Raw genomic sequence first — 60,948 nt, forward strand, 5'->3', positions numbered from 1 at the left:
AATTGAATACTTTTTCTTCTGTTAGCTGATGAACACCTAAGATTCTTCCACGGATACCCTCTTCAATTATTTTACAGTTCCATATCTAAAAGCAAAATCCCTACAAACAGATTTACGTTGGTAACACAAGACAGTAAAGCACAGAGACTATGAGGACCAGATACAATATCATCTTTAAAATGCTTCAGTTGACTTTTATGGATTTTAGATTTTAGCATTTCATTTTATTGCACAGCAACAAGGACTAAGATACAGAATGTAATGCATGCAAAGGAAGAATCCTTTCAGAAAAGGCCGAGTATATCCTTTGGCACCATTTCTGTATTGTCTTTAGAAAAGATTAGGAAAAAGAAAAGGCAGCACTATCTCATGGCATGGAAACTAATGATTCAATACCCATAAAGACACGCGTGTTCAAATGCCCCTCCACACTTCTTAAGCTCCATTTAAAGGGTTTGTAGAACCTACCTTAGGGAATGCAAGCACCCCTTAAAAGGGTCTCGTAGCCTGTAACTTAGGTTGGTCACACACTGTAGGACTGCAGGACAGGGCACACTTTCTCATACATCAGCCTTATCTTTCTAAGACTGGTATTCAACCTTTATATATATGGATATATAAACCACTTCACCTCCCAAATAAGAGTACAACTAGGGCCTTCATTTGGCAACCTGGATTTGGACCAATTTAATGTTTACAGAACCAAGCATTTGAGAAGTTTCATTACTAAGTACATTCCCAGAAAGAGTGGATATTTTAAACCATGCCTTATGCTAAAGCAGAAGCGAAGCTAAAACTCCTAACTGCCACACTGCCTTCTGACATTTATGAGGCTGACTGTATACAATTAGGCCAAAGAACAGATAAACGCTTGGAGCCATTCTTTCAATGTTTGTTAGCAACAGCTTTTCACAATGTTTTTTTTCCAAATGGTCTATCAACCAACAAAATGTCTTAGCAGCAGCATTTTCCCGATGTATGCATAAGTAGGAGAAAAACACTTAAAGGATCACAAAGCAAAGAACAAGAAGTTCACAGAGACAAGAAGTCAGAAATTGCAGTTCTACACAGAAATCCCTGCCACTTGCTCTGCTGACCGATGGCTGCAATAACCATGGTCTCATCGCTCACAAAGCATCAGATCGCATGCTCCTTGCATTCGGTCCCAATGCTCAAATGCAAGGTGTCAGACATTAGCAACTAGGAAAGAGAAAAGTTTTTTTTTCTTTTTTTTCCTCTCTTTCACAAAATAGCATGTGCAGAGTGACAAAAGCTATTTTTTCTGGCAGAAAGCTCACATGCACCAAAGCATAGGGACTCTAATATTAAAGTTCATTAAAATACACTTTAAAAAAATTTATGAAGAAAAATTCTCTGAAAAATCACTACATAGTTCTGACTGAGAGCTTGCAAGAATACTCAGACAGGCAATCATTATGGGAAATAGCAGCCAAGCACACCAAAACATGACATCGCAACCACCCATCCAAAAAGAATAACAGGAAACAAACACTCCAGCTCTTGGTCTGTACTGGGAAACACTCAACAACAGCCTGTAGCTTCAGCTCAGTAGTAGTTCATTCAGTACTTGTGGTTGAATGGACAATATTCTTGAGCCCACTAAAATCACATAGATTTCTAGCCCCAGTTTAACTTGGAGATTCTTTAAAAAAGGTCTGAATGTTTCAAATATATTTATTATCAATCAATGGGACACAGGATATACCTCTTAAATGCAACTTTTGGAATCAATCACATAAAATAAGAACAATTTACCCTATATACCCTTTCAGGGACTATACTTTTTGCCCTGGAAACAGCAGCTGTATTCTGTTGCAGGGTAAAGAAGAAAGCCTTAAAATATTAGCTTCTGAATTGAATTTAGTGTCAGAAGAAAAAAAAAAAAATCCCTTACTGAATTTAGCAATCAATCCAGACACTTTTCTTGAAAGCTATTTTTTCTCCTTCCCCAGACAGAGATAACAAGAGTCTTGAATCACCCATTCATTTTTCCATTTTTCACACATTTAAACTTAAATCTTATAACAGTTTAGCTCTGACGCCAAGGGGAAATGACCACACAAGTCTGACTGATTGTCAAAGAAGAAACATCACTTACAGTGCCTTCTGGAACCGGAGTCTTTCCTTCAAAGGCTTTAATAAAAGTCATTGGATGCATTTAAAAATAGAAAAAATGTTTTTGTTTTAACACTGTCATTGTTTAAATTAATTAAACAATGTTTCCACTAATAAAGCAAGAAAAAATCCTATCAGGTTGTCTTCCAGCTATGAATTTATCTCTCTTTATAAGGATAAAAGTTAGCTATTATTTTAGGACTCCAGGAGCAACAAAGAGAAAAAGATTAAAAAAATACAATCTTAGAAAAATATCTTGTTATACAAGCACAACAATAAATAAGTTTCTTACCCTAACCAAAGTGGTCCATTATACTGTAGCTCAAATAAATAATATATTTGGAAAGAAGCACAGAATTTGGAGAGGTTTAACTGTTTTGTCTATTAATGCATTACATTCACAAGGTGTTCCTTCTGACAGTAACCATGAAAATACAAAGTCTGTATTCATGCAAACACACCAGCTGCAGGGCATCGCCAGCTACAGCGTGGATTTCATCCCGCTATTATCTGGGAAGGACTGAAGTATCCCACTTGGTATGCACCATTCACAAGGTCTGTAAATTGACTAAACTACAAATTTCAAAGAAGATTGATTGCATGATTAATGATTTTCTTCCACCCTTAACATCATATGTCTGATACACCACCGTTCTGCTGCTTACACAGCACAAACACAGAATTTTACTGACTAGTTTCCATACATGGGTGAAAGCTGTACCATGCTTAGGGTATTGTAGATACAACAAGAAATTCAAAGAATCTTACATTTTGCCCTGTTCCTAACAATAAATATTTTTTGCGGTCTCTTTTCAAAGCAATCTCAGCAGACAGCTTACATTACTCTCAACGCTACTGGCCCCACGGCTCTAAATCTCTATCAGCATCACTACTCTCAAACATATTACTGACATTTAATACTTATGGGAGAGGAAAAAGCCACGACCTCTTCCATCAGGAAGTTGTTCATCATTGGATTTTATCCAAAGGGAATGTTAATGATGATACAGAAACGTGGTTAACCATTTTTCATAAATATAAATGGCATCTCCCATTTAGGATATGTTTCCTGTTTACTGTGGAAAGTGCAGTCAGAGGTGACATATTAACCTTGGTTTGTTTGCATGAACTCTTAATCTTCAAACATGGACAAGCTGACTCCAAAGTTATTCTACCTGACAGATGAGAAACTGCTCCATCTTGTCCACTCATGACAGAAGATTTAAGCAGATTACATGGGGGATCAGATCAGGCCCCCGTGCATACACTGTACTGCGCAACCATAATCTATATGGTGAGACTTCTTTTTGCAAGGCCCTGATGAGCAATTAAGTTACAGGATTTATCAAAAGAAGAACCTAAGAATTGCCCTTGTGTCTCACAACTAAGGTCTATGCGGCCCTACACGTTGTTTCAGCAGAGGCTGTAAGAGAAACTATTGCGAATAGCACAAGAGCACTGTGGTACCTCTGACTTCCCCAGAGTCTAAAGCTCACAGCTAATAGGAATGCCAGAGGACACAACTCTGCCTAGTCCCTTTAGCATCCTTATAGGCAACAGCCTCTGCCTCCTTCGCAGTAATCTTCCTGAGGATGCCCAAGGTTTTGTTGGCTTTTTTTGGCTGCTGCACTCCACAACGCTGATTTCAGGAAACTGTAAATGATAGCTCAATGAACTCTTTCCTGAGTTTCATCTGCCAGTTCCGAGTTCAGCACCATGCAGGCATGTTCCCTCCACAATATATTACCTGCACTACTTACACTGGAACTTATTTGCTGTCTTTTCCTCCACTCACAGTTTTGCAGAGATCCTTGCTATTTGCTCTAAGAGACAATGAACTCAAAGCACTGTCATCATAACACAGACATGTTAACAAATATCCAGTAACTGAACAGTAAAAATGGGTAAAGAAAAATCCAAGGGGTTATTCAGTTTAAGAATGAGAATCTTGTTCAGAGTGATGATAGGCATTTATTATTATTTTCGTCAGAGTGGTAAGAAATCCACTTGAAGAAAAAGTCATTGCTTTTCTGTACTAAGTGACTAGGGCTTGCAGTTGAAGGAATAAATTAGATTTGTTATGTCTAGAAAACTTTGAAAGCACAAAAAAGTTATTTTTCTCCTATGAAATTTCAGGAGTGACAGGATAGCATTAGCCTAGAGAGGGTAAGACAAGTCATCTATTACTATTATCAAACCTTTGATTTGACTAGAGCTGGGAAAACTACAATTGCCTTTTGAAAACTCATGGCATTCTGTTAAAATACAATATTAGCACCCACCTCACAGCTGCGTATGCAGCGAGTACCTAGAGGCAGCTTTACTGCTGAATATATAAGGCTAAGTCCTGACTTCAGCTGCTCTTCTGTTGCCCCAGTAAAGTTAGCGTGGGCAGCAGTTCACATGCAGCGCAAGACCTAACAGGGTCAAATGCAGAACCTGCCACATAGCTCCCCAGAAGCAAAGCATGAAGAACGTGACCCACGGTCATCAGAGTTGCCAGCATTATACAGTCCCGTCTCTGTGGCTTTTGTGCCTTTAGGAAAGTAGAGCCATGCTGCTGGAGAAGAGCCAGCAGAGCTGCATATGACTTCTTCCTCCCTAGGGGAGGATTCCTCACCTGCTCCTCTCTTGAGAAGGCAATAAGCCTGCTCTCAAATCCACCCTGCTCAGGGCAGAGCCACAGGAGACCTCAACACTGAATTTTTTCAAAAAGTTATAAAACTTTGTTCCATTTTTGGAGATCTCTTGCTCTCTCTCTGGCACTTTCCTTTGGCTATTCAGCTCTGATTAACAGGAAGCTGCTCCAAGACATTCGTAATAAAAAAAATGGACCAGAATACCAACTCCTCCTTTTCCATCCTGGTAATGAATTAATTCTGCTCAACTTCAAAGCAATCAGCAATTTTATGGGTGTTAAATGATGTTAAGTCCTTATTTACCAGTGGAGCTGTTCACACAAATGAAGACAGATTACACAATAAAAACGTCCTGAGTTACATCCCTAAATAATGTCCAATTACCATTAGGTTTTGCTGTTTGGGACCTATCTTGAGAACGTTGAATGCTGTTGTATTGCAGTATATTTAAAATCTCTGACTTTATGAAATGATATTGGTACAGAGTCTCCTGTATTTCAGAATTGAATTATTTTACAATTTATTAAATAAATCAGATTCTAGCACAGCATGCAGAATGGATTCCAGTCACTGGTATTTATGATGCTTTGCAAATGAAAACAAGCCATTGCCAATTATATTTATGACCTTTTTTATTTGTAATTTTGTTTATATAAATAACAGCTGTTTATACAAACAGTAGCAGGCAGGTTGCATTGCAAGTGAACGTGTGTATACATATGTGGAAGATGTATGGTACATGTATCAACCTCTTGTAATATTCAACTAAACTTTTACATTATCAGCTTTTTTCCCCACCTATGGTCATGAGACTCTTCATTAAATTATGATTTGGTCTGTTAGTATAGCATAAAGGCAGTTCATCAGCCTTCTCAAATATACCAGGTTATTACTCATGTAAATCGTTCACTCCGAGTTACTCAGTTTCCCTGAGAACGAAAATATGATTAGACAGAAGCACCACACAGTGCTTTGGAGGTGAGAACAAATGCATTAAGTGTGAAATAAATGTAGCAGAACATGGCTCTCACTTCCCAACAGCTTTTTGGCAGCATGATGTGTGGATGTGACAGTAATGACAGCATACTGTCCTCAGAGGCAATAAGGCTCGTATCTAGACAAGCACAGAAAATGCATCAGAGTTTCAGGGAGCCCCAGGACAGACACGTTGCTGCACAAGATGCATCATTTTGGGTTGTAGGAAAGCAGGGAGCAGGCATTCCTACAAGCAGCAGTGATCTCCCTACCCAGGTGGGAAAGCTTTAGCGTTGTGCCACTACCAGAGCAGTGCAGTTAGTAGATAGAGCAGATTTAATAATATATTCTTATTCTTTCTTGATGTTGGTAAATACTAAAATATAGAACTAAGGTTCTATTCTGGCCTCCTTAAAGCAACAGCATATTTACTTTCACATAATTTAGTCAATTTGAGAGAGAGAGAGAGAGAGAGAGAGAGAGAGAGAGAGAGAGAGAGAGAGTCTGCCTTCCCCCGCTCTGTCCCCCTCCAGCTGGAGGCTGCTGCTGTTGCTGACAAGGGAATAGGGCAATGCACCAGAATCAGGATAACCATATGAGAGAAGTGCAAGACCACTGACAGCTGCTAGTGGAGCATGAGAGAGCAAGGCATGCGTATAAATCTACAGCCAAAAAGCCCAACAGACATGTCCAACACAGAAGGGGAAGAACAAGTATTCAGTGAGCTCTTTACATGGTTTCTATTATACTTTCCTCTGGCAAGTGCTTCCTAAAAATAACCCAAGTCAGAAAAAATTACAAACATAGCAAAAACCCATTCATCTGCAGATGTAACCACCCTCACTTGGGAGGAACTGTGCTCTCCCCCAGGCAGACTTTGCACGTAGTCTGTGTGCGTGGGTGTCGACACTCCAGGCCCGGCTGATCGCACCAGGACGCATCTTGCTACACAGTGGGGGCTTTGCTGCCTGGATAACTCAGGGATGAGCCTTCAAAGGGGCCTCCCCCCCCAGCGCACATCAGTGGGGGTGCTCAGTGAAGGAGCCATGTCTCTTCCTCAAAGACTCCCTACCTCAGGTACCACCAAGGACCTTCTCTTTCAAAGAGAGAAACCATGCACAAGGTGCCAGACAAGGACTGTAAGAAATAAGGGCCACCAAAATGCATTCGATTCATCTTCTCTACCAAAATTAATGATGAGCTACATGACCCCTCAGGTACAGTGCAGTTGATTATAGCTCTATACCATCACCTACCCTTTTAACTTGGGAAAAGAAAAAAAAAAAAAGCAGCATTTATCAGTGATAAATGCTCCTGGATTGGGGGGGGGGGGAACTGTTTGCCCTGGGTAACTAAACTGAGGGTCTTTGTCAGCTCGCAAGGTGTTACTTTCCGTTGCAAGCACAAGAAACAGAAGAGAAATGCAGACTGATGCATATTTATTGCAGATTCCACCTGGAAGTTCTGAAGGGCTACCACTGCCAAAAGATTGTTATTAACCATACATACGCATTGAATTTCCTACAAAGTCCATATTTAATTACAAACAGACAAGTTCCATATCCTCCTGCATACCAAGAATTTTTTTTAAAGTATTAATGTAAAAACAGAGATGTAATGCATTCTTAAATACTAACAGAGCCTTTGTAAACCATGCAGATGCACCAGCAACAGTTTAATTAACTTGGCAATGCCAACTGGTAGGAAGAAGTCATTTTTCTTAGAACCATTCTCCCTTCTCTACTTTCCAAGAACAGTTTTCAGGATACAGCATGATAGCTGTTGACACCTTGTTGGCATTTTGGTTTGATAAAGGTAGATTTGGGATACTGTAAGTCCAAATAATATTTAATTATTTCTGCTTTCTCATTCAAATCGAAACAGTTGGTAAGAATCATGCTTGGAAAATTTGGGCATCTTGTTCTTCAGCTAGCAGTATTCTGCTTTATTCTTCATAAAAAAATTCTTCAAAAACAGGTAAGGTAATTAATATTCTGCCAGTCAGTCATTGTATTTCAGGGAGATTAAATGGATTCTTAAGAAAAAAAACAGTATTAGTGACAACAGAATAAGTGAGTTCTCCCTGGTACATGCTCTTCAGGGCATGCATGGGAAGGAGGATGGATTCAGAGAAAGCTGAAAGGCTAACTTGTTTATGAGGGTTTTTTAAAAAAACTTTTTAAAGCAAATATAATCTTATAAACAATTTGCCCAGAATAGAAGCTGATTCACTTTGCCATACTTTAACCATTTATAAAGCTAATATCTAGTAAAATCAGTATTCATCAGCACTACTTATGTATGCATTAAGTGTCATATTCAGACAATTTATACTTCAGGGCAACTGTCTTTCAGCCAATGCAGCAAAACATGCATGGGCTAATAAAAACAACGATAAGATTATTTAGCACACAGGATGTGGAAAGATTTGTCCAGGCAGGTATTTGCTACTCTCCAGGAAATTCACATTGAACGTTATGATTCTCTGAAAGCTAATTCCAAAAATCAAATATGACCCAAAAGAAATCAAGTGTGTTTCAGATCAGGATCTTCATTGAGACCTATACACATTGCACAGTCCTCACCTACAGATACAGCTATATTTTGCCGTAACAAACAGAAATATTTAGAAACAGATAGAAGAAGCACCAAAGCTGGATAGCATCACAAGGAAGATGGAAAGTAGATAAATGATCTGTTATGGCAGATGCAAAAATGATAGGATTAAACAAATGGATATGTATGTATCCAAGGTTAATGCTCAAGCACAGTAGACAAGGAACATTAATGCAAAAGACCATTCAGAAGAGAGAAGTCAGAGGTTCTCTGTGCAAGGGACTGCAAAAAGACAGAATATCAGGCAACTGCACATGGAACAGATTTTCAGGAGAGCACGGTAAAAGAGTGTCTTCCAAAAACTCAATTCCGTAAGTGAAAAATAGTTTTGCCTGCCACCGATATAATCATTCCATCAGGACTCAGGATCAGAGCAAAGGCCTAGATAAGGTCTATCAATAGGCTGTTACCTGTCATTTTCCACAGAAGCAATTCGGTTTTACAGCACATACAAATCCACATTCTGCACAGGAGACAGTTCACTGTAAAGAACCACACTCATTCAGTTACTAAGGTGAAGTATGAATTTTCTGAGGCTGAAGAACGGAGTAAAGCAAATACTGCTTATATATTTCTAATCTTTAGCCAAGCTCTCATTTATCAGTATTAGTCATTTCGGACTTGCTAGCATTGCTCAAAGTGGAACTAGTCCCACTGGATCTCTTTTTTGTGCTCGACTCTTGCTGGTGTTATCACAGACCTCCTTGGCAAGCATGTCTCTGATGCTGTGGCTATGACCACTGCATACGTTAACTAGCACAGTAAAAGGATACTTAATGCAACATGTGTTTTGACTAAACAGCTGTGAATAAGAGCAATCTGCTGCTTATTATGCAATAAATGCCATAATTAAAACCAGATACATGTGAGTACTTCACTTGTTTTAAACAGTAAGCTGAGAGATATACTGATATATTCTGAGGGGTCAGAAACAAGGAAGACACTGATGAGGAGTTTTCTTATTGCTTGCTGTAAAATAAACAGACAAGCACTGCTTTCACATACAAAAAAGATATGGCAAGGCTGCACACCAACTTGCTGCTTATAAGCAAAATGTATTTCTTCAAACCATTAAGTAAAACAGATGAGCATTTTGTTAACACTGAGTTAGAACACAAAGTTCACTTTGTCCAAAATAGAAACAAATAATTTCAAGTAACTGGCATTTCTCTCACTGCTTTGTGCTTTCCCATGACTGCAGACATTACTGTATGTAAACCTACTTTTCAGAAAGACTGTTGTAAGTAAATCTGCTCTCCAAAACCATGTAGCATACCCATGGAAAGTGATTTTCTCAGACTATGGAGAGCATCATTCTAATACCTGAAACAGCAAACTCTTGCAAGGACACAGGAGGATAAAGTAGAAAAGATGTTTAAAAAAAAAAATATGACAAAGAAGATAAAGTTGAAAAGATGTTAAAAAAAAAATCACGTGTTAAGTATCAAATCTTTCCATCTTTTAGCACAAAGGTTTAACAGAAAGCCACAACCCAACAACAGGACCAAGCAGTGATTAAATGAGCTGCTTCCTTGCTGACATATCTTGTTTAATTGAATGAAAATTTACAAGGGAGCATATGATTTTCACAAACATTTTTCTGAGTGTTTTATCCTCCCAAGATTGAAAACACAGGAACTTTTCCTATGGACAGATATACACTGTCTGGAGTATGGATTCCTTGTCCTGTGTTTTTTTGTTTGTTTTTTTTTTTTTTTTTTTTTTTTTTTTTTTTTTTTTTAAAGCTTACACCAGTGCAAAACAACAATTCAGAGAAATTAAAATTAAAGCACGGTTAGTTGGACAAAATAAGGTTAGCATGGACAAATTTCTGACACCGCTGTACAAGAATCAGTAGAAATACTACCTATAAGAGAAGGCTATTGATCAAGGAGTTTTGCCTTGAGCAAATGATATATCTCAAGAAATTTCATTCCAACGGCATCTCTGAGCATACAGAAACATTGGCAGTTATCCTAGGACAGGATTTACATTAAATATCCCACATTTGCAACTCTTCAGATTTCATCAAGAGGATGAATTAGTTATTATTTTCATGCTGTCACCATTCCAGTAAATTAAAATGGAAACACATCCCATCTCTCCCTCTCCTGCATGATACCATATTGTGCTCATTTCATTTCCAAGTTATACCAAAAAACAAAACAAAAAAAAAATAGGACAAGAGAAGTGCCAGACCTTTTACTTCATTTTGTTCACAGGACATTTACATATGCGCTTTAGAAGAAATAGCCATATGGGCACCTGCGGTTCTGTTTTCAATTTTTACTGTCCTCACTGATGAGCAACATTAGATAAAAAGCTGCTCACCCAAAATCAACTGTAACAGAGAAAGAACTTGACGGTGTTAACAAGGTAGCATTTCCTTTTATTAGAGTGTCATTGAAAGGGTCTTTTTGCATTGTTTAATCTAAAGCTTTGATTTCTGGGAGGAATAATCAAAGCTAGCATCTTCAGTCCCTCATTGTTCATTTAAGTCACTAACAAAGACATTAACTTTACACTAAGCAATAGAAAATAAGCTTTAACTGACATTTCAATAGCATTTCTCTATTAATGTTTAACGTTGTTGAGAAAAGAGTATCATTTCTCCATTAGCAGCTTCAAGGGTTGATGGTCCTCCATGAGGGCTGACTCTCTTGCTTTGCCTAGCACTGCTAACAAGATGCAATTTTTAGATAAAAGCCTTCAAATTTTACCCTAGAGTGCAACAAAAGCATTCGCACTTAACTTTTCATGGGTACAAATGAGCCTGCAGCAATGAGAAATCAACAGCTTCATTCCAAGTTAAAGTTAGCTACTGTGTGACATCAACACCGCCAATTCCAGGAGACAGCAATGATGTGAGGTCCTGATGCAGAGCATTAGCTTGCAAGAGCAAGCAAAGCTCGCTACCCCATGGCTCCTAACCCTCAATACATACAAAAAAACCAAATACCTCCAAAGATACAGAAGATCTTAATTGGGATTTACCTAAATCTGACATAAAAGTTAGAAACAAAGACCAACAACCTGCCTTTAAATTCTTAGTTTTTCCTCCTGAGATGTTTTCAATAATAATCTGAACTTTTACAACTCATTAATTGTACCAGGACTTACAATTTTGCTTATCTAGGTAAAGGAGATTCAGGTTTTCCAATACAATTGCTCCTCTAAAAATCTTTCCTTCTTAGCTGGAGAGGAAGTGAAAAGGACTGTAAATAAAAATAAAGCTAAAAACCTCTGTGATCTCATACATGCATTTAACTCTCCAAATCTTATTCAGTCCAAGTTTCACAACGTATAGAGCTGTAAAATAAAGTACATATTCTGAGAAAAAGAGCAGTCAAGTTCTCTAGACTCAAAGTCAAGTTCTCTAGACTCAAAGACTAATTCAAGATAGCAAATCATCTTCACAGATGAAGCAACTTAAATTATGGAAAAAACACAGTGCATATCTCCTTACTACTAGTAAAATGTACAAGCAATACAGTTTTCTGAGAGAAACTACATTTTACAAGTATAGATATGTGCCCACCATAGTCTCTTTCAAATCCCTTTTTATAAATAGCTACATTTCTTTCATTTTATTTCTGCCTCCCTTGTTTTTGCTCTCTCCCTGCCAACATTAAATTCTGTGGTTTTTTTTTTTTGTTTGTTTGTTTTCTCTTCCTTACGAACACCGAAATAAGCGTGAGCTCTCCAGGGCAAGGCTAATCACAGTGGACAACTTTGCCTTACTAATAAGGGTTAGAGCCCTTCTTCAGCAGTTTTAAAGGTCTTGAGACAACAGGTTGCCACTGAAGAATTTCTGGCTGGAGGTTACAAGGCCGTGAAGCAGACTTAACAAAGACAAATACACAGTGGTTAATCAAAATCAGTATTTCTGCCAACTGCTTTAATTTTACTGTTCTCAGCACATCATCAGTTACTACCTGATCTAGTTCAGTACACAACATCCAGACAGCCCAGGTCACAAGGTGCTTGATACTGGAGCTGCACCCAGCCATGTTTATAGCCTCCCAGTTTAGCAATGAACCAAAAGCCATTAAAAAGCAAGCAAATCATGATGACAATAAATAAATAAACCAACAGAAAACTTATCTGACCAGATTGTATCACCCCACTCCCCTTCAGCCTCCCTCTTCACCACTGGGCATTTTTCACAGGTGGGGCAGGCAGAAGTTCATGGCAATTGGGGCACCTCATTAACCCTGCATGGGCTGTCACTATTGCAAAGCTGCTTCCACTATTCAAGTATTTTTAACCATCTGCCATCCCCATCAATCACAATCACTGCAGGTGCCTTGAAGATGTTTTGAAATTGGTAATGCTCTTCCAAGATCAACTTAGAAAGATATTTTTTTGAGCAAATGTGCAACAGTTAGCCAAATGTAATATGTTTGCCCTGATTTGGGGAAGAAGACAGTTATGCAGTTGAAAATACAAACATAATCTAGCAAACTTGATCCAAACTTCTATATTCCTATATGCTTTAGAGACCTCTTACATTTCTTTTTAGCTAGGAATATCCATATTAACCTTGAATAAAACTATGTTCTGATTTCTCAAAGGGAGGTAGGGCTTCTAAAGATACATAAAGACTGATCAGAATAACAACATATACTTAAGCACCAGTTTCCACCCTTGTGAGCTCTACAATAAGAAAACCAGCGGAAGCAAGTTACACATCTTAAGCTGCAGGCATCAAAATTAATTATTTTACACCAATGCATGCCTCAAAAGGGACTACTGTAATTAGCATAATAAGTATTACTGCACATTGTGAATTTTATGCGTTTTTTTTAAGTTTATAAATCCCTTTTGGACATAATTATTGTGTTATTGTTATTTGTAATAAAAACGCAAAAAAAATTGAAATCTTATTAAAATGTATGCAGTTAAACATGGACTAAAGTGTATATAATTATCCCACAACTTCAGACTTTATGGACAATATCTATCATGGTAGGTCTTTAAGTAAATTAATTGCATGGATTTCAAGTACCATTAACATTCATTCAATATTGTTATTCCAGAAAGCTTCCAGGTAGGATTAGGACCTTTTGGAAACAAAATTTAATTTGCAGAGAAGATAATCATAACATTTTAATCCTTTTCAATGTATTAAAAATGAACAGAAAAATCAGCTAATATTGTTTTAAACACTGGAGACCTGTCCCACAGCTTACAGAAATTAAAACCAACCCCTCCATCAATAGCAGGCAGTAGACCAGAGCATAAATGAAGCAGGGCCCCAGCTGGGGCATAGTTCACCATGTACCACATGTTCACTGCTGCAGGGAGGTGTGAGCTAATGCACTTTTTCATGCTCTCATCACCTCAGCTGAGGCCCCTAACTAAGACAGGGAGCAGATGCTGAGGGGGAAGCAGACGGTGCATTAATTGCTTCTTTTAGGATTAGCATTAAAGTGTGTAATGTGTAACATTTAACCCCCACCCTCACAAAACACCCTCTGCTCCTGCACTTTTTGATCAGCCACTAGCACGCTGCAGTGATAGAAAAGAAGGATTTTGCCTTAAGCCCACAGAACATTTATAATCATTTGACTTTGTACAAACAGCATAGCTTAATCTTGCTTCTGTTTCTGCATGCAGTAGCTGTTTGCTTTCAAAAGTGCTATGAGGCAACGTAGAGTCACTGGTGCCAGATACCATATTTATAATTACATCTCAGAGTCAATTTATGAAACAATTTGTTAACATATAATAACTGTTCTTGGTGAGAGGAATATTTTTGACGGGCAGTTCTGCAGACAGTCCCTCTGAAACTCCTGGTACTTAATCTCGTAAATTTACATTTGTTAACCCCAGGCTCCAAGCAATTTTTTTCCTATTAATTACTGCTTTCCTTCCCAATTTTCTCTAAAGTTTTGGTAGTCACAATATGTGCAATTTCCTCCCTCAGATTATTTCACAGCATTACAACTAGCTTTAAAACAACTCATTTTCTGCTCAGAACTTGCTATGTTTTAGAAGTGAACAAAACATTTTTTTTCCTACTTTCAGCTCTGTTGTAAAGCCCAATTAGCACCTGTGGGTACTCCTGTACCCTAGATACAAGCAAAGGAAGAGCAAGGAAAGAGTTCTTGTAACTGCCCATGAATTTCTTCAGGAAGAAAGGGGAGAGAAGTATCACATAGTATCACACAGATTTCTAGGTTGGAAGAGACCTCAAGATCATCGAGTCCAACCTCAGCCCTAACACTAAGTACTCCACTAAACCATATCGCTAAGCTCTACATCTAAATGTCTTTTAAAGACCTCCAGGGATGGTGACTCCACCACCTCCCTGGGCAGCGCGTTCCAATGCTTAATAACCCTTTCGGTAAAGAAGTACTTCCTAACATCCAACCTAAAACTCCCCTGTCGCAACTTTCGCCCATTCCCCCTCGTCCTGTCACCAGGCACGTGGGAGAATAGACCAACCCCCACCTCTCTACAGCCTCCTTTAAGGTAACTGTAGAGAGCGATAAGGTCGCCCCTGAGCCTCCTCTTCTCCAGGCTGAACAAGCCCAGCTCCCTCAGCCGCTCCTCGTAAGACTTGTTCTCCAGACCCCTCACCAGCTTGGTCGCCCTTCTCTGGACTTGCTCGAGCACGTCCATGTCCTTCCTGTAGCGAGGGGCCCAAAACTGAACACAGTACTCGAGGTGCGGCCTCACCAGAGCCGAGTACAGGGGCACAATCACTTCCCTAGACCTGCTGGCCACACTGCTTCTTATACAGGCCAGGATGCTGTTGGCCTTCTTGGCCACCTGGGCACACTGCTGGCTCATATTCAGCCGACTATCAACCAATACTCCCAGGTCCTTCTCGGCCAGGCAGCTTTCCAGCCACTCATCTCCCAGCCTGAAGTATTACACGACAATTTTTTCTACCCCCTTTTAATAGAAGCACTGGATATGATATAGCATAAAATTTGACAAAAAGAATTTTCTTGCTAACAACTGTGACTTGTATTAATTGATACATCCCCTTTAGAGAGGGAACACACGTGCTGCAAGCACTGCCTGAAAGGAGAAAGGAAAATTCCACTGAGAATTTGATCTGACACTTACTGTTGCTGAAATAACAGCTGATAGCACAAATCATGCCAACCAATCACACTGCTAACATCTCTCCCATGTTAGTTTCCACTATCCCTATCTGTGAGCTGTTGCTGTATACATCTTAGCTGCTTACCCATGTTACAGATATGCTCCTCAGGACTCGAGAAGCGAAAGGAAACCTTTCTGGTAACATCAGTGGGCTTTGGATAAGATCTTTGAGCCACAGACAAGGGCAGAATAGGCACCTAGGCTGTCTTGAACCAGCAACTATCAAGTCCTTATCTACAAAATCAAACAGAAGAGAAGAAACCTCAGGAAGGTAAAGTTTCAGGACTGGTACCATATGCACGTAACCCAGAGATGTAAGACCGACATTAATTAGCTCACGTGCAGCAGAACATTTTAATTAACTAACCACCATTAATGTTGTCTTTTTTCAGTTAAAAAAAATAAAATCTGAACAGCCTCAAAAGACATACTTCATTCCATTTGTATGGTGGGCGGGGGGGGGGGGGGGGCGTGGGAAGCAGGTAGAGGGAAGCAAAGAGAGCATTGGCGATTACATGACACTCTTCAATGTGAGAGAATTATGAGGAAGATAAACTTGACTGTGTAAATTTAAGTCAGGAAAACAAGCATGTTTAGATCTGTCTGAAAATGAAAGGACTGAACTGAATTCAGTAGCATCTGGCTTATGGCAAATCTCACATCATAAATGCCTTGGATAAGTATCTGCTGACCAAACCTGGACTTGTTCAGGACTTTCCAGTAATTGCTATATAGCAGACTTGTTTAGAAGCAAAGTTTAATGTATTAACTTTGGTCTATTTTAGAATCTGTTTGTAGCCTACATAAGGGATTGAGGCATACAAAAGACTAACTACATATTGCCATCCATGCTCCCAGGCCTACCTGAATGTGAATGACTGCCATTAGCCACAAACATGAAAGCAAGCTCTAAAAGTAAAAAACATGAGAGGCTTAAAAACTGGAGGGGGAAGCTCCTGAACTTATCAAAATTGTCAATAAATTTCAGGAAGCAGAATAGGACAGCACTTGAAAGACTAGTGACGCTACTACAGCAGCAATGCTTTTATTTCCTGCCAAAAAGATGGTGAGTGACTTTGGCACACACAAAGCACATCAGTTTTACAACTTTATAGAGCTCCTAAATTCAAATGCAGAGGATGAATCTATGAACGCTGTCCAGGGCCTGTCTTCTAAATACAAACCAGAGTTAATATTGCTGTAGGAAAGAAAGATGCTACCCTATAAAGCATTTTACAACAGGAATAATCAGTATGGCAAAACCACCAAGCACGTACAAAGTAACGTGATTAGCCTGTGTAAAAGACTATACCATCTAGATGCCTCTGATAACAGCAACTACACTGGATACCATGCAGTACCTTCTATATATCCTAAAATCTCAGTCACTTGGTTACCACTACACAGGTATAGTGTAGGCATTTTCCTACCACTTACCTACTGCTTTCTCAGTATCTCTGACAAGACACCAGCCCTTTTCCTGACACCTGTCTTTCAAATAAACATTTATTTGCTCCCTCTCCTAGGAAATTGGCTTTAGCCAGTCTTTCTTGAGCTACCTTTTGGAAACACAACTGCAATTTATGTTCTTAATCACTAGCTACATTTTAAGTTTCCAGACACAGAAGGATTATAATACAACTACTTCATTAAAAAACAAAACAAAACAAAAAAACAATAGTGAACTGAGCACTTTTGGTTCATATCCTCATTTCTTAACTGGATCACCACTCCAATTTTCTCCAAGTGCCTGTGCACCATCCAATGCTTTTCTCATACAGATTTTACTTCAGGAAACAGCTTCATTACATTTTGAATCAGATATTACATTTATGTCTTCTCCAAACTCTTGTGTTTTTAAATACTTTTTACTTACTTATTTCCCTACTCTAGAATTGGCATTTCATATACTCACCTCTCATAAAGCCTGTTTCTTTTCAGTCTCTTGACATCCAAGTCATGTTTTCATTGCTTCTCTCTATCATCAGATTTTTGCAGCTGTAACTCCTCTCCATCCAGCTGGAGTTCAGCCCATTTAAGCCTCAAGGGGGTGAACTTGACCCTGAACAGATCCTTCCATTTTCTCTGCAGCTTACAACAGTTGCTCTCTTCAATGAAGCCTAGATATGACTGATTTCTACTTCCACTTATTTTCACTGTCAGACTAGATCCTCATCTAGTTTCTCTCTCTTTTTTTTTTTCCCTTCCATCTATTTTCTCCTAAAGCGAGGCACATGGATGCACCTTGTTCAGCTTATTGCAACTTATTCTTCTGCCACATTTCCACAGCTACATCAGCTACTTCCTTAGGTGTTCAATAATTTCTATTCCTTCTTTCAAAAAATAACACAAATCAATTTTCTCTGCTACTTTTTAAGCATTCATATCACAGTGTTGTATCACTTTCGAAAGAAAGCCATTGCATCCTGCGATTCCACCAGCTTGGACTCTCCTTGCTATACAACAGGGCTCACCAACCTTGTGTACACCACAGTCCCTCTTGTGTGCCTGATAATTTAAGACAAAATTTAAGCATTCTGCTCCCCCAGACAGAAGTTTCAGTAGTCAAATTCAATTATCAGAGATGTTCTACCTATGACTCTTAAAAACTTTTAGCTTTCCTTGGTCTGCTTAAGTAGTGATGGGGCTAGAAGAGTGAGCCTGCCTTGTCCAGGTGCATGGTGTTGACTCCCTCTTTTTTTTTTATCATCTTCTGAATCCTTCCTACAACCTTTTATGCATTTCAAACATTTTTGTCTACATTTACCACCTCTGTCTCCTCTCATTGTATTTGAGCAAAACTGGTTTATTCCTCTAGACTTGTAAATAATTTTGCAGCTGCCATGTGAATTGCCTTTTGGATGAGATAACTGAGCTACATCAATTCTCTGTACCCACTTACCTCATAGGGTTAAAGTGCAAATCTAGCATGATGTAATCTCTTTAATCCCAGTACTTCCCAGCAAACTAATAAAATGAGGCAAATTTAAAAACCAATACTACAGGAACCTCCTACATTTTCCTTAAAGCAGCATGTAAAATGGACAAAAAGAAAAAAAAAAAATCAGTGAGCTCCGATCAGCAACTACAGGCATCCCCAAGACAACACAAAACAGCATGAAATAAATCAAGTAGTGGTTCAAGCTTTTTTTCCCCAGAGTTATGCACTAAGAAAAAGGAATATGTTGTATTCATATTCATATAACCTTTGCATTTAAATTTAAAGGCATGAGAATTACACAGGTTAGAATTTGGGTGTCCAAGTGGCTGATGATTCTTGAAGCAAATATTCTTTCTAGCAATGTTTTGGTGAGTTCTTTTTCTATTCATATTTTATTCCTGACTAATTTCACCACTTTTTTTTTTTTTAAATAAAATAACGTTTTCAATAAAATCCTGTTGATATTTGTTTCTGCCAATTTTGCTCTACTAAATTCAGTTTTGCCTGTAGCAGCATTTCAGTTTTAACTTATGACTTTCACTGGGTGAGGCTAGTTAAGTCTCATGATATCACTTTTACTTAACCTAAACAGAGTTAAGAGTTTCCCTAAAAGCAAACTGGTTTCTTTCTAAGCTATGTTTCAGGTGATGCAGGAATGCTGAAAAAAATACAAGTCCCAGACCAGAAAATACTCCACTGCATTTGCGAGCACCAGCTGTTTTAAAAAAAGCCTGCCAAGAAAGGCTCAAAATGAGTCTTGGAGAGCTTGGAGATAGAACATTTTACGTGTTGGAGGAATTTCAACAAGTGAAAGAGAAAAATAGCAGAAAGAAAAAAGAATAATCATTTCTGGTGTGTGGAGCCTCCTACCCAGGACAGTCTGTTCATTCTCCATGAGTAAGCCAGCGTCCTAAATTCTTGCTGTGAGTTTCTATTAGACATCCTATTGCACCTAAGCCAAGCTCTCATTTTTTGCTATTGTCCTGGTTCCAGTTAGGACAGAGTTCGACAGGAGTTTGATCTGCTTCGGAAGTGGTCGGTACTGAAGCGCAGCTCCTCCTGGCACCCCGACTGCTGGTACTAGGCTGGATGTTCAAAGGAAGGGTCCCCTCTACACATCATGCAACTGATGCTACATGGAGCAAGTGGGTTGCACTGATTACTCAGCGGGCTCGAATAGGAAACCCCAGTCGCCCAGGAATCTTGGAGGTGATTATGGACTGGCCAGAAGGCAAATACTTTGGGATATCATCAGAGGAGGAGGTGGTCCGTGCTGAAGAAGCCCCACTGTACAACAAGCTACCAGAAAATGAGAAGAAATACGCCTTGTTCACTGACGGGTCCTGTCGTATTGTGGGAAAGCATCGGAGATGGAAAGCTGCTGTATGGAGTCCTACACGACGAGTTGCAGAAGCTGCTGAGGGAGAAGGTGAATCGAGTCATTCTGCAGAAGTGAAAGCCATTCAGCTGGCTTTAGATATTGCTGAACGAGAAAAGTGTCCAGTTCTCTATCTCTATACTGATTCATGGATGGTAGCAAATGCCCTGTGGGGGTGGTTACAGCAATGGAAGCAGAACAACTGGCAGCGCAGGGGCAAGCCCATCTGGGCTGCGGCATTGTGGCAAGATATTGCTGCCCGGGTAGAGAACCTGGTTGTAAAGGTACGCCATGTAGATGCTCATGTGCCCAAGAATCGGGCTACTGAAGAACATCAAAACAACCAGCAGGTGGATCAGGCTGCTAAGATTGAAGTGGCTCAGGTGGACCTGGACTGGCAACATAAAGGTGAATTATTTATAGCCCGATGGGCCCATGACACCTCAGGCCATCAAGGTAGAGATGCAACCTACAGATGGGCTCGTGATCAAGGGGTGGACCTGACCATGGACACTATAGCACAGGTTATTCATGATTGTGAAACATGTGCTGCAATCAAGCAAGCCAAACGGTCAAAGCCTCTTTGGTATGGAGGACGATGGCTGAAATATAAATATGGAGAGGCCTGGCAGATTGATTACATCACACTCCCTCAAACCCACAACGGCAAGCGCCACGTACTTACAATGGTGGAAGCAACCACCGGATGGCTGGAAACATATCCTGTGCCCCATGCCACCGCCCGGAACACTATCCTGGGCCTTGAAAAGCAAGTCCTATGGTGACATGGCACCCCAGAGAGAATTGAGTCAGACAACGGGACTCATTTCCGAAACAACCTTATAGACACTTGGGCCAAAGAACATGGTATTGAGTGGGTGTATCACATCCCCTATCATGCACCAGCCTCTGGAAAAGTTGAACGATACAATGGACTGTTGAAGACTACACTGAAAGCAATGGGTGCTGGGACATTCAAAAATTGGGATACACATTTGGCAAAGGCCACCTGGTTAGTCAATACCACGGGATCTGCCAACCGAGCTGGACCTGCCCAATCAAACCTGTTACGCACTGTAGAAGGGGATAAAGTTCCTGTAGTGCACGTAAGAAACACGCTGGGTAAAACAGTCTGGGCTACTCCTGCCTCAGGAAAAGGCAAACCCATTCGTGGAATTGCTTTTGCTCAGGGACCTGGATGCACTTGGTGGGTAATGCAAAAGAATGGGGAGGTCCGGTGTGTACCTCAAGGGGATTTGATACTGGGTGAGAATAGCCCATGAGTTGAATTGTAGTATGTTAATTATTATATAATACTGTATGTCATCACTACCATGATTGCTATATATCATAGATGAAAATGGTGATTAATTACAAGGTATTGGAAAGAGTGTAACCTGAGCATGACATAAATGGTATGGAATAAGGGGTGGATATCTGTCCTGGTTCCAGTTAGGACAGAGTTAATTTTCCCTCATAGTAGCTGGTAGGGTGCTATGTTTTGGATAAGGATGAGAAGAGCGCTGATAACATGATGATGTTTTAATTGTTGCAGAGCAGTGTTTACACCAGGCCAAGGACTTTTCGGCTTCTCGCTCTGTCCTGCCAGCGAGCAGGCTGGGGGTGCAGCAGGAGCTGGGAGGGGACAGACCCAGGACAGCTGACCCAAACTGGCCAAAGGGGTATTCCATACCATCTGACGTCATGCTAAACAATATATAGGGGTGGCTGGCCGGGGTGGGGGGCTGGGCTGCTCGGGGATAGGCTGGGCATCGGTCAGCGGGTGGTGAGCAATTGCATTGTGCATCACTTGTTTCTTACACATTATTATTATTAATACTATTATCATTATCACTATTATTATTATTGTTATTATTATATTCCTGTCTTAATAAACTGTCTTTATCTCAACTCACCGGCTTCACTTTCCCATTTCTCTCCCCCATCCCAGAGAGGGAGGTGGGAGGGTGAGCGAGCAGCTGTGTGGTGTTTAGCTGCCAGCCGGGTTAAACCACAACAGCTATGAATTTCCCCAGTTCCAACCTATAGACACATATCACTAAAAGTAGGCAGAAGTTGCTGAATAGCACTTTTGTTATCTTATTTTGCTCATATTTTCCTTAATCTCTGTGATCTGTCTATGGCAGCACATTGCCACTCAGCTGAAACAACCCAAACTGCTTTCTTTTCATTTTCCCTAATTTAATACATTTGTGGGGCAATCCAAAACCACCTGATGATGGTATTTGGGCACCTATTTTCAACCTAATCAGCTCTGAATTGCTATTTGGAATTCATTTACCCTCTTCTCTCAGCAATAATACAGAAGAAAATGAGAAAAAACTTGCATTAGAGTAACATATCTTCATGCAATTTTAAGAAACCGGAGTTCTACAACAATAAATAAATAAATAAATAAAATCCAAAAGACTTTTTTAAAAAAATAAAATGGGAATGCAGGAGATAGGCACTAAAATACCTGCTTGTGAATTCATATTCTTTCTCTTTATTTCCTGATTATTACAAACTTCCTTTTCTTTTTCTTTTTTCTTTTTAACAGTTCTTAAAAACAAACAAACTTGATGCTTTTACTTTCTTCAGAACACACAGGGAGGAGAGGTCCCAAATTAATGTGCAGGGGCAGACAAATCCTGTAAGGCCTCCATAAATGGAGAAAGGGTAGGAAGCTGCTGCAGAGGAAGCAAAATCATGACTAAAATTCAGGATTCTGAGAAGTAACAAAGCTTGCAATGAAAATGAGACCTGATAACAAGCTATCAGAAAGCTTTCTCCTGCCAGCTCACTACTCCACATGCAGTTGTGGAGAGTTCACTACAACTATAACTTCTAGGTAAGTACAAGCCAACTCTTCTAGGACCTGTTTTTTCCATCTTGGTCCAAATTAGAACTAGCTTTTTCCTTGCCCAGGCATACAGAAGTAAATGGGAAAACTAGAAAACAAAATGCAGTCTATGAGAAACAGAGTGGTATATTTTTGACTCTAAAAAATCTGAACAATGTACTGTGCTGATTTTATGTTGCTTGGATAGAAGGAAAATTACCAAGAATGTTGCTGATTCTGTGAACTGATAAAGTAAAACCGCTATCTTGGACTTCCCGAGGGCTGACTTTGAGCTGTTCAGGACACTGGTTGGCAGAGTCCCTTGGGAGGTGGTTCTGAAGGGCAGAGGAGTCCAGGAAGGCTGGGCACTCTTCAAGAAGGAAATATTAATGGCTCAGGAGCAGTCTGTCCCCACATGCCCAAAGACGAGCCAGCATGGAAGAAGACCGGCCTGGCTGAACAGAGAGTTGTGGCTTGAGCTTAGGAGAAAAAAGAGGGTTTATGATCTTTGGAAAAGAGGGCGGGCCACTCAGGAGGACTATAAGGATGTTGCGAGGCTGTGCAGGGACAAAATTAGAAAGGCCAAAGCTCATCTGGAGCTCAATCTGGCTACTGCCATTAAAGATAACAGAAAATGTTTTTATAAATACATCAACACAAAAAGGAAGACTAAGGAGAATCTCCATCCTTTACTGGATGCGGGGGGAAACTTAGTTACAAGAGATGAGGAAAAGGCTGAGGTGCTTAATGCCTTCTTTGCCTCAGTCTTTAGTGGCAAGACACGTTGTTCTCTGGATACCCATTACCCTGAGCTGGTGGAAGGGGATGGGGAGCAGAATGTGGCCCTCATAATCCACGAGGAAATGGTTGGCGACCTGCTACAGCACTTGGATGTATGCAAGTCGATGGGGCCAGATGGGATCCACCCGAGGGTACTGAGAGAACTGGTGGAAGAGCTGGCCAAGCTGCTTTCCATCATTTATCAGCAGTCCTGGCTATCAGGGGAGGTCCCAGTTGACTGCTGGCTAGCAACTATGACGCCCATCTACAAGAAGGGCTGGAAGGTAGACCCAGGAAACTATAGGCCTGTTAGTTTGACCTCAGTGCCAGGGAAGCTCATGGAGCAGATTATCTTGAATGTCATCACGCGGCACTTGCAGGGCAACCAGGCAATCAGGCCCAGTCAGCATGGGCTTATGAAAGGCAGGTCCTGCTTGACTAACCTGATCTCCTTCTATGACAAAGTGACACGCTTAGTGAATGAGGGAAAGGCTGTGGATGTGGTCTGCCATGACTTCAGTAAGGCTTTTGACACCATTTCCCACAGCATTCTCCTCGAGAAACTGGCTACTCTTGGCTTGGACTGGTGTACACTTCGTTGGGTTAGAAACTGGCTGGGTAGCCGGGCCCAAAGAGTTGTGTTGAATGGAGTTAAATCCAGTTGGAGGCCAGTCACTAGTGGAGTCCCCCAGGGAAGGCTCAGTACTAGGGCCAGTCCTCTTTAATGTCTTTATTGATGATCTGGATGAGGGGATCGAGTGCACCCTCAGCAAGTTTGCAGACAATACCAAGTTAGGTGCGTGTGTCGATCTGCTCAAGCGTAGGAAGGCTCTGCAGGAGGATCTGGATAGGCTGGACCAATGGGCTGAGGCCAAACGTATGAACTTCAGCAAGGCCAAGTGCCAGGTCCTGCACCTGGGGCACAACAACCCCAAGCAGAGCTACAGGCTGGGTGATGAGTGGTTAGAAAGCTGCCTGGCAGAGAAGGACCTGGGAGTACTGGTTGATAGTCAGCTGAAGATGAGCCAGCAGTGTGCACAGGTGGCCAAGAAGGCCAACAGCATCCTGTCTTGCATAAGAAACAGTGTGGCCAGCAGGGCTAGGGAAGGGATTGTCCCCCCGTACCCAGCTCTGGTGAGGCCACACCTTGAGTACTGTGTTCAGTTTCGGACCCCTTGCTACAAGAAGGATATCAAAGTGCTTGAGCGAGTCCAGAGAAGGGCAACGAAGCTGGTGAGGAGTCTGGAGAACAAGTCTTACGAGGAGCAGCTGAGGGAGCTGGGATTGTTCAGCCTGGAGAAGAGGAGGCTCACAGGGGCGACCTTATCACACTCCACAGGTACCTTAAAGGAGGCTGTAGTGAGGTGGGGGTTGGTCTATTCTCCCACATGCCTGGTGACAGGACAAGGGGGAATGGGCTAAAGTTGCGCCAGGGGAGGTTTAGGTTGGATATTAGGAAGAACTTCTTTACTGAAAGGGTTTTTAGGCATTGGAATAGGCTGCCCACGGAAGTGGTTCAGTCACCATCCCTGGAGGTCTTTAAAAGATGTTTAAATGTTGAGCTTAGTGATATGGTTTCGTGGAGGACTTGTTAGTGTTAGGTCAGAGGTTGGACTCGGTGATCTTGGAGGTCTCTTCCAACCTAGACGATTATGTGATTCTGTTATTATATCACGTGTCTATATTTCCCTGCATAGATTCTCTTTTTTGGCTTAATGTAATTATACCAGACCAGACATTGTTTCCAGTCAAATTGCGTTAATGTGTAAATTTTTTTTTTGTGGTTATAACCCTGTGCTCAATGCTAGAAACCTAAATACAGCAAAAGAAATAATAGTTCATGGAAAAAATGTGCAGGATCCTGACACCTATAAATAATTTATTGAAATACGACCAATAACATCTATCTAGCACTTCCAAGTAAAAGTTTATAGGGTAGTACCAATTCACTAAAATTAGTTCGGGCTTTAAAGGGGATTTGTGTTTTAGAGCTGCATGTCACAACAGGGAGGTAGTATGTTTTATGTCAGTTGTTCAAACACCTCTGCATTCCTTCACTGGTACAACACTGTTCCAGCCAGGCTGCGTCAGCTCCTCCTTCAGACAACAGGCATCCACATCCTTGCAAATTGGTCAGGAAACTCACTCTGAACTGAATATGAACTGTGCATGGAAGAAACACATTCTGTTTCCCAGTCTCTGCTGAAAATTTACTTGAATGATTAAATGTATTCATAAATATAGCATCACTCCCTTACTGTAGTCATACCATACTTTACTCACCTGCAAGGAAGTACACACATTTCATCCAGTACATTTCTAAAAGGATATGCTTGTCTTTGTGTAATATTTTGACTTCAGCAATATTTCAACATGTGGACATCATGCCTTAGATGATTTCAACATCCAATGATTGCTGACTGCAAAACATAGAATGAGCCTGACCCTTTAAGTATGTTTCAGAGGAGAAAGTTAAGAACATTAGTCATCATGATCAGAATTGTCTTTCTAAGCCTGCTAGTCCAAGCTACTGCTATAAAAGGCAACAACATCAAAATACACCTCTGTACTTTGGATAAATTTTTTTGCATGAAATACATGCAATGCATGCTTTTTACATATTCTTATGTAGGTATACAGAGGATATAGGTAAGTATATTATTTAGACATGTTTGTATTCTTTCTTTGCATGTACACTAAGAAAGTCTTTAAGAAACTGTCATTCACCTTCTGGAATTCATATTTTCTAAATATCAAAGCATTCTAAATGCTGCTACTCGTTGGTGTTAAAAACTTTAAAATATAGATCTATTCAATAAACACACACACAAAAGCACCTGATAATCATGCTACACTCCTCCTGGTGGTCTGTTGCTCCTATCCTCCTATTTACATAGTTCATTTAATAAACCATTCCAGCCCACTGCAATAAACTAAACATCACAGTAAACAAGCTGAAGTCATCTAAATGATGTACAAACTAACATGTTCTTACCATTCTTTAAGGTTTCCTAGGAAACAGTTCTACTTTTTTGAAAAACAGTCAAGGTCAGAATAAACAACCCAGTCTCCATACAGGCAGTAAAACAGATAACATCCAAAAGCTATGAAACAGAAGTGTCAAAGGCACACCCTGGCCTGGCTGGGCTATCCAAGAGCACTAAGAGATAATGGCTTAGAAATAGGGATGGGAGTGTGCTCTGGCCAAGAATTAAATAAAGAAAGCAGCCACCTAAATTAGACTTTTCAGTCATATATAATCATATAAAGAACTATCACGGTTCTTGGGCCATTAAGAACCAAAATTAGAAACAAACAACTAGGTCATCTTGGCATTCAAATGGGAGGGTAGTTAGCCACACTAACTAGCCTCATCCTCTGCCCCAAGAGCATTCCCCCATGTTTTTATACAGTGCCACAATGTCTGTAGGCCCTTCACTACCTGCAACAAGGGGTGGAGGGCCAGAGAGAAAAAGTACAGAAGTGTCTTTTCTCCCCACTATAGCCTCAGAGCACAGAGCTCTTGCAATGGGAGGGGAGCTCCTGCGTGTTCACCCACATGCTCTCCCAACTCTTTGGCTCTGTAGCTAATACACACATTTTCAGTTCCATATTGGGTAATTAAACTGGATTTTGATAAAAGTGGCAGACGTGTGAGGAAGGATTGCTTCTACAGTGGAACAGGTACCGTTCCATGCTCAGAGACTTGCACCTATTTTTTGGAGTATCAAGCTGATGAGGACTGGAATTTAGCTGCTCCTTATCTTACTTTATAAAATGTTTTCTTTTACTTATAACAACTAGATTAGAAAGTGCTGATCACAGTGGTTTGCAGATAGCACTGCTCTGGGCCTCAGACAGTAGGGGCTTGAATTCTTGCTCTGTCAAAAGCTTCGTGAGGATCTCCAGCAAGTTACTGAGCATTAAGTGGCCTAATTCCCCTGTGAGATGACAGTAATAGTGATTCTGCCCTGCCCAGTTTTATCCCACGGGAATTCGGAAGGGTTGGGTTGGTAACTGATAAGTGCCTGGAACAACCGGGGTGTTCAGCCACAGCTACAGTAATCCTCATCCTTGCTCTTAAATACTCTGAGGAGGAAAAAAGTGGTGTTTTTGCATAAGGAAGAAAAGAAGCTGCTTAATTCCTCTGTGTTAAAAATACCGTCTTTTACTCTTCTGTTGGTTATATTTCTTTTCAGAAACAGCAAAAATCCCTTGTAATAAGAAAATAGTGTTTCCTCCAAGCAATCTGCACAGAGAAAAAAATCCATCTTTTTGTGCTTCTGCTTAGCTCAAAGAACATGGTAAATAATGTTAAGATGGTCTTATGGCTGTGTTTTTTGGTAAATTGAAAAATTCCAGACGTAAAAATTGAATTCTGCATCTTTCCACAGTTAAGCTGGAGGGGAGAGGTTTTTTACATAATAATTATTACTGATAACACTACACACTCTCCATTAAATTTTAATCACAATGATTAGGTTCAATAAGAGGTGGAGGCCAACTCAAACACCAATCTTTTTTTCTCCTCTCATTCCAAAATTATAAATGTGTTTTTATGAATACGTACTGTTTTCAGGCTTACCACAATGGGAAGTCTTGTTTGTTGTTTTGAGAAAAGACATTTTAAAATTACTAATTGCACATTAGTCCAAGCCCATTTTTCAGGGATGATAAAGCAATGCAAACAACAGCTTGCTTTACCATAACCACAGCCTTTTCCAGAAACTGATAATTTTATCATCAGTTAGAATTAAACGGGATATTTCTTAAGACCTATAAGAGCCTTAAATCATTAATATGTCAACAGCAGGTTTGCAAATGATCCTGTTCTACTGCACAATTAAAGAACTTGATATACTCTGAAGGAGTCACCAGTGTTACAGCTGGGATTTCTCTATTTCCATTTTTAACACACTCTTTTCAAATTTTAACTCGTTTCTACGTTGAACCTCATTTTTACATAAAGTTTGCTTCAGGTAAGATGAATTTACTCAGGAAGAGTAAGTAAAGAAAGGGTAAACAAATGGCTAAGAGGTGTTCCCCTGCTAACACTACTCAATTCAGTTCACACGTAGTGTCACATATTGAAAATAAATCACACAAGCTTTCCAAAATGTACTTCACCACTGTCAGCACTGCTTCCAGCACTAAGGAATTTAAACATAATCCCTTCTACAGGAACACTTTCTTGGCTCAAATTTTGCCCTCGCATCACCTGAAACATAAATTATGCCAATAGCATGTTATTGCATGGTGATTGAAAGAGATTCTCAAATGGACATGACAGTCCCTGATGGAAATGGCAGTCTAGCTTCAAAGGCTTTAAGATTATGATCATATTCAGCATTCACTGTGTCCTGTGGTGCATTTTGTAATAAATAAATAAATAAATAAATGCTTTGAATCGCATGATCTGTGTAATACTTTTATTTAATGGCATGTAGCATTTAGAAAATGCATTTAAAATACAGTGTTTTGCTGCCAGTTCCCAGAAAGAACATTGCCACAATCAAGCAGAATGGGTGAACATCCACAGGGACAGATTTAAACAGCGAAGCCAAGCTACATGATATATCTGCCTGCAATGAAACACCATTAAAAAGTAAATCCTGTAAGTCTGAGGGGAAAAGGCTGATTTCCCCTCAACATGTTTGGATATATAAAGGACTCCAAATAACTGGTTCCTCACAAATGGAATGGTTTTACAAGAGCCTGACATTTCTGAGGGGCACGTAAAAGATGCTTTGTCTTGGCTCTCCCTGCCCCAGTCAGGTGAAAGGCAGCAGGAACAGAATCAGAGTAAAAGGTTCCTTATCAAGAGTGTGTTTCATTCATTTAAACAAACACCAGATCTTTGACATGAACAAGAAAGACAAACGAGGAAGATAAAGAAAGGGAAGGAAGCACAGGAAAGAAACACATCCTGCAGCAAAAATAACCTCATTCCTGCCTGCTTTAATATTAAAATAAATACTGAGTCCTGCAAACCAGGGTCAATTTCACATCCAGCTTGGCCTCAAATACTTTGTTCACGTGGGAAGACAGGTATCTGGGTTTTGGGCCTGCCAGTCCTGTACCAGCCTATGCAGATGGACAGGGCTGTTTGAGCAACAAAAGCAGCCTCCCTGCATTTTCTTTCCACATCCTTCACAGCCCGTCCGCACTCGCACCCAACAGCCAGACTGCACCGCAGAGCTGCCAGCTGCCAGCAGCCACAGAAATGAGGTAAGAGCACGTGTTCATTGAACAGTACCATATTTCAATGCTGCTGTCTAGGATTTTCCAGGATGAACTTTATGTCATGAACCCTCGAGAAAGGTTTGCAGAGCAGAATGAGCTCAGTTCAGGGAGCCCAGCCCAGCCCTCTTCAGCTTCTGGGCTCATCTGGCTCTGGTCTGGCTTCCCAGCAGCGCAGCACCCAGCACTTGCTGCTGATGTGGAGGTCCCTACCTCAGAAAGAGATCCCTACCTCTCTCTCTTCCACTTCCTAAGACAGCAAAAAATGATGTGGCTCTGCCACATCAGCTTCCTTCAGATCCCTGGGAGCCCTGAGAAGGTTTGAGGGGGACAGGAGGTCTGCACTGAGGCAGCCGGCCTCCCTCTGATGCAGACAGCAGAAAAAGCTCCTGGAGAAGGGCCAGGGTTCTGCATTAATCTGGTGACCTGACAGTTTCATCAAGCAAGGACTTACTCTGGGAATAAGAAAAGTGTAAGTCTCCTTCTCTCCTCTGCCCATACTGCCGTCAAATATTACTTCACGATCAGAAGCAGCAGCTGCCCACGCAGGGTGGGACGCATTGCGCTCACTGCCAAGCCACAGCCCCACTGCAGGCTTGCTGCAATGCTGAGCCAGGGCCAGCAGCCTGCCCTTGCTGCCACCTGCACGGCAGTCTCTGCTCTCCAAGCCCATTCCACCTTATATCTGCCTCTGGACTCAACGGTCCAAACCCCCAAAGCAGTTGTTGTTAAACTAACAGCCCAGCAAAGCCCCACCTACACAGAAAAAACAGTACATAACATACCATATTTTATAAACTTTAAGAAGTGATGTCAACACTTTCACTTCAGTTCAGCTTCCTAAATTCACAGAAGTAAATCAAAATATCTACTGCTTATCTACCAAAATAAAACCAATTAAACTCTCCAGTGATGAGAAGATGCCAAGATTCAAAACATCGACTTCCTTGGAGTCTTCACATTTTTCAGCCCCCCCCCCCCCCCCCGCCCTCCATTTTGCTGTATGCCACAATGACTATAGGAGATACAATTAAAACATAAAAGCTGACAAAGAATAAAGTTAAACTGTATAGCTTCCTAGAAGGAGATTAACTATCTTAATTACTTGAGGAGAACCTCATTAGAAAAGAAATAATAATGTAAATTTCCATAGCCCTGGACAGGCAGACCTTGTGGATATTAGTACCGCTGCTGCTCAGAAGTCTACTAATGACCTCTCTCACTTGTCCCAAAACACATTTCTCCATCTCACACTCGCTTCTTCTCTGACATACACAAATACATATTACCAGAGCCTTAGCAGAGCCTTCTAGCCTTAGCAAAAACCTTATAGTCTCCAACAGTCTCATGCAGAGAGCAGATGACAGCAGTGACATACGTTCCTGTTCCTACAAGACAAGCTGCTAACATTTATTCCTACAGCTATACAAGTCTGGGTTCAAGAGCAGGGCAGCGAGACTCACAGTGTTTATCTTTCTTCAAAATTTTCTTTCCTCAACATTTTCCAGTAACTTTCAGTTGTGGTAGACAGCAAGAGAACACACTGAAAATGCAGTTCATTGACAAAAGAGAATGACAAATTCTAAATAATAGATGCAGTGACTTGGGATCAATTCCTGGTCTCTTTTCTCGGGAAACATTTAGATGTGTAAACAGGATGTGACTGAAATACTCATTATGATAGAAGGAGTGTCTTTTGATGAGAAATGTTCCTAAAGAAGCATTTGCAACTTTTCTCATCTTCAGGCAAATCTTCAGCATGCTCAGATCAGCTTGCTACCAGGACATGTAGGGGTTTCCAGTACAGCGGCAGATCTGCCTCTGAATTACTTGTTCTATGTTAAGCAAGTGCACAACTATATTCTACGTGCAAAAGTGCAATCAGTTTCCTGAAATAACCAACAGTGGGAAAATACAACAGAAATACATAATAAAAAAGAAAAATGACTAGAAGCAGTGTGCCACAAATCTCACAGCCTGCAGTGCTTTCCTAAAGCCTGGTTCTTGAAGTCCCGTGCCGTGGGGATCCATGTATGGAATGACAGCTTTCAACAGATAATTTTTTTCTTCTCATTCTTGCAGAACAAAAAATCTATGAAAATGTGAATAACAACAACAAATACCTGCAAGTTTCAGATACAAAACATTACAAACATATTACGAAAAATCAGAGGTTTTAAAGGCAATGTTATTTTGAGGTCCCAGTGAAGAAACACTTTAAAGTTTTTAAACAATTTATTCTCAATATTGTTCTAGTGATCTTAATAAACATCACTATTGGAAGAGGTATCTATTTGATTTTATACAAATCAAACTGCCCAGCACAGTCACCTTCTTAACAATAGTTGCTTGATCTAACACAAGTAGTGGAATAAAACCTGCTCCCTGAAGCCCTTTCTGCATTACAGGAACCTCAATCAATTCTGGAAGGAAGAAGGCTTTTTATTTACACAGTTCAATGAAAACAGAATTCTAGTCATCAAGTCTATTATTCACTGGATGTTCTTGTAAACCACATTTCTATAACAAGTACATGTTTCAGCTCATCATATTAAAATTCTGTTACTGAGATTCCAGACACAAAACTCCTAGTAATGAGGAGATTCTCCTAAAATTACATGAAATTACATCTTCTCTCATGTGAGTACTCTCCAGAGGTGGACCAAACTCAACAAAGATATGCAGAACCAAAATCAATTTATACATATCTTTAAAAAAAATAAAAATAAAAGCATGTTTTATTTATTTTTTCCCTGATTTATTACGGTGGTGAGGCACTGGCACAGGTTGCCCAGAGAAGCTGTGGATGCCCCATTCCTGGAGGTGTTCAAGGCCAGGTTGGATGGGGCCCTAGGCAACCTGACCTGGCGGGTGGCATCCCTGGCAGGGGATTGGAGCTAGATGGGCTTTAAGGTCCCTTCCAACCCGAGCCATTCTAGGATTCTATGAATTTATTCCAGTAAAAGTACAGTGATCACCTACTTTCCCTATCCCTTTCCTAAAACAACAGGATGCTGGAAGGTAATAAAGGGAACAACTGGTTGCAGGCAGTGACTCAGACATCCAGGGGCATTTTGGAACTCTAAGTAGCAAGGGTTTGATGTGGGCATTGAGATTTGGCTTCAGTTTCTTCAGCTCAGCTTTAGGAGAACTGAAACACCACTTGAGGACAAACCCCTGTAAGCATCACCTTACAGAGGTCTCCTTCCCACCAGTTCCATCCAGCAGATTTTACCATGGAAGAGAGCAACAGAGTTGTGCCTGTTACCCCAGCAATATCTGCCAGATACATTGATACTCAGTGTAATTGTATAATCACATCACACATGTACAAAGAAACATTTGGATAGAATAAATGTGTCCCACATGTCAGGAGCCCCACGTAATACAACCAATAACATATCTGGGAATAAAAGAGCAAACTGCAGTAGTTGGATTCAGGGACTGCAAAGGCCTGAGTAGTACTTACTGGCAGTGGCTTCCAGTCCCTGTCATGCTAAATCTGTGAACATACACACAGTTGTGCACATTAGGTGATATCTCAGCATGATCTCCTCAGAGAGGAAGCTAATTATAAACTCCCCCAGTGCAAGAGGGCAGCAAGCAGCCAATATAAACGGTTCCGATCCTGACTGTTCTGATGAAAAGGCAGGTGTTTTGTTCTTGATGTGACATAAATAAGGTCAGGGCAAGAGACTTTATCATCGGTGAGCTACGGTCTCCATGTAACACACCCATGATCCATCCTGGAACAATTAAGTTTATGCAATACACCTCAGTTCTATATTTCTATCCAAATCTCCATTTTAGCTAAGAGACTTTTAAAAACAAATTATAACCGGCCAGTTCCTTGCTGAAAATGCACCTGCAGATGCTGAAGAGTAATTATTATTCCAGTACAGTTGTTATTACTGCAGAATGCAAATGTTTCCTTATGGTGTGCCTGCTCTTATCACTAAGATTGCTGTCAATCCTGATCACTCTTAGCCACAGCAAATTTACATTACCAGTCCCATCCTAGGTCACCACATCTTCCTTAAGAGGGCCTTCAAAAATGCAGTGGGTATATAAAAGACTAGAAAGCAATGTGCAGTAGTGCAGTTCTCATTGGAAGCATTAGCTCTGTCTGTAACCGTGGACCTTAAAATAAAAACAGAACTCGTGAAACGCTGTTCCTGGTGAGCATGGCAATGTCAGAAACCCTGCCTGAGAGTTGCTCCCTGTTCTGTTTACTAGATCCAGGTTTAGAAAAGAGAAAAACAAAGAAACAAAAAATCCCTCACAAAGTCTTTTCATGTCAGCAGTGACTTGAAGAGTGCACCTCCCAGGACGCCCGTTCCAAGGGGGGTAACAGACCTCCTTCCTTCTTCGCCCCACTCCCTGAGAATAAAGTTTGTCAGATTCATTGCACCTGTTTTGCATCCATTGTAACTTCGCTAACAATGATCAGATCACTTCAGGTGTGCTCGCGAGCAGCCCGGGGAATTCCTAGAGAGACTACAAACGTTTGTACGCCTTGTGGCTGCTCCTGCGGCCAGCCGCAAGCAGGAGCATCCTCCTGCCTCTGAACCAGCAGCCCCGCGCCCTGCGCAGCGCCAGAGCCGCCCGTCCAGTCCCATCCCGTCCCGTCCCATCCCAACCCGTCCCGGGCACCCCCGAGCCCCCTTGCCCGCAGCGGGGAGGGGTCTCCGGCCGCGGGCGTGCCGGTGGCCGCGGGCTGGAAGTGGGAGGGAGCCGGGCCGGAGGGGGGCACGTCCCGGGAGAGGGGTGGGGAGAGCCGGCGGCGAGCCGGACTGCGCCGCAACGCCCCTCGCTATAAAGCCGGGGGCCGCGCAGCGGAGCGAGAGGAGTGGTGCGGCCGGGGAGGGAGAGCGGGGCGAGCCCAGCACGGGGCCGTGCCGTCCGGTCCCGTCCCGTCCCGTCCCGTCCGGGCCAGCCGCCGCCGAGACAGGTAAGGCGGCCCCTGCGGGCTGGCTGGCCGGGGGCGCACTGCCGGGCCCCGGGGGGAGGAAGGCGCCTGGAGGTCGGGGCGCTGCGCCCTGCTGCCCCCTCCCCCGCTCTGCTCCTTCGGAGGTGGCAGGGGAAGGCTCTTCTTCCGGGTAGGCTGCCGGCAATTAAACCCTGCGCCCCCGGCTTGCCCTTCGAGACCCACTCGCTAAGCCAACGCCACGCGTTTGTCTTGATTTTGGAGATGGATAAAGGTCCCCCACATTCACGGCCGTGCCCTTTGCGTGAGCTCTCCTGGCCTGCACCAGCCTGAACACAGAGCAAAGGCACGCTTGGCATAAGACGCGGTGCTGGGGACAGTCACCTCCTTTCCCCACCAAGGCGACTCCGCAAGCCCGCAGCAGCCAGCTCCCTTCCCTCTGGGCAAGATCAGAGGAGCACTTGAAGTTTTCATTACTGTGCTAAATCCGTGTGATAAATTTATCAAAAATCTCTGAAAGCAAGGCTGATTCATTTTTAGACTTGTGCAAACATTTGTTTCCTTAATTAATAAATAAAATTTAGCAGCCGGGCGATACAACTTCCACCAGTTAGCAACTGGTACCCGTTTCATCAAAAATGCGGTAGCATGCTGTCTCCATAGCCAGCTCCCAAACTCAGCTTCGACTCATAAAACTGAATTCAATATGTTCTTTGACCTTTATAGGTGAAATTCTGTAACACTTACTGTCCTCCTATTTTCCATCCGTTAAAAATATTAAGTTATTAGTTAATTACAGATATAGAAGCCATCTATTCTTCTGAGCAAATCAGCAACCAGATCACAGTATGTATGAGCATTAATTTGCAAGATTCAATCTTGCCAGCTTATATATTTCTGCAAACCCACTGGAATTAATGAGTTGTATGGCGATAAATGACAGCAGGACTCTGTCCAGAGCATGCTACAGCTCACTGTAAGTTTCCATCACTTCCATAAGCAGCAGTATGTATCTCAAGTGTGTGGTGTGACATAACATGAGGCAGTCTAGTAAATGGACCCAGTAAAATCACAAGCCTCAAGAAGGGATGAAGGGCTTTTATAGTTTATCTGGAGGCAGGGAGGGGGGAAGTGGGGTCTGTCATCTCTTTTTACTTACATGAACCTGCACCGTTAATACGATTAGATTTTTGCCGGAACAAGGAGAATTGAGTATGGCCTGAAGCAGGTTAATTACCATGGTGATATAGAAGGGCTCTCCTAGCTCTGTTTTAGTGCCTGACAAATCTTTCATGCTCCTGACTTTGGCAGCTCATTTTGCTTGTTGCCATCATAATCTCTTAAATTACAGTATCTTTCAAAATCATGAAGTGCCTTCAAAAATAAGCTCTCATTCATTTATTAAGAACTTAAAGAACTTTAGCAATGTGCCTTTCTAGCAGGAACGTGGTGTTTCTGTACAATTCTCCTCTCTACAGCTTGAACTACATAGCAGAGAAAAATCAGCGATTTCTATGGTGTGCTTCCTAGTTTGTTACTAAACTGAGAAAGCAAAGTGGTCCTGTACAATTAAGAGATGGAAGTCATCTTTATCATGAAATAGTTGGTTTCATTCTCCCCTTACTTTTGCCAAGGTAATAGATGGAAAGAGTTAATTCTCACACTGGAGTAGGTAAAAGTGGGCCCATTTCCAATGATACGAGATGTCCTGCCTTCCTGCTTTGAAAAAAAAATACCTTGCTTGGGTTGGACAGCATGTGCAAACTGCAGCTAGAAGCTACTGCCTTAAAATACAGCAAATACCAGCCTGAAATCTATGCTAGTATCCACAGCACTGCAGAAGTGAGGAGAGTGCTGCCTTTCAGTTTAAAATGTCACAACTCCACAGCCTGCTTAGAACAAGAAGGTGCAAGATTTGTAGGTGCTCCCTGGTGAATATTACCATTCTAAATTATGTTCAATATCTAAAAATATCTGGAAGTGCATCTCATTTCTTCTGCTACTATTTGGAGTACTACTTAAAGAGGCAAATGCTCAACAAAGATGATTTATTTACACTTTCCAGAATACTCTCAAAACATAGAGACTGTGTTTGCAGACATGGAGATAGGAATTGGAGAGGGTCAAATGAAAATTTTCATTTCAGGTAGTGGGTAGTCGGTGCATTTTCCTACACTTCTAGGTTTTCTGTGATGCATTAATTTTGTTCTGTTTTCTATAAAGGAAGGCATTTAGGGAGTTCTCTTCTCTTGCACTTCTATGGTTCCTTACAACAGCCCCACTGATTAATGTGGTAGCTTAAACTTGCATAAATCACAAACTCACAGTCCCAGTTAAACTCATTTATGCAAAAGTATAGTCTTGATTGAAAATGTTTCAAATAGTTACAAATTACTCTCATTTGCTCACTCCCTCTCCTTTCCTTTGGATGTCCAGAAGCTACTAATGTCACCAGGAGTATTCATAATCTGTCTTGGGTCTATTACTGTCCAAATTTAAAGCATCTAATCACACCATGAGAACCACCCAATTGTTTCTGAGTCGCTGGCATGCATCTCTTTGTCCCATGCTTCAAGTGTCCTTTTCTCCCTTCATAAAAGGTCAAGTTTTGTCACAAGTTGGGTAGAGAACATGGATATTTGTCTATTGTTTTAATCTACTATTACATTTGACTCACTCTACTTGGTTAATTTTTTTTTTTTTAAGCTGAAGTCAATAGTTATTTTCTTACAGGAGTCACCTCTAGAAGAGGAGAAAGACTAAAATTTAATCTGAATGTATTACACCTAAAGCTGAGCTGGGGACATAGATTATTAAGATTCATTGAGATACGAATAGATGTTTGGACAGTATATTAGATATGCCAAAGCAAGTGACCAAATGGATAAGCAAAATAAACTGTCACCTATCTGTGACAGGAATACCAGCAATCAATCAACATGCATCCTCTGGCAACAAAAATACTAACCTAAAGAGAGGTCCAAACAAAACCAACCAACCAACCACCCACAGTTTCCTTAGCTATAATGAAGGGAGCTTGGGCAGGTCAGTGAAACAGCACAGACTGTCTGAAAGAGACTGTTGGGTGGGGAATTATTTGCTGAGGAATTGGATCAGACCGATTCCAACAAATGACAGAGCAGAAAGGCAAAAGGGAAGTCTAGTAAGTACTAGCATTCCAGCATTAATTCTTCTGAATTCCAATACTAGCTAAAGGGTAATTGCACTTCAGACCCCTTGCAAATTCTTGCATCCATTCATTTTAAACCATCTCTCTCCAGAAAGTATAATCTGAGAATTCTTTCAGACTTCCAAGCCTGGGAAGTCTTCCAGCTGCAGGAACTGGGACAGGGCAGCATAAGCCTGCCTACTACAGGTGCACAGCAGTCTACTTGTGTTGCAGACTCTTACTGCGTGTTTAGCAAAATAACCTTTAGGTAAACTCGTTTCAGTTTTTAAGCCTTACCTAGCTTACTGCTGATGTCTGTGCCTCATTGCTCTCAGTTGTGCAACAATTCTACCAGAAATGTACTGGTCATTTGCACTCATGTTGTGTTCTGCCCTGTGTTCCTCTGAAATGTTAATTAGTAATTTTGCAGTATTGGGTAGCAGCTCTGAATTTTGACAGTTCTTCTTTAGGGAAACTATAGCATTTTTAAGAAGTCAGCCTCTGTTAGTATCAGGTTTGAGAAGCTAGGTGAAAGAAAATTGCCAAGCAATTGCCAAGACATTTTTAGTATTTTATAGAATTCTGAAGATAAAATGGAAAACGTGTTGCTTTTGAGAAGAGGGGAGAGTGGAAGGAAGTCTTTTTCCCTATTTTACTCTTGTAGGGTTAGTTTCCACCACACTAACAGGAATAAAGTGTTGCTCTTGGTGAGAACTGAACCCATGCTACTTATCAAGACATGATGTAGGCAGGTTCCACTCTAAAATTGTTACTATCTTCCAGGTGAGTCAGAGCAGTTCTGGAATTAAAATTTTATGCAAAGTTGAAATTTTTGCACATAGGCACAAAGTGAGTTCAAATGCATTCGAGAGTTTTAAGTAGACACAACAGGATTTTCTCTTAGAGTTTAAGAGTGTATAGACTTCATGTAGGGGGTCCAAACACTGCATCCTGAAGATCAGAAAGGTTTCAGCGAAGCTGTTTTGCCATGTACAGCTGCTATTGCACAGTAAGTTCCTAATCATGGTATCATTTTGGACCTCCTCCTTTTGGTCTTAAAAACTCTACAATGAAAGCAAGCCAGTAAGCTTTTGGTAACCGCAATATCTCTTTCAGTTCACTCTCCATCAACAATAGATCACTTTCAACAATACAAAGTCATTGTACTCAAAGCTCTCATACCATGTTCTAAAACTTATTGTTTGCCAAAATAAAAATTGACAGATGTACTCTAGAAGCTTGTGTAATTTTTGAACATTTTGGGGAATTTAACAAAACCAGCAAATAAGAGAAGTTATGATACTTGCCTTTTCTTTTTTTAACCTCAACTGTAACAGGCAAGTGAAGAGAGGTTATCTTTACTGTAAATCCTAACAGCTGTGATTGTTTGAGACAGTGCCCATAAAATAGAATGGCTGGTCTAATCATTTACTGACTTATCCTCAGATAAATGATGGATTAGACTAAAATTACTTTGAGCTTTCAACTGAATTGCAACTAAGAGTAGGAAAATATGCTCAGAATGGCATGCTGTTACTATTCTCTGCTGCACCGTCTTCTGAAAGAACTACAGATTTGGGGCTGTCAAGCATCTTTTACAATTTTCATTCCATTTGGTTTTCGCTTGATAGCAAAACTGTCCAGGTATCTGCTATATAACAACTCTGGATAGAATACTTGGTTACTATTTGTGGTGTTTGTCTGCTTTTATTGTAGTTGAGTAGCATTTATCTTATAGGCACAGAAAATGGGTAATAACTGAAGACTACCTCACAGCAGGAAAGAGCGATCAGATTGGCAATGCATCACTGAATGGCATGACTGAAGACAAGACAAAGAGCGGGCTACAACACAAGGTAACATTGGCAATATTTAAAGAAACTGGTACTGAATTTGGGCAAGGTCAATATTTAGACAGTATTTCACTGTTTGGAGTGAAGGCTGTAATTAGAGTTAAGGCCAGAACAAAGAATGATTTAACCAAATGCCTAATTTAACCTACTTAATCTGTTCCTTTATTTCTAGGTCATAAAAAAATATCAGATACTGATCAATTGTTTTCTGTTGGTACCTAATAATCAGTAGATGAAATACAAGAACAGAAATATAAGATAGAACAGCATGACAGCATTCCTGAGTCCTCTCAGTTTTCTGAAAATTGAAGGGGATACACTGAATGTGAGTACTGTGCCTCAGCATTTCAAGCTCAGAAGACTCATGCAAATAGTAAAACATTCCAGAAAACCACTGAACAGCTGTACTTTTATGTTGGGGAGCTTACACAAGGGAGAAAAATGCACTAGTTGACTTCCTAAAAATGTTCTATTGGCAGTTATCCTCCACTTAACCCTGCTTTAGCATCGTCACAGCCTGGGCAGACCCTTTGCCTGGAGCAGCCAGCGCATAATGTACAAGATGCAGACTGAACTTGTTTATTTAGAAACCATGCATGTCCCTCCCAAACTGAGTTTATAGGAGGATGTATGTCTTCCTTTCATCTTTTTGTCTTTACAAAAATGCCTTTTTGTCTTTTGTTATGTTTCCCATTACCTCAGACTCAGACAATTTTCCTCCTTCCCCCACCTCCTTTTCTCCCCTTATGGGCCCAAGAGTTAGTTGGATATCTATCACTCAATTTCTGGTAGTTGCTCAGGTTTTTGTCCTTCAGGTTCTTTACTTCAGGTGTAACAATCAGAAAGGGAAAGCATGGGGCAGGAAAACGCTTGTTTTCAAAGTAAAACTCTAGCTTTGCTGCTAGATATGTCTCTGTTTTTCTATTGACTTGGTTATTAGCCAGCATCAACTTTGCTAATATTAGCAGATTATCATAGGACAGTTGCAGTTTTTGCTCAAATCAGGCTTTAATTCAGGTAAAGGATATTTCTTTACCCATGTGCTTTCAAAAAAGCTCTTAAAGAGACAAGGGCCCTAAAATATTTTGGATTTAAATACTGGTGTTATCATGCTGCTCCATTTCACCAAGTGCTCTTAACCATACAGTGAAAAAGTCATGTCAGTACAGGGCAGCCACATACCCAAGCATGCTCTCACTTCAACCAGTAATATTCCTAGCACTAAAGTAAAGCTCACGTGGCACCTTTTAGAGGGCACAGTGCTACACCTCCCAAGCATCTTTGCAGTCACCTTTGCTTGAGAACCAAGAGTGCACTTGACTCAGGATGCACTGATTCACGGCACCTCAGCTTAGCTTTGTGTGGTTTTGTGGGTTTATTTGTTGTAGCATTGTTTTTGTTTTTTCTTTTTTTTGGGAGAGGGTGGGGAGCAGGGTGATAGAACTGACATCCTCAAGAGATCATATAATGCAAGGGCATTTCACCTTTTTTGGTTTTACCATCCTTCTTGTTTTTGCTTGCTCTGTTACTGGTCCTTGGTACAGGACAAGTCACAGAGCCAGGATGATAAAGAGTTCACTGATGAATTTTATTTTCAAAATAGACCAATAAATTTTACTTTGATAAAAAAACCAGAAACAAGCTGTACACATTTGGCAGAACATCTATTTTACTATCATTCTATTAAGTGTGCTGCTTTCCAGACAAAGTACTAGGGACTGCAATATCTGCTTTTTGCATGGGCAGTAATATCTTTCACACTGACTTGAATTAAGGTGTCTCTATTTGAGCTTTCATTCTCTGATTAACCCCTTAGTACCTCAGTAGTCCAATTGACATGCATCAAAATCACAGGTTCATTGCTTGTCTTTATATTTGGCTACTCATCAATTTTTCACCTAGTCCTTATAATGATGTGCCCTTAACAGGAGTTTTGTTTAAGTGAAATCACAATTGGTTCTCTATGTTTTCCATGTTATGCTTACTAACAGTTACAATGCTACTAATTTATCTAGGGCTTAGCTGCATTACCCTTTTAAAAGTTTGTTGTGTTTTCTTTTTTTTGTCTGAGTGAACTCTTGTACTTTACCAGTTACCCATACTGTTTTCTTTCCTTTCTGCCTTTGGTTTCCCTCTTCTGACCCTAATGAGGTATTCATTAGGAAGCCTCCATGCTGATCCTTTGCTTTTAGTCATTTAACTTCTCCTTCTAGGCTGTTACTAACATTCTCATTTAAGAAAAAAAGGCTTTTCTGAGGCATAGTGCCATAATACAGTATTTTCCCACCATAAGAATATCTAAATTAATTATATAACAAAAATAATCAAGTGTCTCAATCAGACCCAGTGAAACAAATCTTGTTACATAGTGCTGAATTATGACACATGGAAAACAAAGCTGCTTTTGAACAGGGGCGTTGAAATCTAACATCTATTTCCTTACACAGAAACTTACAATACACTTGCTTTCACTTTATAAGTTCTCCAGTAGGAAAAACACTATTTTTCACAGTGAAGTCAAAAGAAGAAAAGTGTTCAACATAGGATTTGTTTTTCCCCAGAGCCATAATGTCTCGACTAGCAGGAAGCTGTGTGAAAGTCACCAGCCATGGTATCGGAAATGTAGTGCTAAAACTTCCACGTTAGATGGTTTAATTAACATGACAGATACTTTAGTGATATTGATAATGTCCATGTCCACGTATGAATGCTGCATCTGCATGAGTGTTTATTTTTTAGCAAATGTTTTCATTACTCAAGCAAAAGTTTCTATCAGTTCCTTTAACCACTGATGATAGGTTAGAAACAGGGATGTGATTTGTCAGAGCTTTTTAGTGAGAGTATATTAAATAAAAACATGCAAGTTTTTTTCCCCCTCTTCCACTTTTTGACAGATTAGCTGTTGTTGCAGATGAAAATATCTGTATTGCTCAGCACAATGTATTTCTCAAACTTGAAGAGTCTTCACTGGCTTGTTATTCATTAATTTACACTTGCCTTCTGTGTTTGCAGGGAAAAAAAGTAAAAATAAGAAGCACAACCTGCAGAAGGGTCTGTGCGTTAAACCTGTAGAGCTCTTAGATGCCTCATGGCCCCATTTTGGTGATTTAGCTCATGGCAGGAAAAAGTCCTCTTGAATATACAGGTGAAGCCTCACATGCATTAGAAATTTCCATGCAAGTCAGAACATTATCAATGTGCTGCACAACTTGGAGCAAATTTATGCACCTTTCTTACTGTTTTAAAAGTACATACAGAAAGGCTGTTCCTTGTATCAGTTCCTGGTACCAGAAAGAGTATCTTTGCAAAATCTTGCAGAGTTTACTGCTCATCATGTTTAATATCTCACTTTTAACTAAAGAAAACTGTTCAGGAGCTTGAGTTACATAAATAATGTTAACTTTTACCTCTTCATCTTCTAGTTTAGCAGAACAAGAGCAGAACATGACAGTGGGAGAGGGACTACCAGGGAAGCCTCTATTTGGACTAACCTATAATTCCACAAGGAAGCCCTATCACCCATCGTTGTCTACAAAGTTATTAGCTGTGTCTCCTGCCCTTCCTCCTGCAAACATCTAGAGAAAGCAACAGAAACCTAATTTTAGAACACACTTTCAGTAGTTTTGTACTAGTAACACCACTGATTTTGAGCTGCTTCTTTCACAGTAAATAAAACTAGAGATCTAAAACCTTGCACCTCGATTCAAAAAAAATGAAAGAAAAAACAACTTTTCTCCCAGAAAGAGACCATTTACTTCACAAGGAAACAACTGCAGCTCTGCCTTTCCATTCTGTTCTCTAATGTGATCTCTGCCAATGACAGAGAAGATGCCCTCAGCAAGATGTAATCACTATCAGTATGTCACTCGTGCATTAGCCATTTTAGAATATTATCATTTCTAATTTAGATGCATGAATTCTCATTTTCTGCTAAATTTTCAACCACAACTAGTTTGAACTCAGCAAATTTTACCTATTTTTGCCCATGGGCTGGTAAGTATACACTTAATTACCTCAGTCAGTAGTACCCGGACTTTCACAGAGTAGACCGTAATACCCCTCCTCTTATAGCCGTTCCTAATCTGGCTATACTGATTTTTTTTTTCAGCTTCCATATAATAATACTTGTTTTCCATCCTGTGATGACCCGTGCCATTTTGTTATTTTATCATTCTTTGCAGAATTTAAGAAACATTTTATCCTTTACCACCTTTTTTTCTCCCTTGAGCAAAAATCAGAAAAAGTCCAGGGTTTTACCACATACTACATGTCATTTCACACGTTACCTAGCAGTACAACTAGGCTTAATAAACTAAAAGATGTAACCATTAAAAGATATAACCATTTACCTTGTCATTGACTCATATCAATTAGTAACAGCTGAAGATGTAGAGAGTCTTCAGTGTGGGAGGCAGGGGAGTCTGGAAGAGACCTGCATAGCTGTTACTTCCTCACAGCCCACGTGTGGGAGTAACACAGTATTCATGAGAAAAAAATATTAATTGTTGCAGAAATTGCTCTGGCTAACAGCCACGTTAAATGATGCGCATTTCTAATATTTTAGACTTTAAAGTGTTAGGGTTTTATATGCTGCAAAAACTGTTAGAAAGAACCCGTGCATACTTGTATTCTCTTCGTGTCCTGGAGTCAGTTTGGGAATTACAGTTTGTAAGCAAGAAATCTCCATGAGACGCTAATATTTTTGGTTTCAATTCAACAAGCCTTAGTCTGTGTGAGTAGCTGTTATTCTCAAGGCCCCAAAGCATTATTTGCACCATAATTGTGATCACCAAAAAGATAAATCCCAGAATGCAAATAACCTCTAAAGTGGCAAAGATTTCATTTGACTCACAAAAAGAAAGATTTATGTAGCACTCCTGAGGTTCCTAACTTCTCACCCCTTTCTGCTGTATAAAATTAATTTCTATATTCTGTGAATTTTCATTGGATGTTTTAACAAATGAAGAGCTACCTCTTTTCCTACCAACATTGATACATCTGGTCCATTCAACCCTTTGTGTTTGGACACCTTAGGAGAGCCCCCCCACCTTCTTTCCTTTCAACATGCAAAATGTTTCCATCTGCATTTTCTGTATTGTCAATGCCCCTAAAAACCACGCTTTTTTGAAAAGTCCTTATTCACACAACACCAAAAGAGCAATATTTTACATACAAGATTTTCAGCATTTGCCCAACTTCATGGGTAGTGATATCAGTAGGAGTTTCCCAAAGTTTGACTGAGTTTCAGGAGTTTTGTAGAAAGTCACATAGTTACTATGAGTATGATTTAAGCTAACCCAGCAGTTAGCAAAAGTAAGCAGCAGACCATGCCTCACAGCACCCTAAGGCATCATCCTTTTGATTGGTTTAGATAACAGAAATGCATTATTTCTGTCACAGGATCTTTATCTACATAGGATTGTGTAGACTCCACATTTTCCTATTTTCAAGAAGTTGCAAAAATAAAACATTTGTGGTGTGCCATCAGAAGACTAGCCCCAATACTACTACAACAAAAGTAGCCTCAGTGAAACCAGAGAAAGGGCAAGTGACTAAAGTACAAACATGTCAAGTGGTTAAAAAAAAAAAAGTCACAGATCAAGATCATGCAAATGAGAAGAGAAATCCAGAAAACTTGCTTTTACTTGAGCATTTGAGGTGAACTCAGCTTGATAATTGTATTCATGCCTTTTCAGTGGTATTTCACTTCAAATTGAACACAAATAACTAAAGATCTTCAGTACCACAAAGGCAGCCACGCAAGTACCATTTCTTCCTGTCAGATTCAGTTCAGGTCTTGGCAATGCATGGAATAGCTGGGACCTGCAAGTTGTATATAGAGGTGAAACTATTGTCTTTATAAGTGTGATTTTTAAAAAGAGCTGATCATCAAGCTAAACACGTAGATACCTCTCTGTGCTGCTCAAAACATTGTCTCATCCTTGAACATCCTTGTTGAGACAAAACATTGTCTCATCCTGGTAGAAAGAAGGGCTCTTATCTTACATTCAGGGCAGTTTGTGGAAGTGGTCTTTATTTCCCCCCCAAAAGACCACCCTCCAGGTGATAGTTATGTTCTAAAGGACTGGTGAAACTTTGCAAATACTGAGAAGATCTTGACAGTGAAACTTAGAAGTCTTTCGTTGTTGGATGCACAAAGACGTTCACTCCAGCAAGAAATAAGAATGATCAGAGGCTGATGATACTCCCAAGAGCATGGAAAATGTCTTGTAGCTCCTTATTAAGCCTTTTGTGCTCTGAACCACCACAGTATTTCTGCTGCAAGGTGGAAGGGAAGAGTGGTAGTTAATGCTGTACCTGATGAAGGTACCCACAAGATTGAGTGAAGAGTACCCCATAGCTGTAAAGACAGAAACAGGTATATTAAATACCCAGTAAGTCCAATCATGATATTGTGTGATTTGAAAAAAGGTGAGGTATCTCCCATGTGATATCTGGTTTCTGTTCTGTTAGAAGAGGGCATGATAAGGGTTTTCACCAGTGCTTTTTACTTCAGTAAGTTTCCCCACCACCCTGTTTCTACTTAGCCTTTTTAACAGATCTGGATGAAGGTCAGAATTAATATAAACTCCCTCACTCCTCAGATTGGAGGAGTTTACCATAGCAGTTTATAGTTCATTCTCCATGGAAATGATGTGCTAACAGAAATTTTAGGTGTGTGGTTAGGTGTCTAGAAGCTACATTTGCGTAGGACATGCACTGCTATGCATTAAAAAATACTTTAAAACTTATTCCATGGAACTAAGCTATCAGAATAGTAACTTAAAATTCATCAAATGATTTCACTTGCTCTTAGCAAACCTGAATTTGATTTCCATCTTTTATTAAAAATAATCACATGGGGCACACTATATTTTATATAGGCAATTCCAGCTGCAATAAAGGAAATGTGTTAATCCACTCATTTACTATCATTTGGAGAAAGTAACCGTGCAGTACGTAACCTTTCACAGCTCAAACTAATCTCACTTTTATTCGTTCTGGGACTTGATGGCTTCATTCTTCTTCTTCACTATGGACTCTTTTGGGTACTTCAAAATACCCTAAAGATACTGCATAATGAGGCATCAGATTTGAAATTATGAATGTACAGTTAGCTGTATGTTTATAACAAAACAGTACCTTATGTTATGTTGCCCTTCAAAAAAATATTTTCATGTTGATGTTGAAAACCCTAGAAGTTCTAGCATTACCTTGATCTGAAATAGATATTTTTTTTTCCTTTTTTGGGCACTATGCAGTAAATGGGGTTGTTAAAAAAAGAGAGGAACTGATAGGTCCCTGATAAAAAGCCTTTAGGTTAGCCTACTGCTTACAGATCATTTTTCTCTCCTAGGAGGGCACTACTCTTTCTTTCTGATAAAGCTAATGGCTAGAACAGAGGTACAAAACTCCATGCTGATTGATAATGATAGGTAATACCCTCATTTCAAAGAGCCAATATATCCAATTGTCTGTGGTGTTTATTAGACAAAGAGGCAATTCTTTACCCTGTGGTATAAACAAGAAGACTGACTACCTTCTGTTTTAACAGTGAATTTCTTATATTTAAAAAGAAATTCAGCTACAGGTTTAATAACCTAGATAAGAAAAATCTTCATTTATATTGAGACAGAACAAGTGTCTGTCCCATGACTGGGACACAGGGATATCATTTAGAGATTCACCTTTCAGACATCTTTTCTGAAGCTTACCCTTTTACTGTTTAGTTTAAGTACTGAACTAGAACTCAAGCTAGACGTTTATTTCACTTTATCAGTTTATTTATCTTTTCAGTTCTAAGTTACTGCTCTGTGGATAATTTTACATTTACATCTCCTGAGGATATATAATATCTAAAGACATACTAAACACCAGAGAGTTTTAAACACACTCTTACAGTCTTGTTCAAAGAATGAAATAGAGTTTGCTCTGGAGGATGAATAAAGAAGAAAGAGACCAGAAAATTACATGAAAAATTAAGATACCCAGAGGTACACAGTCAAGCCAGAAACGGTGATCTATTACATCACCGCCTGATCAATATTCTTCAAGAGATTAGATGAATACACTGCATGTTGAGCATGGTTAGTCTTTCAGTGTTGTGGAATCCAGTTCTGCATTTATTAAACCCAAGGATGGTTTTCCTCCATGTAACAGCAAACTAAATTATATGCGTTTACAGGAAAAAGCTCCCAGAAAATGTTTACTGCTAAGCACATACCTAGAAGGTACGGTAAACAAAACCTATAAACTAAAATACTTACTGAAAGTTAAGAGTAATACTTTTGGCTAGCCATAATGAGTGATCTGTGGATCAGTCAACAAACCTCTGTACAAAATAACCTAACCATTGCCACGCCAGCATTTACTAAACCACTAAATTCTAATGAGGTTGAGAAACTAGTGAGGTTAAGCAATCCTTCCTTGACACTAACATCTGTGAATAAAATTTCATAGAAATATATATATCAATTTCCCAACTTCTGGGAAAAAATAAAAAAATACAGAGATGAGGAGGGAATTGGTAGAGTTAACTTTGGCCAAAGAGCTGAGTAGCATAAAGAAGTATTTCCAATGTTCCTGGACTCGCAAGTACTACAAAAGTACAGGCAAAAACCTGTCCAATCTTTCACTGCTCCAGCAGCAGACAGAATTCTAACTGTGATATTATTACACTGTAAGTTGTTGGAAAGAGCATGCAGAAAGTTCCTCACGTATTACATTGTAGTATTATTAAGCATTTAGTAATACTACTAAGCTTTAATAGAGATGTTGCTTTTCCGAAGCCAACATTTTTCTGTTTAAAAGAATTTTCTAGCACTTGGATTGCTCTTCATTCAAGGCTTGATCCACTTGCCTGCTTCTTTCAGCAAGTTTTCCCTTCCACCCATGGGCTTTGTGTCTCGACCTTCAATTTTAACAAGTTGAATTGGGTCAGAGTATCCTAAAACTAGTGCAGATCTCTCCCACTTCTAGCAGGATAGGACAGCTTTCTCAACCCTTTCCCAGATCTTGGGGATTAACAGAAGACCTTCAGTGCCCCCTGAGAACAGAGGCTACAATAACAAGGCTGGCCTTGGTGCTGAGCCAGTCTCCTGCAGATGACTAGGATAACTGAAAGCCACTCCAAGTTGTTCTCTTTCTAAGCAAAAGTGGTCTGGAGGTGCTCTTGGTAACTCAATTACCAGCATGGAGGGAACAGAACCTCAATTAATTGAGGTCTTAAAAAATTTCATGGGTTCTACATGCTGAAGAACAGCTTACTTTCTACAGGTAAGTATTGTCTTCAAATAGTGTAACTGCAGGAAAATGTCCAAAAAGAAAAAAAGTGTTGAGAAGTTTTTATTCATTACTCCACAGCCACATAAACTGGTATTTTAGAGGTGGCATTTCACCTATAACACTGTTTGCCACATGCATTTCTAACACTCAGTGCTAAAATATGCAACTGAAAGATTATTTTTGTTAATTATGCATTTTAAATCTGGCTCGCTGCATGCTAGTGCTCTGTCTCTAGATATCACTATAATTCTCTCTAGATGCTTCTGCTTTTAGAAACTTCAAGATAAAACCCTCATAGGCTTGTACAGTGTTTTTTCTAAACATCCCTTAAGTTCCCTGACACTGCATAACCCATTGCACATAAATATAGAATAAGACACTGAATATTTCTACTTATCTGGCACAAGATAATACAGTTAATATCAACTTTTCAGTTCTTCTTTGCTCATCTACTAGTTTCAATAAAATAAATATGTCACCATAACACTAATAACCTTTCCTCTCTATTTGGATCAAAAGCTATTTGCCAGCATTAGAGGACTGGTTAGCTAAATAAATCATTTGAAGCAGAACCATCATCACATCCTGAGTGTCCAAAGGGGTAAAAACATGTCCAGCTGTATAACGAAAACAGAAAGTCTGCGTGTATGTATGACTGGGGAGAAAGATACATTTTCAAATTGTGACATTGCTTATAATTTCTTAAGTATATACTACAGAAGGTCTAAAAATCACCATTTGCGTAACAAAAACTGTAGACTCGCATTGCCATTTCATCTAAAATTAAAAGTAGTTCTGAAGTAGCATTTTCATCAATAAAAACATCTTCCACTAAGTAGGAAAATACATGTTGGAGTCAAGTTAACTTAGAATTACTTTAAATAATACCCTGTGTGATACTTGAGGGAAAAGAAAAGAAAAAAATTGTATGTTTAATAACAGGCAGAGTTAAAAAAAATTATCTATGAGTATGTGCCACTTTTTTTTTTAAGCTACACTGTTTAGGTAAACTATATATCCACTCTCCCCGTAAACATATTTTTTCTTATTTTGGCTTAAACCCATTAGAGTTTAAGCTGCATATGTCTAAAAAAATAAAGCATCAGGACCTTGCTCCATAACTTACTAGTGCATAAATCAGACTCAAGGTCTAAAAAAACAGAAACATACCAGCAGAAAGGAAATTAGACATAAGCAAGTAGATACTAAAATAAATATAAAATGGCTCACACTGGTACATTACACTTTACATAAATGCAGATGTTTATGATAGGTATTTTGTCTTGCATTGCATTTTAAAGAAATAATCTTGAAGAAAAGTGATACTGTGGAAAGTGATGATATTTCATTATGAAATAAAGCAATTATCTTATTTTTAAATAGGAAATAGAGACCTCTAGTGGTCAAAATATATATTATACTCGTGAAACTTCAATTTAAATATCACCATGCTTAATTGTGTCGTTTTCCTTTATGCCCCCTCCACCACCAAAAAAAAAAAAAAACCAAAAAACATTCAAAATAACATCCCCCAGCCCAATTGCACTGTTTAGTCATTCTTCAAGCATTGATGTTTTCAGAGGAAAAAGTTGCAGAGTTGAAAGCTACTTGGGAAGTGAAGGGAAAATAATGAGAGTAGCCTATGAAAATAGATGGAAGAGATGTTATTCTTTTCAGCATAAGTTATGAAAGCCATCACGTAGAAGGACAGACTTTTGAAGTATTCTCAAGGAAGTAAATACAGAGAAGTTCTTACAGAGAAGGTCAGAGTACATAAACAGTTTGTGTTTATGAGACAGCAATAACTGGTCCTCTGCTAGCACAAAATAAGTAATACCCAATTTAGAGTTTTGATGCAGTAGAACTATATCCTAGGAAGATCACAGGCAGTTTATTTGCCATTTCTATAGAGCTAGCATGAATGAAGGTGACCAGCTCGAACTCCTGCAAGGGGAAGAACATACAGAATCCACATATAGGTTACAGAATTAAAAAAGATAAATATTTTAAGTAAGTTTTGAAAATGTATATACAGTTCTGCATCCTAAGACTGACAAGAAAACGCTAGTACACCTCACCTCTACATGATTCTAAGTTGCAATAGTTAAAATAATTAATTGCTAAAAAAATTTAACTGCTGTGTGTTAGCATAGGGTAAGCCAAGCATAAGTTAATTAAAATTTATTTCAGATCAGGGCCCCATTCCTGTGAAACACATGAATATGGATAAGGCTCCACTTAACTTATGGAATAAGTGAGAGTAATAATCGAGTGTAATACAGTTACTTGGAAATATATTAGCATAGGTCATAAAAATACACATTTATACAGCTAATACTGTATATTCAGAGCATACTTCTGAAGCAAAAAGTTAAGCGCCGTACTGTGACTCAGAAGATTACCCAAACCAAACACCACAAAATTAACAGCAATTTCAGACTGATTGTTCCTTTATGCAAGACTGAATAGGACAGCTATTCAAAGAAAACGCACAGCCAATTACAAGGTCCTGTAAATTCTACTTGTTCTTATATCAAACCACCTTTTGATCCAAAATTGCAAAAGCAACAGCCAACTTGACAGTTACTAATAAGAATCTTTTGAAGCTTGCTTTCTGTTCTTGTTGCTTGTGAACCAATGCACTGTGTTCCAGTTCTATACCGCCTATTGGAGTTCCATTTCAGTAATGTTTTGATTTATTGTCATTTACCATGAAGTCAGACGCTGACCTCTGTGGAAGATAGAGGCAGTGATGACAGGAGGCCTGTGCACACAGCAAGGCCACACTAGCTTGAATTACGTGCCTTTGTTTGCCCAAGTGTTTGCATTGCTCTCACCCTCCTCAATTTACATATCAACTGTGGACTAAAAATACTTTTTCATATTTACAATTTCAGTGAAAGTGAGCCTGGAATATTCACTTTGAGAAACCTGAGAACGTAGTGCTGTTCTAGCGCACCATCAAAACCATATAGGATAAGGGCACCTCCAAATTAAAGAAATTAAAAACATTTCTGTCTTGAGCTGCTACATGACACCTTGGGAACAGACTGACAACAGGCATATGCTGCTGTGAACAGATTTCACTTATGAGACTGGTTTGGAGCCACTATCCTAGGGAGTGCAGCAAGCTCAGCTTTGCCATTCCACTGGGAATCTGCTCACTGAAACAAGTGACAACAGCCACAGGGCTCCCAAAGAGTATTCTTTCCCCCAGTTCTGGAGCATGGTTTTATAATTGCATGAGCACAGGTTTTCTACCAGAATATTTGCCCAGACAGGAACTGCAGTCACGTTTATGTTCATTTATCTTCTAAATCCATATTTGTTAAACAGTAATTCTTTTATCTGAACAGACTCCTACTCCATTTGATGCAGGCCATTTATGGAATATAATCTTACTGCCAGGTGAGCAGTAGTAGTGCTCTAGAACCCCAGGAAAGCAGGGAAGAGGCTGAAGTAGGTATAGGGCTGGTATTAAGGCAGTGGTGATAAAGGGGGTTGTTCTGCTGGGTATAAAAAAGGTAGTGAGATGAGACATTTGGGAGGTATCATTAGTTTATCAACAATTAGAAAAAGAAAATGCAAGAAATTAGGAAGGGGAGGGGAGCTAAACTCCCAAGATAAAAAATGCTTATGGCACAAGAAAGAAGTGAACATAGTTAATATATTGAACATACAGTTCCAAACATTTCACAGCCTCTCTTCTACCTGTGTAATAATCTTATATAAAATTAGAATGCATCATCCTCAAACAGAAGTATCTTCTCATTTGTAAGAAAAGCAAATAATCCACCTACCATCAGAAGGAAAAAAAAAACACACATTACCTAATGGCAGGGTGGGTAAACTGTGGCAGGGCTGGTCAATCAGAGTTTACTTAGTCTGTCAAAGCAAATATTAAAAACACATTTTTGTTTAAAAATTGACTTGTGACATCTGTGTACCTATTTATACCTGATCAAGTTCTCACAGAAAGCCACGGTCAGTGTGATCTTATCTTTCACCAGGCAGAGTGCTGTTTACCTTGCACAGACCCAGCATTCCTTGTTTCAGCAGGCAGTTTCATAAAGGTGCATGCTCACCCAAAAGCAGTGATGAACGGAACGATAAATAATAGTTGGTAGAGCAGTCTGAAGCATTTCATGATCAGTGACTTCTTATAGTCATCATAATTAAAAATAGACAAAAGGTCACAGGACAGTAACATACAACAGGGGTTTGCTGCTCACCAGATAATTTGGTTTGAGATAGATGTTGACATACAATTCATAATCACATCAATTCAAACCTCTTGGAAAAAGCTCCTTGTGTATCAGCCTTCAAATGATCCAATTATCATTATATTAACTCAGGCCATTTCAGATGCTTTAAATGGCATTACCAATGTGCACAATTTCAGTATTTGCATTTAACTTAGCCTGCTGTGGTGAATTCTGGCAGCATAAAGCTGTACTAATCATCTTTTTCTGCAACATTTTCAAACACACATCAGTACTTCTCATATAGAAATACCTGCTTTGTATAAAATGTGTATAACCACTAATCTAGTCATGGATAAATGTCTTGCTCAGCCTTAACTGGGCCCTGGTCTACTTTACTGCATGTCCGGCTTGCAATGCTCATTTTCTTGGTAGAGACTTCACTTTGGTTTCTTACTGCTTACTTTGGCCATTATCTCAATGGGAATAAGTGAGCAAAGGCTTCTATAGTGAATAAACCACACAGCACCTTTGCAGCAAAGCAAATACCACATTGTGGAATCTACTGGTTATTGTCAAACCTTTCTGGGCACTTCCACAACCAAGGGTTGAGATAAGAGGATTTCTTGATCTTGCAAACTTTTATGTTGGCTCTCCCTGTCCTGCAGGCAGCATGACGTTCCACAGAGGCAAACACCAACTACTCTAGATTTGGTGCAGTTTGAAAGCCAGGAAGTTGAGCTCAGGATGCATTACACTGCCACACATGATCAGAATGGCACACATTTGTTTTCATGAGATGCATTTGCTTGACTTTTTAACATCTTAAACATGGTTAAAATAGCTGATGTCATATCAAGACATCTTCACCAACCAAGGAAACAAGACGAATTCACATAATGAATTGGAGATGCTGGGAGGTGTTGCACTGTGTATCTTGACAAAAGGTTTGTCATTGGTTGCAGTTAACTAGATATTCCAATTCTGATAGAATTAGCAAGAACCTACATCTTGAAATTGCACTGTTAGCTTTATTGAAATGAATCAGCTAACTAATGCAGACCTAATAATAGAACATAAAATAAGACAGAAACAATAATATAAAATCTTAAAAGATAATAAAGTGAGAGCCAAAGGGATACTTTGCTCAAAAGGTACTGACTGCAACTCCTGTTCTGGGTTTGGTCCCTGGCTCTTCTACAGGCTTCCTATGTAGACTTTGCTGAGGTGAATCTATGCCTCACTTTCCTATGAAAACTTTAAAAAGTTTTTTTGGGGGGTTGGTTGGTTGGTTTTTAAAGCCAGAAAAAAAAACACACTAATTTGTATTCAAAAAAACCCTAATCTGTATTCATTTCTTTTGTTAATGCAACATGTTAAGGCTTAAGTGTAGTTTCTGAGGTATCTGAATAACTTTGCTCATGAGATATAGCACCTATCTATGAAAAAAATAACCTAGATAACTGTACATTCATTTGGTACTTTGAGTCTCTGTTACGACATATGTTCAATAACTAGTTGTATTTTGAACTGTAAACTTATTAAGTAATTGAAAGAAGTTTGTTGGCTTTCATTTACAGTAAAAAAATAATCTAACAATGTACACCTAACTCCTAACATTGTTACCTCTGTTTTATTCCACAAAGTCTACATTAAAATAGAAATCAGTTGAGAAAACATTTAAAGTTGGCCCCCCATATTACATCTGGTATACAAAAAAAAATTTCCCCTTATTTTTTGTGATCTGAGAATCAGTATGCTGTTTGCCTTGGGCTGGTTTGGGATTTATTTAACTACTGAACTGTTACATACTACACTTGTGAACAACAGCTCACTTCCAACTCCCTACAGAGTCACTGATAAAGCTCCTGCTCTAGGCATTGTATCAAGACCGTCATGAATAATCTGGTCTTTCATGCCATATCAGAAAAAAAGCAAAATGAAGGAAACTTAGTTAAAATTTGGGTCTACTGGCTCCATCTGTGTGCATTCCAAACAAAAATGATCCAACAGAATTCTGTAGCGTGAATTTCTGAATCCAGACAACGCAAGTTCCAGACAAACACATGCTTCGTAGTTGAGCCAACTGATATCTGTGGTGTCAGGGTAGAACTCCACAGGGAATGAACTGCAAGTTCACAACTTGTAGATTTAGAACTTGATTACTGCTTCAATTCAAAGCTAGAAAGAGAAACATATCCTCATGTTTTTAGAGGGGAATTGTGATTGCACAAAAAATGAGGACAGGATATAGCCCAGGAATTATAAAAATCAAGAAAAAGCATGAAATACTGGTAGCATTAGCCATAAGACACGTCCATGGAAACAAAGAAAAAACATAAGTAGATCATACTGTGTATATTTATGAACAAAAATAAAGAGGGCAAAAAAACATTTTCATTGCTTTCCATTAAAAGTTGTTCAGGAGGAGTACTGATTAGCAATTGGGCCTATAACCCAGTTTTCAACTGAAAGCCATAGGTAGCGGTCTGTTAACGAAAAGTAGATTTCTTACTCTTCCATGACTTATTAATCAGAAATTGAATTTATTACACTGAATTATCTCTCTAGTTAAACACAAAATCTTGATATTTCATTGAAATTTTTAAAAATAACTAAATACCGTATGAATTACTTTCTCCTCCCTCTTTACCTTTGCCCTGTAGGTGTGAACTTCACATTGTTTCCCTGAAACAAGTGTACAGCTGAAGAGATCAAGATGGTCCCAAACTATTCTACCGAAGAAACCGTTAAAAGAATCCACGTCGACTGTCCCGTTTCAGGAAGGCACAGTTACATCTACATTATGGTTCCAACTGTTTACAGTATCATCTTCATCATAGGCATATTTGGGAACAGCCTAGTTGTTATTGTCATTTACTGCTACATGAAACTGAAAACAGTGGCCAGCATCTTTCTGCTAAACTTGGCACTTGCCGACTTGTGTTTTTTAATAACTCTGCCACTCTGGGCAGCCTACACAGCCATGGAGTACCAGTGGCCATTTGGCAATTGTTTATGCAAGCTAGCATCTGCAGGGATAAGTTTCAACTTGTACGCCAGTGTGTTCCTACTCACATGCCTTAGTATTGACCGCTACCTGGCCATAGTACATCCAGTGAAGTCGCGAATCCGGCGTACCGTGTTTGTTGCCAGAATAACTTGCATTGCCATCTGGCTTCTTGCCGGTGTGGCCAGTTTGCCCGTCATCATTCACCGTAATATATTCTTTGCCGAGAACTTGAACATGACAGTCTGTGGTTTTCGGTATGACAACAATAATACAACACTTCGGGTTGGGCTAGGCTTATCCAAAAATTTGCTGGGATTTTTAATTCCTTTTCTAATCATATTAACAAGCTACACTTTAATTTGGAAGACCCTAAAGAAGGCATATCAGATTCAAAGAAATAAGACCAGAAATGATGATATCTTTAAGATGATTGTGGCAATAGTATTTTTCTTTTTCTTTTCCTGGATTCCTCATCAAGTATTCACTTTTCTTGATGTATTAATTCAATTACATGTAATAACAGACTGCAAAATCACTGATATTGTGGATACGGCTATGCCCTTCACTATTTGCATTGCTTATTTTAACAACTGTTTGAATCCCTTTTTTTATGTTTTCTTTGGAAAAAATTTTAAAAAATACTTTCTTCAGCTAATAAAATACATTCCACCAAATGTCAGCACACATCCCAGTCTAACAACAAAGATGAGCTCCCTCTCCTACAGACCACCAGAAAATATCCACCTGCCCACTAAAAAGACTGCTGGGTCTCTCGAAACCAAGTGATGCGTTTTACGATATACTTTTTTGAACAGCCTTGTGAATGAAGCAGCAAGAATGACAAAATTCATCTGCAGTCACAGACATCACAGCTTACTGCTCATTACTGAAACATTAAATCACCTCAGAGAAATCGCACTGAAAAGATTTAGCAGTGGCCTTTTATTTTACAGTATGCGGAGGACGGCTGATTTTCATTTTGTTTTTCTTTGTTGAAAGCAATGTATATGATAGACAGGCACACCAGAGTTTGTCAGCATCCTGCCATTTACTCAGAACTACAAAACAAGGGTAGATAAAACTTCTAAAAAGATCTCTGAACTTAAAGGAAAAGCTTTTGTAAGTTACATGAATTGTGAAGGACCTATTTTACACATGAGCTATTCCAAGTTTTGTTCCAGGAGTTGAGAGCTAAAAGGCTTGGTTTCATTTCTTTCTTTCTTTCTTTCTAAACATGAGTTATATATCAGAGTTATATTATAACTTGTTTTTCAAATATATGCTGTATCTACAGGCCCAACTTTAAACACAAATGGAAATTTCAGGACCTTGAAACTGGTCTCATTCTAATTTGTGCTACTATTTTTCATTTTAAAATAGCAAAAGTTCATAATATATGCAATAAAAGGCAGGTTTATTTATTAAGTATAGAAGAAATATATTTTTAGATTTATACTCCTACCTATAGATTTCAAATATTGTTTCATAAACGTTTTTATCCCAGTGTGTATTTTTATAGTAGTAACATATATACACACACACAGAGACACATGTATGGGGTTTACTCACCTTTCTCCATAATATGCCGTGCTGACTCTGAAGAAAATTATTTATGGAGTGGGTTGACTGCATAATTTTAGTCATTAAATCAAAAACTATTTGAAACAGGAGTTCTGAGACAGAGGTGATCAGAAACTTTCAAACTATTTTTGTAAAATATCCAGAGTACTCTATGAGAAAAGTACCAGCTAATGAAATCCATTCTGTTTTTCAGATTCCTGGACATTTAAACTCAGATTCTGACAAGCAGAAGTGTGACAATGATTATATAATAGTTTAACAAATAACACTTTTAATCATATCACTAAACAACGGAGACCAAACTTCATTCTTGGCTTTTACTTAATTACTCTCCATTTATATAAAACTGATCTTGGAATGAGGAGCATTTGCTCACTGTAGAACCTTCTTTTATTTGTATGGAACGATTTCAAGTTTATAGTAGCATAAATCAGAAGTCTGGCTCAAACTCTCCATACAAATGAAGGGGAAAAGGCGATAAGCATTGTAAGAAGTTCCAGCTAATGATATCCTCGTATATCCTTTTCATATTAGATAATAACTCCAGAAAGTATTTGCTCTTGATTCACTCCCATTTATTTTCTTCAAAGATAAGTGAACTCATAAATGCTTTTCAGCATAACAAAGCTTAAGAAAAAATCCAGAACTTTACATGTCATGTAAGCAAATACATGACCCTCAAGAATTTGCCATATTTATAATCTATATTTAATGTGGCTTAGCTAGCAAGTGGCTGGATTTTCCATTTTTTACTTACATGTCACAAGATACTGCGAGTTCAGTAAAACTTCTAAAGCTGTATATTTAGAAAATGCTCTTTCTTTGGAGGTTTATTTAATTGAAAGCTAGTATTTTAAAAGAATTGAAACCTGAATGTGACGTTTAAAGAGACAGGTAAATTGTTCTCACATACAATGCTATTTAGCTTATATCCTTACACATGCATGTGAGGCAGCCATTCAAAAAGAATATAAGTCACATGCATTATAAATAGCATCCAGAGCAGCAACACTGCCCTAGCACTCAGTAAGCTGATGTGGGACTAACAGAGCTTGCCATCACCTGTATGACGTTTTGTTCATGTACACATGTAAGTATGTCAAACTGAGTCAGGAGCCTCCAATTCCAGAAGTAACTTTTTCTCAGACATAATTTAGTGTGCTGTGCTTGCCACCTGCTGGATGCAGCCACAAATTTGTTGTTCATCTTAAAAGCCGCTATAGGAAAAGAGCAGTATTTTCCTGCTGCTTGATAGATCTGCAGATCCTAAGACTGATGGTAAGACTACTGTAGAAGTAACTGCCTCCTGGACGGATGATCTTGTATGTTAACTTCCTTGGGAAGGGGCTAAGCAGGTATTTCCTCACCACCTGCTGATCCCTTTGGTCACCAGTATCCCAGACTACAATAGATAGCTCAATAGAAAAAGCACATTTGTATAAGTGATAACTAAATATTTAACTGAAAGGACTCACTTATCACCAGGAAGAAAAAGCAGCAGAATCAGTAGTGACCACAAATGATAAAAATGACTGTATTGCAGTGAAAAATAGAGCAAAAAAAGATTGGTTGGTGATTTTGACAACTTCAGGCTAGATCCTGCATGTTTAAGAGACTCAGTATCCCTAGCTGCTGGTGCCACCTGTGCTTACCTGCGTCATGGGAAAAAGCAAGAGCATGCACATTTGGCTGGGCTACTCCAGGAAAGGCAGGAAAGGATTGCAGCTGGTGTGCTTTGAATAGAAGACCAACCTTGGATTGATAGGCAACAAATAACATTGGGGAAAAAAAAAATGTTCTAAAGGGTAGGAGAATGATCATCAGCTGCCAAGGATAGTGGATCCTAGTTTAGCATTTCCTAAAACAAACAAAAACCCCCACAAAGTGAAGGGTATTGAAAACCACATAAAACCAGAGATAAAATCTTCTAGCAACTCTAACTGGGCAGCAGCAGAACAAACTCCTCTGGAGCACAGCACGATTACTGCGTACAGCCACATCCTGCAGATTCAGACAACCCCACAGAGCCCCAGACTAAGAGTTAGTTGATGCTAGCCTCACCCCTCAGCTCAGCCACACCATTTTCTTCACCCACACAGCTGCCGTCAACACAAGTGCTGACGAACACCTAGTTGCTGAGCCCTACACCCCCCCTGCCCACCTGCTTGCTTAAAATATTGTGCTAGAGACCTGCGTATGGGGCACACATAGCAGCAGTGCCAGAGTGTGGGATCAAGCCCTTCTAGTCACAGCCTCCCATTGAAGCAGTTTGAATTATTCTGACCTCCAGCATGCAAGAGGCATAGACTAGATAAAGTCTGTTGTGCCTCTTGTCATCTGTAAGCAGCAGATAAGAGCAGCAAAGAGATCTTCCCACTTTTGGGTGACAGATTGCATTGCTGGCCTCTGCTGTGGGTATGTGGCTGCATGGCCTCCACCGAGGGGGGAGGAAGGAGAAGGCCAAAGAACCTACTCCTTGCCAAGAAAGCAGGAAGGAGCGAGATCTGGCCCTGTACGACTGCCATTTTGGCAGAACTTTGGACTGACCCTTTTTAATTTCATACCAAAACAAGAACTAGTTATATATACTTTAGAACAAAGTCCCACTATCTTAAAGAACACAAAGTTAAATATGATGCAACAACATGATATTAGTTTAAACAAATATCCTAAGCACTTTTCCTTCTCAGGGTAACCAAAGTAAAATACTTGACAAACTTTTAGTCTGCCCCTGTACTTTTCTGGTGTGAGGAACTCAAGCCAGTATTAATGGGGACAGCCTATAGCCCTAAATCCAGGAATCACTCCTCCTGAGCTATCACCATTACAGGCTGTTGACTTGTCTGAATGCATACTTTCTGCTGGCAGAATAATAGTTAGATTGCATTGTTTGACACATACATGCAGAATATTTATTTCTATTTATTGTGCAACTGTGCTTTATATGACTCATGTTTCACACTCTACTCGCTTCCGCATTACATGCCTACCCGAAATCACACTATATAATCTGCACTGGTTAACCTGAATTCCAACAAAACCATTACAGACGCAGTGGGGATTCATTTGGCTTCTCAGCTCAATAATTATCTTATGCTTATACAGTTAATCAAGATGTTGCAGAGTACATACTAGGCCAAAAGTCCTTTCCTTTACCAGAATTGCTGTTTAGATGATCATCAACTTGGACCTGTGATAGAAGCAGAGAATATAGGAGGATTCCCAGGTTTTGGCTTGCTTGCATAGCTTCAG

General features: G+C 39.7%; 2 protein-coding genes and 1 long non-coding RNA gene across 3 annotated transcripts; all 3 read left to right on the forward strand.

The window, feature by feature from the left end:
* Positions 1–17,963: 17,963 nt before the first annotated feature.
* LOC308200188 (uncharacterized protein) lies at positions 17,964–29,991 on the forward strand (the record flags this gene model as incomplete). Its single annotated transcript, XM_080605448.1, has 3 exons — positions 17,964–19,323; positions 19,420–20,390; positions 29,706–29,991. The coding sequence occupies exons 2-3, from the start codon at positions 19,516–19,518 to the stop codon at positions 29,989–29,991; spliced, it is 1,161 nt and encodes a 386-aa protein (XP_080461574.1). The 5' UTR covers positions 17,964–19,323; positions 19,420–19,515.
* A 4,483-nt stretch (positions 29,992–34,474) lies between these two features.
* Positions 34,475–43,961, forward strand: LOC308199575. The gene is made up of 4 exons (XR_013954712.1): positions 34,475–34,617; positions 39,501–39,618; positions 39,788–39,940; positions 43,038–43,961. It is a non-coding gene; the product is annotated as an uncharacterized lncRNA (long non-coding RNA).
* Positions 43,962–55,821: 11,860 nt separating this feature from the next.
* Positions 55,822–57,541, forward strand: AGTR1 (angiotensin II receptor type 1; the record flags this gene model as incomplete). The annotated part of the gene is made up of 1 exon (XM_080603927.1): positions 55,822–57,541. The coding sequence occupies one exon, from the start codon at positions 55,822–55,824 to the stop codon at positions 56,899–56,901; it is 1,080 nt and encodes a 359-aa protein (XP_080460053.1). The 3' UTR covers positions 56,902–57,541.
* Positions 57,542–60,948: the final 3,407 nt, after the last annotated feature.

The sequence above is a fragment of the Anser brachyrhynchus genome (genome assembly GCF_964034855.1).
Source record: "Anser brachyrhynchus genome assembly, chromosome: 9".
Lineage (NCBI taxonomy): Eukaryota > Metazoa > Chordata > Aves > Anseriformes > Anatidae > Anser > Anser brachyrhynchus.